A 60,948-nucleotide genomic window follows, 5' to 3' on the forward strand; every position below is an offset into this window, starting at 1 on the left:
GAGACCCAGCAACCAGGATTACCTTCCTCTTTCATTCTTTTGCATCCATTTGTACTTTAGTTGTGAAAGATCAGTAGATCTTCAGCCCTCTGCACTTCTAAGCAAACGTGCTACGTGCTACAAGCAAGACAAGGATACAGCAATGTGCCTGTCAGTTGTACTGTTTTGTACATTGACGGGGCTACGTTTTCCCTTTCGTTCTATTTCAGTATTCCCATCTTATTTTGTTGACGACCATTTCTCCATCTGTCCACAGCCAGTGAAATTACAGACTGCGAGTTTAATGAGCCCATATCAATCATCGCTTCTCCAACAGAAAAAAGTCCTTAATGCAAATTGATGCTGAAACCTTAACAAAGCCTCAGCATGACAACACTGAACCCCGTTCATTTCTCTTACTGCAATTCCCGTACAGTTTAGGGCACACAGCCACTGAGGTTTCTGACTCAATTCAAATCGCTTGTGCCTTGACAGCAATAGCTTGAAGTGGAAAGGGAATCAGGAGCTTTGAGAGTAATCTTCACCGCGTTAGTAGGGAACATTTCCAGATTACTGGAAAACTACTCCTTCCTGTGCCTTCACCTGGGTCCTCGTCTCATGGCCAGCCTGTTTAGTACCACTGCAAAGCACACACCACGTATTCGGGTGGTTTAGCTCCTAGAAGGGCTGGGTAATTTTCCTGTATTATCACCCTCGAGCAAGCGGTGGCTTGAAAAAAAAAAAAACCAGCAGCCAAAATAGCAAGAGTATTATGGGCTGGGGTACAGGGGCCGAGGTGTAAAGCTGCTCGTTTTTACAGTCTCACGGAGTGAAGTGTATCTGCTGTCCCCTGCCTGTGCCCGTGGCCACAGGGTGGCTTGCTTCCTCAGTGTTCAAACCCACTCCCGGTCCCCTCCTAAGGTGGCAGGGAAACCCAAATGTCACCACAGCAAGAAAATGGCAAACATCCGGGTCACCACAGCAAGCAAAGCTGTGCTCTCACAGGTGGCTGGTCCCTGTCGGGCTTGAGGCGCAGCCCCTGGGAATCGGACTTCTGACCAGGGAATGAACGCACCCTCCCCACGCCAGCAAGCAGCAAGCTGGGATGGTGCTGGAGGCCTGTGCCAGCTGGTGTCCCAAGGTGGCCAGGCTGGTTTATACTGGTAAGCAGTAACGTTGTGGGGACCGCTCCAAGTGCAGAGCCATGCCAGGAATTGCCTGGGGAGAGGGCTGGCTGGTGCACCCTGATGTCACAGCTCTCCAGCGCCAGCAGTTGCACCCCAGTGCCCTGAAGGGGGTCTCCAGGCTCTGGGCTCAAGTTCAGGACTGCAGAGACTGGATTTAACCCTTTCCTACATCACCTACTGCGTAGGGGTAACTTCTCTAACATCAGTGAGGGAAGAACTCCTTGGCACACCCGAGCTCTCAGGCTTTCTACATTTCATGAAAGCACGTGTAGTCATCTACCATCTTCCAGCCACACATGGGTTACGCGGAGAAATTAAGGCCAGCAGGCAGTGTGCTGTAAAACCAGGTGTACGTTTCTTCCTCCAAATGAAGCTGTTAATTGCACACCACAGCAGCCCCCTGCTTCCCCCCCCCACCTTGCCCAGCACCGTGTCGCTCACAAGGCGCTGCCGCGTGTCCTGTTTTCTCCCACAGACAAGTACAACACCCCCCACCTGCTTCCCTTCTGCCCCAAAGCTGCCCGACCGCCCCACGGCAAAGCGCTTTAGCAACTCCTGCACCTGCGGCCGGGCCCCGCAACAGCAGCGCCGCCTCCACACCCGGCTGGGCAGCCCACCGGGAGGTGCGGAGCAGCTACGCGGCCAACACGCCAACCCTCCCGCTCGGGGCCCGGGTGTGGGCGGCGCTGCGCGGTGCCCCGGGGGTGCGAAGCCTCCCGCCGGCTGCCCGCAGCCCCGAGCCCGGCGCCTGCCGCCCCGCCCAGGAAGCGCCCTTTGCCCGCGGAGCAGGAAGCGGCTGCCGGCGGGCGGCGGGCGGAGCGGCGCCCCGCAGGTAGGCACGGCCCGGCCCGGCACGGCCGGGGGACAGGGCAGCAGCCGGGGGGGGACCGGTGCGGGGCCGTGCCGGCTCTCGGGGAAGGCCAGCCGCTCCCGGAGCCGGGCTGTAAACCCCAGCCGCAGCCTTTGTCTGTCGGTCCTGCGGAGAAAGGAGCTGCCCGGAGGAGAAGCACAAATGCAGCTCGGCCCGGGGGGGGTCCGGCCTGCCCCTTTTGCGGACCCCGCTAAGCTGCCAGCCCTGTCTGCCTGCAGCCCCTGCCTACCACGCAGTTTCCCCCCTTCCATCGCTTTTCACCAGCCGCAGGGCAAATGCGTCTCTTTTCCCCGGTTGCACCCGCTGCCTCTGATGGCAGTTGCAGACAGGCAGCTGTGCACCCCTGCTCGTTCCCAAAATCCTCGTTCCCAAACGCTACACCGTGCTTGCCCGCTCCTGCGCACCCCTTGCCTTTGGGTGCCGTGCACCCCGCGGTGGCCTTCCCGTGCCTGCCGCAGCACCCCAAGCTGGGCAGGGGCCAGTGCTGCGGTTCATCATCAAATCTGATGGGCCAGGGAAGAGGAGGCTCTCCTTGCACCTAAGAGAAACGTGCAGCTGTGTAATTAAGTATTTTCTGTGATAAAACTGCCTTCACCTTTTGATTTTACCGCAAGCATTATCTATCCCAGACAATAGCTGGGGAGAGGAAGATTTGAACGCTTTCTTCTGAATTGCAGGTTTGTGCTGTCGTGCCTGGTTTGACGGTGCAGAGAGCACTTAGCCGCTGACAGCACTTCAGGAGCACAAGAAGCTGCAAGCATGGAGCTCTGCACTAGGATGAGTCCCATAACTTCCACCGCTTGGTACGGCCACGGGAGGAATACAGAGCTGAGTGGTCGGAAGAGAAAATAAATAGCCAAGGTAAAAAACATCAATTCTAGGACCCAGCTGCAAAATCTATACGTGCTCTCATAGTACTAAAGGCAAGGCCCCAGGAACAGCACGGTATGTTTGCAAAGCCCCTGCTGGAGGTCCAGATTGGATACCCTTCGTATCTTGTTTTAGTGAAGCTGTGGAGATTGCCTGCAGTAACCCCCACACCCACCCACCCAGACGTACTCGCTGTTTCGGTTTCCACTTTCAAGTAATCAACCAATACGCCCAAGGATATGCTTCTGCTAGTAGCAGATGAAATCCCTGAAGGAACGTCCCCTCTGTTGATGAGGTTTGTCCCCTCCTTCCACAGAGACATGACTGTGATTGTGGGAAAGAACGAAACTCCTTCTTGCTCCATACTAGCCTATTAATTGTATAAAGGTCATCCGCCTTCTGCTGAGCTGCCATAGCAAATCTGAGCATAGCAGCATGTGTCAGCAACAACCCAAGCTAGGAAATTTTTGTAGGGTCATAAGCAAACTCTTCCTTCTACCTTGTCTGCTTGCTTAGATGTTTCCCTGGGTAGTGAATGTGGGATGTTTGTCAGATGCTGGTGCCACCTCTTGAAATGCTGAGGGATTTACTCCTCCAAAGTTCCTGTTTGTTGACAGCTTTCGGAGAGAAACCCTGCTGTTTGTGGTTAGCTGCCTGGGGGAAAGGTCTGTGTGTGGACACAGGTTTGACTCCTGCTCTAGAGTGGGGGTGGGCCATCTGGTACGTATTGCAGCATGTAAATAGCTTGGTTGGCTTGTACTGCCAAACTTGCAGCAGAAGTTATCGGTAGTGGCCAAGTCCTGAGAGCTGTAGGGCTGCAAAAAGCAACCTCCCTTTGTATACCGGCTTGGAACTGCTGGAAATGATCCATCTGCAGGGATGGTCCACTTCAGCATTCAGCTAAAGCAGGGGCTCAGATTATTAATATTTAAGGTGTGTAAGGCCTCTATTTATTTATTTATTTATTTATTTATTATTTTGCACTGAGGCTTCTTTTTTGCTTGTCTGATTCTTTCTTTCTTCGTGGTTCTACGGTTCAAGATTGCAGGCTTTCTCTTTCGCTTGCTCCCTTTCTTTCTGTCTGACTTTGCCACATAGAACAAAAGACCTCAAGAGTGGTGGTTTTGTAATCACTGGCATCCAAGGTCCAAAACTCTTCCCTTCATCTGAGTTGTCTCCTTGATTCTGACACTATCTAATCCCTCATTACCCATTACCTGTTGTTAAATAGCTGTTGGTGACGGACGGAGTCCAGGACCAGGCACCCATGGGTTTACAGTGTTTGTCTGAACCAGCACCCATCTGTCCAATTAGTAAATTCTGTCTGGAGCTTCAGTGGTTGTCCAGAGGTATTGCTTGTCCAGAGAGATTGGGAGCTTGAAGCAGAGTTCAGGGAGTACATTCCTGAAGTGATGCAAACTAGTATTAAGTAATTGTAAAGATTAAAAGGGAGGAAAAAAGTAATACCTTAAATGCTTTAAAAATATTCCCATAAGTGATCTCAACTTTAGCTGTGATGCATGTCAGTCTCTGGTCCTAGATTCATCCCCATGTCATCCTTTCCCTGCATCTTTGAATCTTTTTAAAATAAAGTGGGATTTCTCTTACCATTGTATCTTCTCTGTCCTTCTGCATTTTTTCTGCAGCAACTGCTAATGCCTATCCACTTGATACTAACAGCTGTTGCTTACTGTTTGGCTGGTTTTGGCCTTAAAAGAGTAAATACTGAAGGAAAAAATCTTGTCTTTGGTGCTGATGGCATTCATAAGAGCACCGTGCCCAACAGTTGCATTCATGGCGGTTGCTGGAGCTCAGTAGGGATGCCAGGCTGGGAACTAACACAGGCCAGTTAGAGCAGACAAGATATCAAATTGCCTGTTCTGTTGTTTTTTGCTGCCTCAGCCTGAGAGTCTTGGAGGAGAGAAGAGATGAGGCAGCAAGTAAGAAAAGCAAGTTCTGGTGACTAAAGAGACGTTTTTCCATTTGAAATAATCTTAGGAGAGTAATTAATCTTTTGAATGTCATTATTAAAGGAATGTAAGTATGGCTGGGTTTTGCTCTTTGCTCACACCTGTATCTACTGTTGCTGTCAACCAGTTCTGAGTCCAGCACGTCTGGTGTATGTCCTAATGTATATCGCTTATCAGAAGAGGGGCAACTTTGAATCTCCTTTAGGGAAAGTATCTGACACCAGATACCTCAGTAGTGCACAGGCTGTCCATAAATGTTTGTTCCTCAGTTGACTTCATTCTTTTATGCAGCCACTCTCTTTGTTCCCCATATCAGGAGGGGCAGTAGATTTTAAGATACATGACAAGCTCTTGCTGAATATTCAACTACAATTACTTTTGCTTGCTTTTCTAAGAAGGATTCCAGGTTGCTGAACCTGACGTAACTGCCCAGATGGACCAAGGAGAAGAACAAGATCATGAGGCTTTGGAGGAGACGTACATGGGTGAGGAATAAGTTAGATAAGTTTATAAACACAGAGTAGGCAAAATGCTCTTTGAGCTACCTCAGTGTTATTTAAGCCACTTTATTTTGTGCACCTCGTATTAAGACCTCTCTTTCCCCCTCAGGGCAGGCAGGCAGCCTGCCTTTGTCAGCCTGCTGTTAAAGAGTATGTGTAAGAAGACAGAATATTGAAAAGACAAAAGGTGCAGATTTCTTGGGGACACGGAGACACCTGTGGCATTGGCCTTGGCTCTGCTGTTCATGGCATGTCTGCTCTGGGTTGCAAGAAGAGGCCGTACAGCCTCTCCTGCAGCTAGGTTTCCGTTTGCTCCTGGTCTTCCCTTTACTGCTTCTCCTACACAGTGCAGACCAGGCTCCCTAGAATAACAGCTCGCCTGTTCTCTGCTTTGCCACTTCTCGGTGAGAATCACAGTTAAGAGAAATACTTGGGGTGTTTTTTCCAGGTGGTGAACTAGGTCCCCTTCCAGATCACCTTGCAAGTGCAGAACTGCAGGACATATTGGCAGCAGGATCCACAGGAGGAGAGGAACAGTTGGGGGATAGCCATGGATGTCAGCGCAGTTCCTCAGAGGCTCAGCAAGGTGGATGTCAGGAGGAAGAGGAGGCTAAGCTGCCTTGCTCCGATATCAGCCTGCTGAAAAGACAGGAGAGAAGAGTAGCAGCAGCCTCACAGCGAGCCCCTCGTGCAGAGCGGCCCACCATCTGCTCCGAGTGTGGCAAGGGCTTCAGCCGGAGCATCCACCTCATCCAGCACCAGCGAATGCACACTGGGGAGCGCCCGTTCCTGTGTGGGGAGTGTGGCAAGGGCTTCAGCCAGAGCTCCCATCTCATCCAGCACCAGCGGGTTCACACAGGCCAGAAACCCTACACCTGTGCTGAGTGTGGGAAGAGCTTCAGCCAGAGCTCCAACCTCCTCAAGCACCAGCGCATCCACACCGGGCTCAAACCCTACGTGTGCAGCGAGTGTGGGAAGATCTTCAGCGACAGCTCCACCTGCATCAAACACCAGCGTATGCACACAGGTGAGCGGCCCTACAAGTGCCCAGCCTGCGGGAAAAGCTTCAGCCAACACTCCCACCTCCTTCAGCACCAGCGAGCCCACGATGGCATCCGGCCTTACGCTTGTGGGCAGTGCGGCAAACGTTTTGGGCAGAGCTCTGATCTCATTAACCACGCTCGTACGCACACTGGCGAGAAGCCTTACAAATGCAGCCAGTGCGGCCGGGGCTTCAGTGGCAACTCCAACCTCATCAAGCATACCCGCATCCACACCGGGGAGCAGCCCTACCGCTGCACCCAGTGTGGAGAAAGCTTTCGGTTCCAGCCCCAGCTGGTCCGCCACCAGAAGCACCATACAGAGTAGCTGGTGGAGAGGAGAAGACCGTGTGGACCGTAGGCAGCTCCCTGGCGTTGGGAAGACACACAGCTGCTCCCTGGACACCTCATACGGGGCATGAATTTTTGGGGGAGGGAGCCCTCAGAGCCTGCCCCCTTTTCTTCCAGGTAGATCTGTTTGTGAGCCCTGCCCCGGCCCGCGAGCAAAGCGGGAGGCTGCTGCCAAACGGACTGGTGTGTGCACTGTGGTGCCGTGGCTGTTCTGAGCCCCTCCTGGGGGTGGGGAAAGGAAAGGTGCTTATACACTATGGTACATTCAAGGCCAGAGGGGAGAACGTAGAGATGTTCCAAGTATCAGTGCCTTTTTCTGTTATTTCTAGTGGGGAGTGATTTTTATCCCGGTAAAATCCAGCCTAAATCTGTACCTGTTTTCTGTACAAGATGTCTGGGTTTTCCCTCGTGGTAAGGCCACTGCTTGGGGTAATCGCTCCCCTTAGTATCCACATCTCCCACTTGTCGGTAGTCTTAGTTTTAGTTGGTGGTAGCATCTATTTATTTTAAAACCCCGCAACACTGTGCTGGGTGCCACTGTGTACCGTGTTGTGGGCCCAGCTGATGCTCTGTTGGGGCCAAATCTATGGAATGGTGGTTTTGCTGCATTGTATGGTTGTTAAATTTACAGTTCCAAAAATTACGCTGTTGTCTGACAGCTTAGTCCTCAACAGCAATTAAGTAAATTAACATCCTAATTGGTATTTCTCTCAGATTCTTGTTTAGGTGCTTGTGTGGGTGGCACTTTATGAATGTTTTTATAAGGCTTTTAAAAGTATTTAGGATGACTTTTTTAATTGTGATCTTCTAATTGTCAGTTGATAAACAGAAAAAGGATGACATTTGAAAAATAAGCTATGTCAAACTTTGATTTTATATTAAATGTTAAACATTTTTTCTTGCATAAAACTTTTTAACTGAAACACTCTTCTTCTGAGTTGTTAATGATTATGAAAGAGGTAATTCTGACACCGATTTCTAGAATTTCTGTGGTATTTTTGCAAGTGGTATTGACATCTTTAATAATGACTTTCTAAGGAATATGGGGGAGGCAGGATTCTGAGAAAGCAGAAGGAACTGACCTCTGAAGAGATGTTCTTCACTTTCAGGAGGAGAATACTACTACTGGGAGTTTGTCCTTAAAAGGAATTCTAGCTCAGGCGACACTTGGTACGGGGGAGTTGGGAACTGGCAGTAATAACAAAGATGTTAATATCTCTAGCATGGAAGAACTCCCTGTAATGAATGTGGCAGTGTATACTGAAATGCCTGTTCCACCCACGGAGCCAAACAGGGAAGAAATCACAGCGTGCTCTAGGCAAGAAAATGAAGTGATCAAATCTGCTGTGCTGTAGAATTTTTATTTTCAGTACTGCATGGAAGCTTAATGCTAACAACGAGCTTTCACATGGAGGTGAGCTCCCAAATGGGAGATATCAGTAAGGGCAAAGAGGATGCCCAGCTTGAAGGGTATAGGATCCTGAGGAAACAAGCAAGCTGTGAACAGAAGGAATGTGACTGGAATTACTTGCTGAGTAATGCAAATACATCCAAAACTCCCTTAGCCACCAACTGCTATCGCAGAGAGCACGGCTTCATGCTCCATTGGCAGGAGAGCTGGTTTCCAGTCATTTGGTCTCACTCCCACCTTCTCCCCCAGAGCCTGAATTAATACAGCTATGCCGAGTAACTGTTCACATGGCTGTGCCCTAAGTCAGATCCGTAAGATGATCCATGGTTTTTAAATGACAGACTTTGGAGAGTTCATTTTAAACTGCATTAGTCCAATCTACAGCACAGCCTCACAAGCAGCAGGGTACCTACCACCGAGAGGCTTGGTGTCAGAGGAGAACAGACAGGTCAAAAAAGGAAATAAATAATGTGGCTGGTATTGCTGTTAGTTCCCATGAAACACATAAGGTAAGATGTTTGTTACTTTTCTTCCTTTTTATTTTTGTTTTTTAATGTTTCTAGGGAGACTAAACCTGGAGAAGCCTGACACGTTGCCTTTACTGTTTCTGCATTCCCCCAACCCCACTGCGAAGGCCCCTGTTGCCACAATACGATGGAAACTACAATTCATTTCTGTGGTGCCCTTGCTGTATGCAGTTACCAAATATGTATTTATTCTGAATGGCAGTTCTACCCCCTAAACTGGCTGAAAACATCTCTTGCCTCAGAGCTGGAATATCAGGTTATCATGCATGTTTGTGGAAGGAGCAGAGCCAGGCAACAAACAGGATGGTTACATCTACACAGTGAGGTGCCAGGGGCACAGAAGCCAGGTATTAGCCCAGTTGAACTCCTTGGCACCCTCTTGCTCTAATGCTGCTTCCGTTTATTTTTCAAACTGGGCACAGGGAGAACCTGCTGATGAGCATTATCTGCACCCAGTGGGTCCTCACACAGACACTGCTGCTAGCCGGCACATGCCCCTGTGCCTTTGCTCTGTTCACTCTTGCCATGACAAGCCAGGGCACTTTGTGCTCTCTCTGTTCCGTTGTTACAAACACCCTAGTGCAAAGCCTGTGGCACACAATTCAACTTAATATGTGGTTCCCTTACCTGGGGGTGAGGGGAGAGCTAAGAAACAACATCTGAGGACATGTTCCATCCTACACCTTTCATATTTTTTCTTAGTCATACATAGAGATACAGGAAGAACTGGCAATGGGCCATTTTGGGATCAGCCTTTCTAGGAAAGGCAACCAAAAATGCTGTGAGGACTTGCCTGTAACTCTGCTGTGTGATTTCTGAGAGATCTGGCTTCCATGTTGCAAAAATCCCAGGTTGCCACCTAACTAGACATGGCTCAGACCACACACTGGTCTCAGTGCACCTGTGCCCTGTTCTTCTAGACACGTAGGTCTTGCAAAGGGTACCCTGGCGGACAGCCTTGTTAACTGGTGGCCTTTCAGGAGCAATTACAGTTACTGAATATGGACTATTGCAAACAATTTTACTCCAGAATATTGTATAGAGTACAGTAGACTAATACATGATGCAGAGCAGATGATCAGGGACTGAGCACCCAAGGTTTGCTCCCTGGGGCTATGTCACTGGTACTAGTCAGATGAGTAAGATGATCGATATTCATGCAGCATTTCTGTGTTGCCACTTGATGTGTTGAAGCACACCAATGTGTTCCCCTTCACTTTGCTCCTGTGTTTGAATTTAGTGCTTATCTGCAGGCAGCTGTTTTCCTTTTCTCCTTTTCCAGGCTGTCACTACCAGCTGTTTCACAAACACCAGTGTCCTCCCTCATTAGCTTAAACAGCTTGTCCAATATTTTGACCATGGATTCTTTCTGCTTTTCCCATTAATTGGAACCAGCTTAATCATGAAATCAGTGTAATTGAGGTGCTCAAACAGGAAATCAGTTAAGTTCAGCTGCAAGGGCTGCTTAATTGTTTTGCTTGCAAGTAAAGTTGAGCTTTTCACAGAAGTGCATGGATCTCAGATCTCCCAAGCAATACTTGGGATGCTACCCACACTCCTCCTTTGCAGTAGTACAAAACTGTGCTACTGCTCTTCAAACACATTTTGAAATGTGTTTTCTGCATGCTGCACATGCTCGAGTGTTGAACTTTTAGTCTTATAATTCATTTCAAATCCTCTAAAACCCCATGTTGTTGGGAGCTCTCTAACTCCAGGCTCATTGGTGTGAAGAGGGAAGTTGGGCCACTTAGGAATTGTTTCAGCTACAACGTGGCATCTTTGCTTAATTAAGAAGTGTCTCTCATCAGGATGGCAGGCTGTCCATGGAGACCTCTTGATTACAGAGCTCTGCTGCAGTAACCTTCCTTTTACAGCTATTCACAAGCACCAGCCTAAGTTGCATCTTACAGAAACTGGGGAGTGAAATTTTCCACTCAGACACCACACTGGCCTGAGCAGAAGGCAGCTTCAGATCTCTCTTTTCAGAAGTGAAGAAGAAAATTACCAAATATAAATATATTATTTCTATTTAAAAAACAAATAAACCACATTTCACTCCCCAAGTAGTACTTCAAATATACCTTGGGCTCTGAGTCTGCTACACACACAAGTTCTGCCACCGGTCGTTAGGCGAAGGCCTATTTGTGCATGGCACCAAGCGCTCCCCTCTTGGTCTTGGCAGCTCAGGCCAGCAAAGCTGCAGGTTTTGAGCTGCATCAGTCAGTTCTGGCTGCCAGGGGTGTAAATCTGCTACACTGGGGTGCATGCAGACTGCGGTTTTGCTAATTTGAGTAGTTTTACTTTCTCAGAAGTTCTGAGCACTTAATGGCGCTAATAGTTTCAGCTCAAGGTGCTGGGACTCCCAGTTCTAGAGAAAAGCATTCCAGGTACCAGGCCCACACACCCCTTCTGCACACGCTTAGTAATTAGCAGCCAAGTTTACACATGAAGATTTGAGGGACCTGCATTTTCGGCAGGTATTCCTCAAATTTAACCGTGCAGGCCTACCCTTCAAAGCCCAAGATTGCCAAACACTTGAAAGAGAAATCCAGGAAGAGCTTCTACAGCTAAGGTACTCTTCATTTCAGTAACCTCACCTTTCCTGCAGAATCTTACTGATCTGAAGATGAGAGAGGGGTTCCAGTCCCCCTTGTCAGAGATGCTGATGGGGGTGCTGTCTGCAGCAGGGCTGCTGCCTAAGGGGAGCCTACAGCCAGCAGCAGCAAGCCATGCTGGGCTATGCACAACAGGGCACAATCCCATAGTGCCAACGGCTTCTGGGCAGTTCTCCTTTGATCCATACTTACTCCTACATCCTCCAGTTGGAGGTCCACTTGCATGGACGCCAAGAAGTCTTTTCTGTGATCGTACATAAATTTAGTAATGACAAATAAATGCAGCGGTCCTTAAGTAGGACACAGCAGTGTATCTGTTAAGAGGTAAAGCTTTTAGCTTTTTATGCCATGGTTTTACCTGACTGCCACCTTACTGAATGTTGGAAGTCCTTGCCAAAACTTGCAATTCCAAGGTGAGCAGGATTGAGGCCTATAGAAATACACATTCCAGCTTTGCCAGGAAGCAGGGAACTTTAAAGAGGCTAAACAGCCATTTAGCAGGCTCTCGAGTGTAAAATGCATCCAGTCTGAGCTCAAACTCACTACCCTGGAGTACCTATTCAGAGACAAGTGTGCTGACTAATCTGTTGCTCAGAGAAGATGTGGTAACTGGGACATGAAAATCACCAGCACTTGCTCTAGAGGGGCTGATGGAAACAAACCTGAGATATAATCAGACAGGATACCTATCACACCGTGAGGACTAACTGAAAGCGCTACACCTCCTGTAGTAAGTGGTCCTGTTATCTCTAAAATGCGACTCCATTCCCGGTGTGCAACAAGCCAATCTTACACACTAAGATGAGTTACTGTTTTATGCCAGAGTTGCGCAAGTCTGGATGCTAGCAGACAAAGCTAACCTACTGCAGTACAAAGTTAGAAACATTATACACAAAATCTTACCGCGCTTTCCCTTCCCAGAGGGCAGGTCTGTATAGATGATTTGCTATACATTTGCATATTCGTTACCTAACTTACCTTACTACTACGCATGCTCTCTGAGGAGGGGTCTTTTAGTGGGCTTGGATCTTTTCCTTAGGGGGTGTGATTTTTAGTATTATAATGAGGATAGTTCACTTCTAAGGCAAGACTAAAGACCATAAGAGCTAACTAATCAGAGTTTAACATAAACAAAGTATTCTAAGTGTGCATGGCTTACATCACAAAGATAGGATGTAAGATTCTCTCCCAAACAGATTCCCTTGGTTGGAAGTCCCTTCATTCGTCATTCTTGACAACTCTAGGTCAGCTGGACCTCAACTCTGTGCACATATAGCTAAGTACTAAATCAGAGTTCAAGAACTTGGGAGTTTTAGAGATTTTGTGCCACTTTTGGCATTTTATTTTTTTTTTAGGCTCATTTCTCTAATTCAGAAATGGCCCTGAATCACAAACCCTTATCTAGAGCCAAGAGCTCTGGACCTGCTGGGTCCAGACACAAAAGAGCCTTGACAGGAGTAAGGCTTACCTCACCTTAGCCTTAGGCTTACCCATAGGTTACCTTAGCCTTACCCATACGTTACCTTAGCCTTACCTTAGCCTTAGGCTTACCCATAGGTTACCTTAGCCTTACCTTAGCCTTAGGCTTACCCATAGGTTACCTTAGCCTTAGCCTTAGCCATACGTTACCTTAGCCTTACCTTAGCCTTAGCCTTAGCCATACGTTACCTTAGCCTTACCCATACCTTACCTTAGCCTTAGCCATACGTTACCTTAGCCTTACCCATACCTTACCTTAGCCTTAGCCATACGTTACCTTAGCCTTACCCATACCTTACCTTAGCCTTAGCCATACGTTACCTTAGCCTTACCCATACCTTACCTTAGCCTTAGCCATACGTTACCTTAGCCTTACCCATACCTTACCTTAGCCTTACCCATACGTTACCTTAGCCTTACCTATACCTTACCCATACCTTAGCCTTACCTTAGCCTTAGCCTTACCCATACCTTACCTTAGCCTTACCCATACCTCACCTTAGCCTTACCCATACCTTAGCCTTACCCATACCTTACCTTAGCCTTACCCATACCTTACCTTAGCCTTACCCATACGTTACCTTACCCATACCTTACCTTAGCCTTACCCATACGTTACCTTAGCCTTACCTTAGCCTTAGCCTTACCCATACGTTACCTTAGCCTTACCTTAGCCTTAGCCTTAGCCATACGTTACCTTAGCCTTACCTTAGCCTTAGCCTTAGCCATACGTTACCTTAGCCTTACCTTAGCCTTAGCCTTAGCCATACGTTACCTTAGCCTTACCTTAGCCTTAGCCTTACCCATACGTTACCTTAGCCTTACCCATACGTTACCTTAGCCTTACCCATACGTTACCTTAGCCTTACCCATACCTCACCTTAGCCTTACCCATACCTTAGCCTTACCCATACCTTACCTTAGCCTTACCCATACCTTACCTTAGCCTTACCCATACCTTACCTTAGCCTTACCCATACCTTAGCCTTAGCCTTACCCATACCTTAGCCTTAGCCTTACCCATACCTTACCTTAGCCTTACCCATACCTTACCTTAGCCTTACCCATACCCTACCTTAGCCTTACCCATACCCTACCTTAGCCTTACCCATACCCTACCTTAGCCTTACCCATACCTTAGCCTTACCCATACCTTACCTTAGCCTTACCCATACCTTACCTTAGCCTTACCCATACCTTACCTTAGCCTTACCCATACCCTACCTTAGCCTTACCCATACCTTACCTTAGCCTTACCCATACCTTACGTTAGCCTTACCCATACCTTAGCCTTACCCATACCTTAGCCTTACCCATACCTTAGCCTACCTTACCCTTACCCGAGGGGTAAACAGAAGTTACCGTGGGGGCTGTAGGGGCACCTCCGGCTTTGGCAGCACCAACGTTTCCCCAGCCAGCAGCACCTTCCTGCAGAACTGGGTGACCTCTCGGTGTTTCTGTCGGCATCTCTTCCTCACACCCGTCTGCCTTCAAGCTATGGGCACCTTTACTTCTTCTTGTAGGTCTGGAGATTTCTTCAGTGGAGGGGTCGTTGAGGGAAGGAATGAAGCTGCCCAAAGAAACCCTGAGCGCCTTCACACGTGGAGGAAAACAAACAAAAAGGATCAGCGACGACTTCCAGAGGCGAGCGTTAAGCCTGGCGACCTTTAACGCCACACGCTGCATGCGACAGCCGTCCCCGCGCCGCCCGCCCCTCACGCAGCTGGCGCGCTCCCACCGCCACCGCCAGGGGGCGCCCCGCGCGGGCGGGAAGGCGCTGCCCGCGCCGCCCGCAGCCTGAGGGGGCGGGTAGCGGCGGGGCGCGGCGCGGCCATGTCACAGCGGCGCCGGTCGGCGAAGCGGGGCCCGGGTGGGCGCCCCCCGCCTCTAGCACCGAGCGGCTGAGGGGCGTTGTTTCGGTTACTGGCGGGGGGCTTCCCCCTGAGGCTGAGAGGCCTGGTGAGTCCCTGAGGAGAGAGCTGGCTGGTGTGGTACTTTTGGCCCAGGGGCCGCGGCTGTTGGCTGAGGGTGGGATCGTGAGGGTTGCGCCGGTGTGGTGAGGCTTGTCTGGATCCATGTTTGCCGACGGTGTGAAGCTGGGGCAGAGCCAGAAAATCCAAGTGGGATTGTGATGGGAGAGGCCTCCAGAGCAGGGCTGAGCTCGCTAGGGCCTGACCAGCATTGCCTGAGGAAACCGGTGGCCCTGGATTGCGTCCCTTTCCAGAGGGAGGGAGCTGAAGGGACAAGGTGACATGCCTTGTGCAGGGACACGCTGCCCAGAGCTGGGAGCTGTGTGCGCTTCCCCTGGCACACGGTCTGGCAGACACGGATCTAAATGTGTAAATGCTGTCCAGATCGCATCTGCAAAGCGTGAGAGTCCACATCCATTATTTATAACACGGAGACAGGATCCGAATGAAGTTGCTTGTTTACGGGATGCAAAAACCATCAGTCCAGAGTACACCGGGCACACAGACAAAGGGGTCAAACTGCCAAAAGGGAAGAAACGTCTGTAGGAAAAAGATAAAAAGTTTCCTAATAAAATCTACAGGGAAAAAGGGGTTAGGTCTGCAAAACCAAGGGAGAGTTTATCCTTTCTGTGAAGTAGTGTGGCTCCATGGGGTGCTTGCAGGGATTTCTCGCATGAAAGGAGGCAGAAGGGGCAGAACGTGCTCATATATGTTATCCTGTGAGCCAAGTATGAAATTTTTGAAAGAGTCTGCTGCTCCACTGGAAAATGTTTGAGTTATCATCCAATAAACAAAAAAGGATTAAAACCACTCATGTAAACTGCTCATTTCTTAGCAAAAAGTGAGCATATTGTTTGTCTGCAGAATAATAAAAAGGCAGATTGGCGGTAGCTTTTCCTGCTTTTATTCTCCATGGTGACAATTCAAAAAGCAACAACCTTGAAACTGCAAGCATGGCAGATGTATAATGCTTGGTAATTGGGGCTGAGGATGTGTCCCCAAAAGCTATAAAAGTGTTGTGTTTTCATTATACAGAGCATTATTATGTCCTTCTCCACTCCCCTTCCCCCCCCCCCCCCCCCCGAAAATAAGTTCATTACAGGAGAGAAGGAAATCTAAGTAAAGTAACAACAGCCAAAAAACAACCCAGCTCATTGATAAACAGCAAGAGGACTACACCTCCGGGCTGGGGCTTTCAACAGGGTCTATGAAAAGTCAGCAACAGCAGGCACCAAGCTCCCAGCCCTGAGTCTCCGGACAGTGTAGCTTGTACATACAGAACTGAAGGTGAGTCTGTTGGGATGCATGACAGGGACAGCGTTGGTGCTCTGCGGACTGTCTGCATGGGACAGGGATGCATAAGAGGCTCCTTTCACCTCCAAGTTCATTTTGGTGCTTGGGGTACAGAGGGCATGTTGTTCTGAGAGCGCTAGATGTTTTGCAGGAAAAAAACCCCACGTATTTTTCTATATAAAATGAGCAGGTGTGATAGAGTCCCCACCAGGCATTAGAGATTAAAACCTTACCGTTTCCTTGAACTGAATTTTGCTTTTCAAATGAGCCCATCAACTTTTAGTTCATACTTTTCAAGTCAAATGTTAACTAACAGAATCTTGGAATTCCATTTTCTTGCTATGACTTCTGAAATGCTGCTTCTCTTTGGCACTGCTCTCACCAAAGACAATGAAATCTGAATGCATTTGCTTCTGCTCTTTGCACTTCAGAGCTCTGGCTGCAGCTGCCCTGGTTTGAAAACAATACGTCTGATGAAATAATGTTCAGCTTTAATTTTTAAGTTGTTTGCCGTAACATCCCTGCTTGGACTTGAGAGAATATCTAGAGTGCTTGGGGTTTTTTTTTGTGTATTCTGTAATTTTTTTGCTTTTATAGGGGGTAAAAATGTCTTTTTACAAAATGCCATTCACTCTACATGTAAATTGACTACAACCTCTAAGTGCAATGCCGAAGGTTAACTGGAAATAGCCAAGGAAAGCAGAGGGGTCAGAGAGGGATTACAAGCATAACAAAAAATGACAGGCAGAAAGGGAGAGGAGGTGAAGGTCTCTCCTGGCAAAGGCCCCCGTGCAGGCAGGGGTGAATGTCAAAAAGCAATTATAAAGGTCACAAGAGAATTCATATAGGAATCATGGTAGATTCATTCCTTTAGTATTGACTAACTTTATTCTTAAGATTTTTCTGTTTCTCATGCTGGTAATCCAGCTGGCATTTTTAAGATCATATCAAAATGATAGCTGCCCTGTCACATTACATAATGGATCTCTTTTCTGTTCTCCCAGGCCATGGGAAAGGGACTTCAGGAGCCCCGAGTGATGATGAGGGTGGTTTTAACAGCACAGCTGTTGTAGAAAGCAGGTATGGCCAATATAGCCTAACAGAGATGCTGTACCAGAGGTATTTCAGAGTCACAGGGTCAGATCTGCAGCACCTGGCTTATGCTAAAGGTCTCTTTGCTCCTGGACCCAGTCAAGAAATGAGCTGAAGGCCCTTCACTTTCCGTTTCCACATGTCTTAAACCCTGTATGTAGTGACACAGGACAGATCCTCACCTGTCTTTGTGTGAAAGCTCCCTGGAGAAAAGGAAAGGTAGCTCCAAGTGGTTTCTCAGCAAAACTATCTCCACAATATTAAAATTATTTTCAGAATAGCCCAGGCATGATAAACATTGTGGTGGCATGTTTATGTACCTGGAAGAGTTTGTGGCAAGGTTTTGACTTATAAAATGTTTTGTGATTGCTCCTTCTCAGGGATTTGTATTTGTACAGCCCAGGGGCTGTCCTGCATCTCTCGAGAAGCAGCTTTGGGAGCGACCTTGGTTCAAAAGAGACATGGGCCTCTGAGTATATGGAGAGTTAGCAGTTACTTTGCTCAAGACAACCTGGAACTGTAGGAGCAGGCTGGCAACTTGACCAAAAAAAGTTTTTGCATAATGTCAGATCACTCTGTCATCGGATTGAAGCTGGTCACAGCCCAGTGGTGGCATCCATGTGTGGTTAACTCGCCTGAAACTCCCTGAAAAAAATGCTGAAAATGTCCCCTTCTCCCTGCAAAAGGCTAGTTCCAGCTTACAATATGCAATACTTTCTTTGCTACTCCCTCCCACAAATTTCTCTGGCCAGTTTTAGGTAAGTCTGGAGAGGATCAGCAGGTAAAAGTTTCTTCGGTGGTTGCAAAACCATGTGTCTTACATTACAGGTGAACTGGTATTGCCCACTTGGAGTGGGCTTGTTGGAAAAGGTCAGGAAAGCAGTGTAACTGCTGACACAGGCAGCAGGCACCCGGAGTCAGGAGCCAGAATGAAAACTGCAATTCAGTGAGCTACAGAGGGACCCAGGCATCAGAGCAGAGCTGGAGCCTCTCGGGGAAACTCCGCACATGTGGCTGCCAGTGCTGGCTGCAGGGATGGTGAGGTGGGCCTGGGGCACGCTGCTGGGCGGTCACGTCTGACCTAGTAACAGGAACAAAGGCTGGGATGCTTGCAGTTCCAGTCTGGCATGTATTATATGCCAGCACAAAGACCTGAATAATTCTAGCTGGCTGTCTCAGGTGATATATGTTGGATTTCCTCAAAATTTTTAAGTATTCAGCATGCTAATTTTGGTACTTTTTCCATTCCAGTGGAAATGGAGTGGTCTGAGGATATTCACACCGAAGCTACTCACTGGAATCTTTAGAATGTACTTTAAAGGAATAATGGGATTGCTGAGAAGTCATTACCATTGGGGTATTTATTTTCCCATTCCATTACGTCAAAACTTTTTTCAGTAGCCCAGATCACATTTTTGACAGCACAGCCAAATTTACTGCTAATGCTTGATCCTGCATCATCTCTGTTGTCTTCTTAGCAAGTCACTGTTGTGATGCTTCATTTTAAGGCCAGAAAATCATCCACGTCCTTGACATGACCCAGACATCCATATCCTGTATGAAAAGGATTTTAATTTTATGCCAGCAATAAAAATTGATCACTGGCAAATTTATAATTTGACACCCCGTAAAAACCAGAATAACCAGGCTCATTATTTTCCAGTGCCAGCATTCTGCAAGTGTTGTGAAAGATGGCACAGACACAAACCATTACTTCTTTTCTGAAGCAAGAGGCTCCTCTCAGCCTCTCCACCTGCCTATGGCCCCCTGCTCCCCTCTGCTGCAAGTCACGGGTCATTAGGCTTGTGCAGCTACAGAGACAGAAGCCCTACTCTACGTCACCCCTCACTTTTTGTTTTGGTCCATTTGGTGCTGCAGCAGACACATTTCTAACGGGAAAAATAAAGATGGCATGAGGACAGACGCTAGCAGTAACTGAAAATTCCTTCAGATTTGTATAAGGAGATAGAAAATCTAAGATTTTAGAGCAAGGTGGAGCTGACTGACAGGTGCTGCCCATATCTGACTTCAGGGAATTAACAGCTGCTCTTTTTTTTGGAACCTGAGATTTTTATAATCTGATATAACTCATAGAATCACTAGTCATAAAATCTTCAATACTTTTCCAAGTACTTGGATTCAAAAGAAACGCTGGAGTTCTTATGAACAGTTGTTTCTACCATTAAAATAGTTTTCTTACGAGAAATAGCTTGCAAGTACTTACTCATAAGCTAGATACAATGGCAACTTCTCACACGTAGTGTACAAATGCCCTGAAGTACCAGCATTGAGCAAACAAAACTGACTGAAATACATGAGGGGAAGGCTTGTATTTTTAATACACACGACTCATTCCCGAGGGCTTGATTAACTCGACTACAGCGACTGAGATAAGGGGCAGGCAAAACTGAAATGAGGAAGAGATGGTGGCACTCTGGCTTTCAGCATGATTTAAAAGACATAGGTATGCAGAGACTGTGAAATCGATGTTTTGGCCCCTTTCTGACACAGCTATTGTTGCAGATGCACTTTCACATTTCTATGCAAAATGTTTCCTGCGTCTGCTGGGTGTCTGATAGAAAAGACAGCAGGCAAAACTCCCATGAAATTCATAGCATAGGGGTTCCCACGGTTTTCAGACCAACCAAACATCAACATTTCTTGCTGCTAGTATTGTCGTATGTCAGGGATGAAATGTTTCATTTAAAATTGAATGTTGTGTAGCCCTGTACACTTCTCAAGGCCATCAAGACTTCAGATGGCACCGACCTGCCCACCTCTTGTGAACTATGCTGTGATTTTCCTAGGAACATACAATAAAGATGAGCAAAGAGGAAAATACATAAAATCTTGTCTCTCCAGCCAAATACAAGTAGATGTAGTTGGCATGCAGCTGGCAAATGTAGTTTCTAAGCTGCTCTCCCTATTTGAAAAATCACGGCAGCCAGGCCCCCAGTGACTGGAAAAGGGAAAACATCACGCCCATTTTCAAAAAGGGTAAAAAGGAGGACCATGGGATCTACTGACCAATCAGCCTCACCTCCATGCCCACCAAGATCATGCAACAGATCCTCCAGGAAGCTGCGTGGAGGCGTATGGATGGCAGGCAGGGGATGAGACAGCCAGCACAGCTACACAAAGGGCAAATCCTGCCTGACCACCTGGAGGCCTTCAATGATGTAGTGACTGTGCTGGTGCTAAGGGGAAGAGCAATTGATGTCATCTACTGTGACTTCTGTAAGGCCTTTGACGCAGTCCCACCCAAACATCCTTGTCTCTACATGTGAATCTGATGGGTGACTATTGGAGGGATAAGGAATTGGCTGGATGGCTGCATCCGGAGAGTTGCAGACACCGGCTCTACATCCAAATGGACATCAGGAACAAGCGGTGTCCCTCAAGGGTCTGTATTAAGACTGATACTGTTCAGTCTTTTATTAACGACATAGAAAGTGGGACTGAGCACACCCTCAGCAAGTTTGTGGGTGACGCCAAGCTGAGCGGTGCAGTTGATTCATTTTTTAAGGGATGCCACACGGAGGGACCCTGACAGGCTGGAGGAGTGGGCCCATGTGAACCTCATGAGGCTCAACAAGGCCAGGTGCAAGGTCCTGCATGCAACTCGGGGCAATTCCCAGTATTCATACAGGCTGGGGGATAAAGGGATCGAGAGCAGCCCTGCTAAAAACTGGACATGAGCTGGCAATGTGCGCTTGCAGCCCAGAAAGCCCAGCATATCCTGGGCTGCATCAGAGGCACCGCCAGCAGGTCAAGGGAGGTGGTTCTTTTCCCCTACTCTGTTCTCCTGAGACCCCACCCAGAGGGACACCAGCACAAGAATAACACGGACCTTCTTGAGCAGGTCCAGAGGAGGCCCACAAAAATGATCAGAGGGCTGGAACGCCTCTTCCATGAGGAAAGGCTGAGAGCGCTGGGGTTCAGCCTGGAGAAGAGAAAGCTCCAGGGAAACCTTACTGCAGCCTTTCCAGTACTTAGGAGGGGGCTTCTAAGAAAGATGGAGACTTTTTACCAGGGGCCATGGTTTTAAACTAAAAGAGGGTAGATGTAGGTCAGATGTAAGGAAGAAACTCTTTATTATGAGGGTGGTGAGACACTGGAACAGGTTGCCCAGAGAGGCTGTGGATGCCCCATCCCTGGAAATGTTCAAAGTGAGGCTGGATAGAGCTTTGAGCAACCTGGGCTAGTGAAGGTGTCCTTGCCTATGGCAGGGGTTGGAATTAGATGATCTTTTTAAGGTCCCTTCCTGCACAAACCATTTTGTGATTCCATGATTGTATGCCCCTCCAGGGTAAAACCTTCTCTGTCCAGAAAGACTCAGGACTGGGATTTCCAAAACTCCAGTCATCACCAGAGGAGCGTGGGAGGAGAAGAAAGCCATCTTCCTTTCATCAGTTCACCTTCCAGCATGAAAACTGCACCGTCATCCATATCTATTCCTCTTCCCTGACCATTCCTGGTGATCTAGCAAAGGAGTAATACGGAAATTAATCTGTCATTTTTATGCAGAACTGAAGTGATGTTCAAAAATGTCGTGTTCAACACCATATTGCCAGAGTGAGCACCTGAGGCCAGACCCCCTCCCAGATTTCCAGAGATGGCATTTCAGAGGCTGACCACGTGCATAACACAACAGGGCACTAAGTTGTTTCCAGGCGCAATAGGGATCAAGATACTGGACCTTTAAATGTTCCCATCATCTTCCTTCACATTATTTTAGCAGCTAAAAATTAAAGAAATGACTGCATTATACCCTATGAAAACCAGAATGTCAGGCTTCCAAATGGTGTGAGGCACTCACTTCTAAATTTAGCTGTTCCTGAGACAACAGCCACTAAAACCATGTCACGACTGAAGTGAATGAGATGGTTGTACGTGAAAACTGTGACTTTCAAAGCTTGTGTTCATCCAGTGTTAATTCTTTTCCCATTGCTGTTACTGCTGTCTTTGGCATCTGGGAACAATGACCGGAAAGGAGTAATACCAGTAGCACAGAATGAAGATCTGCAGCTGCCCTCTCACTGAGACTTCCCCATTTTTGCTTCTTTAAAACAAAAAGGCCACTCACTATGCAGAGATGTCTGGTGGTGCTGGAAGCAGAGCACCACCAAGGCTAGAGCACTGCTTATGGTAGGGTGTAGTAGATATTCTAGCTTGAAGCTCTACAGGGTCATAGCTCAGCTGCAAGGAAATGCAACCGTATCCAAACAAATCACAGTTGGGGATGGGGGGGAAAAAACACATCATGCTCTCATCACAATAAAAGCTACTTTGATCCACTTTCAAAACAATACATCAATCTCACCTGCGACTCTCCTCACACAATGAACAGAACTAAATATATTGAACAAACCAGCCCATAATTGTCTCTCTCTCTGTTCAGCCCCTGCCAAACTAACACCTCATCAGTCCTTTTCTATAGTGTCTGAAAGGATGTAGATTTTCTTTCACGATTTAGGACCCACTCAGCTGGAGGCAGTCTGCACCTGTAAGAAGGCCTCCTCCCAGCATGGGGATGGTACAGAAAAGGCTGCAAGTGTAAGTATGGAGACAATTTTGATGCAAACAGAGAACTGAGGAGACAGAGAGCAACAGGTACGCACACAGGCCTCTCTCTGCACGTGAGACAGGGGGAGAGGCACAAAGGCAGCCTTGCTTGTAGTTCAGGGCGGCCGGGACAGTCGGGATGTAGCTGCCTTCCAGCACAGAGCTGAAAGCACTGGAAAACAGGGTGCCAAAGAGAGCCCTGGCCTAGTTTTCCTGGCAGACTCCCAGAGCCTCTGAGATCGAGCGCTGTTCATGGGAGTCTGCCTCTTACAAAAGCCTCTGCTCCCCCGATGAAACAAACAATTGAGTCCACGGCTAACGGCTGCAAAGTTTCACGGAGGCTTGTCTTGCTTGTTGCTCTGTATTTTTTCCACTGCAGCCCATCAACATGACATGTCCACAACAACGTCAAACAACAAGGGACATCCTCGTTGGGAAATCGTTCTGAGAGAAAAGAGAGAAGATTAATGTCAACAGGAGAGCGCCCATGGAACGGACAAAGAAACAGACATAGCTTTGACAGAGACAGAACCAAACAGCAACAGCTTTGTCCACTCACACCCCATTCCTCTCTCACACATGGCACATAAGCTCAAACAGCCAAGCTGCTCTAACGACAAGGTCTCCCTCATGGAGCAGACTTCAGCCAGCTCCCTCCCCTTCCCCAGCAGCCATCAGTCCTCACCAGCCCAGACCGTGGCAGGATGTTTTGCACTTGCTGGTGTGCTGTGAGGAGTGCCTTTGGCATGCACAGCCCCTACACGGGCCCACAGGCACACACCCACAGGAGTCTCTGATCCCACCTCTTTCAGAAAGATGAAGTCTCCTGCACCATTACCTAGCCCTGTCCCAGTCCAGAAGAACAGAGCCTCTCAACCCCTCCTTAACAAGGATCAGGGCCGAAGCAATGCCCTGTAACTTCCGTAAGCCCTGGGTAAGTTCCCTTCCCTACCATGATCCTCTGAAACCCTAGATAAACTCCCGCTCCCTTGGATCACCAGGCCACAGGTGCCAAAAACATCCCTCGCCTCCTCAGTCCCAGGCACATCTGGCTATCCCATCCACCACGAAGTCCTGTGTGGGAGCTATTTCCCTTTCTGGCCACCTACACCTGGTGACTGCCGTCTTCCCACAGGGACTCCCCTTAGCTGGGGTTCCCTACACTGGAACGCCAGGCTCTGCCCTCCTGGAAAGCCCCCTTGCCCATAAACTCTGGCGAGTAACCCTTGCCAGATGGCTCCCCACTCAGCCTATTTGGATCAGGAGCACTAGACATGGTCTCACTGCTTTCTTGGCGTCCTTTTTCCTCTTCTTGTCAGAGGCGTTGAGGTAGGCCTGCTCCCTGGCCCTGTACGAAGGGCCTCGGCTCAGCTCCCTCTCGCTGTACGGGGGCAGGGTGTCCTCCTCTTCCTCCTGCTGAGGCGGTGGTGGCTGCTGCGACTGCTGCTGCGACTTCTCGGCTTTGTAGGTAGAGGGTGGTGACCAGGCATAGTACGTTCCCCCTCCTCTCTGGCTGGGCTGTGAGCTCAGCTTTGAGGGGGTCTCACTGCAGTCACCGCTCTCATCGTAGCTCCGGGATTTCCTCTCCAAGACGCTGCTGAGGTAGGAGTGATCGTATTTCTGGCTCCCTCCAGGCGTCCGGCTCACCAGCCTGGGCAGGTGCTTCTCCTCATGGGCCCGTCTCCGGGGTGGGCTGTATGACCAGCCCCGATCCGAGTCCGTCAGCGGCTCTCGGTTCCCTCTGCTACGCTTGGTGTAGTACTCCTCCATGGAGCTGTCCTGGTGAGGCAGCCCTCCGCCACGGCCACCGTGTGACTCTGACCGCTCGAAACGCCGAGTTTCCTGGCTGTCTGCCCGCCGGGGCCGCTGGCTGTAGGACTCCGCAAAGGCAGCCAGCTCATCCATAGAGACGGCCGGCACTCCCACAGAGAAACTCTTACGAGACAACATCTCGGACTTGGATCTCTGCTGGCTGTAGGAGGGAAGAGGTAGCGTTAGAGGGCAGGATCCAGCTGCACTCATCCCTCAGCTGCCTTCACAGACAATGGAGGGAAACACGCACTCATGTGGCATGAATCATCTAACCTGTTTTCATCATCTTCTGTAGGAAGAGATGTATCATATCCTCAAAATCCCCACTTCTCTCTGCTGGCTGTGCAGGCAGCTTAGTGTGGATAGCTCGGACTCTACATGTCTCATGTTACCCGAGATTTACCCCAGAGTGCACCTCCCTTGTGCTCCAGTATGCAGCACTGGACTTGTTTGTCCTTGGCCCCAGAGCTCGTAGGTGTATGTCCTGCTGGGAAAAACCAAGAACTCGACTACAGAAGTTCACAGCAGGGCCACTTTGAAGCAGGTTTAAAAAGAGCGAGCTGGCACAACAGCCCAGTACTGAGGGAAGGAAACCCCTGCCATTGCTTTCGGGAGACTGGGCTGCTGGTATGTGAGGGAAGGATGTGATATCTCTCTTCTAGGCACCAGAGTGCCAGTCCTTTAGGCCTGGAGTACAGGTCTTGCTGCTCCAAAGCACTAGGGTGTGATTCCTAATGAAGCGCGCCAGCACTGGGAAGTGCTAGAGGGATCAGGTACACATCTCACGAGAGCACTGTGGGAAAGGTGGCTTGGTTTCCCATTGGTCTAGCTCTTACGTCCCACCTGGAATGGGGCTGGTACCTGGCTTTGCCTAGCTGGGTAGGCTTCTGCAGGCCCGTGGCAATCAGATTCATTCCAACCTCATCGAATGACATCTCCAGGTTCCATGTTTCCCTCCAAACCCTCTGTCCTGCTAAGCAGAACCAGAGCAGTGGGAAACGGAGAAGAGCTACCAGTCCATCTGTTCCTTCTCTTTTCTTTACTACTTTGCCAGATATAGCTGCCTCCCAACATGGCACTCCTCACCTGTGCCAGAAAGTGTCCCGCTCATCTCTGTAGTCGGAAACAGCCTGTGATCTTGACGTGCTGCCGCTACCTATCACTCCTGCCCAGTACTCAGCGTCGCCGTCCAGGTCCCCCGCAGGAGGCAGAGGTTTCCGTCGCACCTGGCGGTAGGGCTGCCGGAAGTTCAGGTCCTCTTCGTGCAAAGAGCTGAGTTCAGAGACGGTGTTGTTATCTGCAGGGTTGCAGGAAAGAAATGAGATAGGCATCACCTGACAGCACATGTGTGAGAGGGGAGGAGAGGACAGGAAGGCTGCAGCTTATTCCGAAAGCAGCTGAGCTGCCCTCTGTTAGAAAAAAAAATCAAAATGGAATCCAAGGCCCTTCAAACCCTTGACTGATCCTGCCCAAGGCTCCTGGAGCTCAGTTTGGACAGAGCTGCCGTTAGACCTACAGGTCTTCTGAACCAGTAGCTGGCAGCCAGCTGGGATATTCTAAAGTATTGCAAATGACATCAGATGCCCGTGTTCCAGATAACTGAGTTCAGCCTTCCTGCAGAAATCCCCCCTCAGCCCTGCCTCAGTAACACATGTGAGCTCTCCACCCTCACAAGGTGGGCACGGAGCTTGGTGGAACATCACCACAGCAGTTGTGTACCTCCCCCTTTCCTGGTGTGAGACAGGCTGGCTCTAGGTTTGGCCTGACTTGCCCAGCTAAAACAAAACCAACCCCCTCAAAAAAAGATTAAGAAAAAAGCAAGAGACTGTCTGAATCACTGTCAGTCTCTACCCCGTCAAGCACGTTGACATCTGGAGGCCTGACATACCAATCTGGAGAGGTCTTTTTATAGTAAATCTTGTAGGTGGAGAAGACAGTGTGCTCAGCAGCGACTGTTTTAGAAGTATATATAATTTGTTAGTTATGCCTAATCTGTACAGAGCTTTGATGTAGTGCCATTCCCTAAAGTCCTTACCTTCGCTGATTTGCAGGACCTCCTGCGTCTGTTTTAAATGAGCCTCCACCAGTGCCTAATGTGGGTTAGCTCTGCACGACTCAGCTGCTGCCCAGAGGAACCAAGCCCCTAGCCTGCTGCTGTCTTCTCCACGGAACTGGTAGACAAAGAGCAGCACTGCCAGACCTCCTCACGCACACGCCTCATCCGGCCACTGCACCTCTGCCTCCTAATGTGGAAAGATCCTCACTTGGGTTTCTATTCTGACACCCGTTAAGTGCAGCCTCAGCCTGTATTTATGGAAATAAAGCTTGCAAGAGGCTACTGGAAGACAGTGAGGAGTTCCACACAGCAAGCTCAGTTACGAGTTTGCATCATGTCCCTACTGACCACCCTCCTCCCCTTCACCTGCAGCTGTCCCACTGCCAAGCCATCAGAAGATGCATGTACTGCCTCTGATCTTATGTTGACCAGTGTCACAAAATCTGACAATCTCCTGGTTTCTTGGATCTTTCTTACAGTCCCTGCTCCTTCTGCTGGGCAGCAGCCACTCCAAACTACCTTTCTGCATTCTTCAAACCACACTGGGGTCATTGCAGTCCACAAAACACACTTCCAATAAAATCATCATCCTCCTATTTTGCCATGCTGGGAATTTACAGGCACCACACCGTAAGACATAGAGAAATTGTGAAGACAATATCCCAGCTATTGTCACACCACAGACTGCATAAGGCATGAGTACAGACTTGGCTTTTCAGATGTTGATGATCCAAAAGTTTAATTACCCGAGCAGACAATTTTCATGAGCATTTGAGTATCCCTCACCTTGTTTGCTCTAAGGATGATTAGGTAAGTAGTAGATCTTTAAAATCTGTACATACCTGTAGATGCCTAAAATCTAGACTTTTATCTGCCCCAAGTACCATATCCCGGACATCGTACCTTAGGGGCTGGCTCTAAGGCAAAGCCACTGAACTTTTAACTACGAATCTGCAGTCTTTATCAGTCAATGGGAAAAAAAAAAATAAACCATGCTTGTTCCTCACATCGTTCTCGCATCCTCCTGGCTGGGTCAAACTGAGCCAGTTCTTTCTCGACATAGTACAGCACCTTCATGGAGTCCCTTTCCTTGTCAGTCTGGATCCTGTACCCTTTGCGCACTGCTGATGATAAAAGAAAAGCATTAGAAGAAAACACACTGAAGTCCAAGGAGACTTTCTGTCACTACTGCTTCTGTAGCTGAGCTCACGTCTGCAGGCAGGTAGGCCGCATCTTCCGAAACGGAGTGACTCAGTCCTTGCTTCAGAAGAAATTTGTCTATAACGTGGGATGTGAAGTTGTGAGCAGCTGCATCATTTATAAAGTTTGCAGTAACAGCAAAAATGGTTTGGAAATGCCCAATCTGTACAACCAAATGCATCAAGTGGTGTCATTGCCACAAGTGATTTCACCTCCCACAGAGGATAGCAGAGAGAAAAGTAGCACTCATTTCTCCTTCCTCAGCACTACAGAAAGGATTCGTCATGGTATGGGAGAAGCAGTCACAGATCAGGCTTCCTCTAGCTCCCAGTCTGCAGGGAGAAGCAGGTGGCTGAGCATTTGGGAGCTGTCACTCTGCAGGACCACTCCACCCTCCCATCCCTATGAATTCTGCTCACACAGGTTGAAGAGCGTGTGGTAGAAGGAAACACAGCAAGTCCCACAGAGCACATCACGCTGCTTTGAGATTTATACCAAATCCAATGACGGGGCCAATCAGGTCACTGGGCAACTGTGAAACTGCCTGCTCTGGCATTTTTTACAGGCTTTGTTTTACAGAAAAGGTAAGTCTTCCACATACATTAAGTGCCTGACTCCTGGGATTCCTTCATTTGCAAGGGAAGCTTTTTTGGCATTTCCACATTCCTGTGTGTAGAAAAAAAAAACCCTACACACCTGGAGCCACAGCAGCTCTTAACTCTGGCAGGCTGGTTCCCTGCACACTTCACCTGCTAACCCTGTGAACAGTCCGATTACCTCCAGGCAGGTCTATAGTCACCAAGCAGAGAACTCCACCTATGCAGACTCTGACGACAATAAGGCTTTTATAGCAGATTATTTAAGAAAGGTCTCAGCCTAGTGCTATTTTAAGAGTGACAGAAATACAGGTCTAAGTACAAAAGAGGACTACAACCCTCAGATTCAGCCTCATTAGAGAATTGTGTGAGGACAATTCAGTTAGCACTACAAAATGGAACTTGTCTGCCTTTGCATGGGGCTAATATGTTCCCTTGTGTGAATACTGCAGTGCTGCATGAATACTCCTCTTGTGGCACGGACAGTGGTTTTAAGCCAACCTGTTCTTTCTGTTTTATCCCACACCCTGATAGCTCAAGCTACTAACATATGGGTTTGGTAGTACGTTGCATAGTATGCAGAGTGTGGGCTGAAGAAGGACTTGGCAGAGGTATTCTTAGGCACCTTCTGTCCTAAACTGCTGTGCGTGTGTCTGTGCGCTATTAAATAACCATGCTCTGCTTCAGAAACGGCCGTGCCATCAAAATGGGTAGAATGTTTCCTGTAATAATCCCGCAAGTTGCTTCAGGAGGAAAGTGCTCTGCTGTGGACTTTGTGCACACGTAAGGTAAGTAACTACATCTGGAAATAATACCTTGTGTATCTGTACTTGGGAAAGGTATTAGATGTTAAAACATAGTACGGGTCTGTCAGGGTCCTGCTTTCAGTGTGTCTCCAGATAGCTTAGCTGACAGCAGTCTGGAGTTCCACTGTGTTTTATTATCCCCACAAATACATACGCTTTGACTGCAAACGCACACAGTGATTTACAGAACACCAGGAACCCTGCCTCTGCCTTCCAAAATGGAAGACCACCACGAGTCCTGAAGCGAGGCGGCTGCTGCGAAGCGGGGCTGGACTGACTGGCCTCCGAAGTGGTGACTCCTGCTGCACTGCTCAAGCAACGGCAAGGTGAGCTCTCCACCTCACCTCACCACCATGGCTGACCTCTTGTCTGGTACCTTGCCAGGAAAGAGGCCTCTCACTATTCCTTCTTCCGATGTGTCTACTAGGAGCTCAGCTAAGCTGCGACCTCATTTATACACAGGGCAGCAAACAACCATCAGCTGGAAATGACTCTGACCTACTAATAACCTTTGGGGAACTCAAAACAGGAGCTTCCAAACTCTGTCTCCCCAGAGCCACTACTCATGCTAAGGCTGTGCCAAGTATCTATGTGGGCAACATCTATCGCTCCTGGAACTGATGGAGAATTAGCTAGGCTTCATGCTAGCTTCATGCTCGACTGCCTATTGCAGCTGTGTATCAAAAGGCAAATGAATTTCTTGGTTAATTCTGTAAGCATCTAGAAAGTAACGCTGGATTTAAATCTGCAAACATGACAGTGAACAGCTCATTAAAAGTATTTTCCATTATAGATGAAGCATATTTTGTCTCCACATTTATTTATTAAATAATTCTTGCAATGATACTGAATGTTCAACTTATTAAATCTCTTCATTATACCTTCATGCAAGAACCAAAGATATCATTGCTTCCTTCTCACACCCTCCTTCATCCATAAGCTGCTATAACCCTTTACTACGGTCTGAATATTTTTAGGCCCATCTTAATTATAAGGGAATAAAGATGCAGAGGTGTTAACCACTTGTCCAGACCCATTCACTGAAGTTAAAGGAAATGGAACATTCTTCCCTGTTGGAATTTTCTTCTCCTGAACAGTTCATAAATTTCTAATGTTTAATTTGTGTTTAACTAGACACTTTTTATTCTTCTGTGGGTGGAACTAAGTCAGCCAAAACTGTAAGCTGTTTCTCTCCCCAGAAAGGACAGCACTACTATTTTTTTTCATACCAGTGCGGTTAGGAAGTAAATGATGTCTCATCCTTATACACTTTCCACATTAAAGGTCTGGAGTCCAGTTCTCAAACCAAAAGCTTCCCTATGCACATAGTTTAAGGAATCTGTGCAAGATTCTCAATCTATGCAAGATACGCAAGATCCAGGTAACCACTGCATCCTAACAATGTATGGGCAAGACTCTTCTAAATAAGAGAGGTGGAAGGTTTTGGGTTTTTTTCCCTGTTCAGCCCTAAGTTTAGGATGGAGTTCCTAGGCTTCGCTGGAGCTCTGTTACATGGCTTTTATGTAACCCTAGACATATTTTCTAAATATCCTCATCCCTGAGTTTGCTCACTAGATCACCTCACAGGGTCATTTATAAGCACAGAAACTATCTAGGGCAAAAGCTGTCCTTTTTAGCCTGGCAGCCAGGATTACAGAATTCTCTGTCTCTGTCTCCCAGCCCTTCTAATCCCATTTTTTTAAATAAACTTGACAGGAAGGTTGAAGTCTCAAAGTTTCAGATCAGACCTACGCTGGCTTCGTGGAGGACACAGAGACCGTAATTAGTGCTCTTTCTGAGAAAAAGGCTTCCATTATAAACTCAACCATTACCTGTTTTGTTTAGCTTGCTGTCTGGCCAACCAGCAAACAAGGAGCTTTGGAACAACCACGTAATGTTTTCTCTTCCACAATCTGTAATTAGGGGATATTCTGGCATTGTCAAGGACCTTAAGAGAAAAGTAACAGGGGGCAGGGTATTAGCCTTCCTTAGTTCCACAGTTCAAGGAAGACTTTGAACAACAGGTGCATGATCCAGACTAAGCGTTTGTCCTTATTATTGCAAAAAATATTTAAATATTTAAATATTAAGCCTAAGAACCTCTGTTGTCTTGCCACAAGTTAAAACTCTGTAATAATGGTTTTATCCGCAATAATGGTTTTATCTGCAACATGTACTATTTCCTGTCAAGTCCCGAGCTGAGAGATTAAATTCAGCTAGCTAATTTGGATTATGTAATAAATGCATCTTTCTGTGTAATGAACACGGGATGTTAAGAGCTGTTCAATTTGGTTACTAAACACATCCGCAGTTTTTCATTCTGCATTTGTGCTCTGCTAGTAACATATAGCAGAGACGAGATCGGGGCTGTGATCTGACTTTAAAAAGTCCCTGGAGCTGCCACAGGCAACACCATGCTCTACATGCAGTGACATTTTTCACAGGAGAAAAAAATTAAGCACTGGGGTGTCATTTTTCATTTTCTGACAAAGGTTTTTGAATTGGGTATGTTCTACTTTGAGTCAAGTGACTGATTTATTTCCTATTTCAAAATGCTCCATTCCAAAGCTCTGTTTTGATTTCAATGAGGGAAAAAAAAGTATGATTGTGGAAGGAAAAGACTTTCTGTAGTTCCAGAAAGGTTAATATACTCACTGGGGCAGTGGAAGGATGTGTTGTAGGGTTGTTCCAAAAGCTCAGTTATTTGATTACGCTACCAGACTTGTCTTTTCAGAAGTGCCTTATCAACACGTAGCCATAAGCCAATTTAACAATTGATAATCGGTGTGGTGCTTTGAAATCAGACACGTCGTTGGATCAGTGGCAAACATCCTGTGTCAGAATGGTGACTCTACATGGCGACAGTCACTTCTGCTGCAGTGTGCTTGAATTCAGACAGCCACTCTGATTCCTGGAATGCTAGCATGTGGCTAAATAGCTACCCTCTTTTTCCTTGATGGCAACTTCTTTTGCAGCGGGAGAAGTGACCCTCACCAAGATAGAGTCATCACACTGATACTCTATGTCTGACATTGATCTACAACTCCTTTCTAGTTAGAAGGCTTTTATCACTCACGTTTCACAAATGCAAAGGCTGAACAAAAAAAGTGACCTACTGACTTCTGTAAGGGAGGGGAGGGGATCCAGTCCCAAACACTTTTGGGCAGAAACGCCGAGGGAGCATGTCCCTGTGCCCAAAATGCCACAGGGCCGGTAAAACACGTGGCAGCAAAAACTGCTGCCAGAGGGCAAGCAGTGCCCTACGGAGGGCAGGAAGAACAATTTACTGAGAGCAGCTTGCAAGGCATCAGCTCTAAGGGGAAAACGGCTACTGCCTCTGCTCCCCTGAAATCATCTTGACCCTTTTGTCCTCTGCAAGTCAATGTCTGCAGCAGCATGAACTTGGCCTCCCATTCCCTGCAGACCTAATTAGGCACCCACAAACTGACAATGTGCTGATGGCCCTAGAGAAGTTGGACCATGTGGCCCTAAGGGATGCAAATGTTATTGTCAGAGCCAAGATTAAAATGCAGTTTCTCTCTGTTTCTTCTGTTCATATCACTCCAACAGTGACAACCACTCCTCCCTTTCCGAGCCCTCTGCCCAACGGAAGGTTGTGCCTGGCACCACAAATTACCATTTTGGCTTCCTGCGCTGGAGTCACTTGGGGCCAAGGGAGGGGGGTGCGACTTATCCATCAGCACAGCAGGAGACGGGACACCAGCTACGGGAACGCTGGGGATGTAGTATGCACCTGGCATGGAAGAGACTGGAGGAGGGTACCCAGCTTTTGCTGCTTTGCCTGCTACATACACTGAAAAAAGAAAAAGAACTGCAGTCAGCATCACACCAGACCCCCACAGACCCCCATGGCACATGGCCGAAACCTCCAAATCACCAACAGTGGTGACAACCCAGCGGGAGACAACTGGACAAATGAAATTACAAGGACCAATCTGAATTTCTCTAAGCCTCAAAGGGCCCTGAGGGGAGTTTTAAAAATGCACACGACAGGTCAGATGAACACTGCAAGGTGCCCGGCAATTGAAAGATATTCAGGGTGTTACAGCCAGCATTACCGCTGCCATGAGTTAGTGGCAGTTCAGCTTTAAAAACAACTGATTCAAGCAGCCGGGATGAGGCTCACGAAACTTGACAGATCTGCCTGAGCCTGACCAGGAACCTTGCTGGGTTGTAAGGATTTTGCACTGTTGTAGAGGGCAGCTGCTTTGCATTGCCGGGAAGAAACCTCCCAGGATGCTCTTAGCTCTGACCTGTAACATTCACTGACACAACAACAAGAACTTTGGAAGGGGAGAGTGACACTTCGGAGAAGCAGGCACAGCTGCCAAGGCAGGGAGGGCTCAGGGAATTACATTTGTAATTAACTTTGAGCGCTCAACCATTGAGCAATAGGTCAGATGCTTCACTCCCTAAGAACCAGTTCTTTCGTCAAGCAAACTGCTTAGGGCAAAGGAAGCAGATTCTCCTCCTGTTCTGCCAGGGAGCAGAAGTAGCACAGCAGCAGATTTGTGCCAGGCTTGGACAGGGTCACTCACGCGCCCGGGGACAGCAGCAGGACTCAGGACAGCAGGGGCAGCGGACGTAACAGCAGCAGCTGTGTGGGCAGCACTGGCACCAGCAGATCCCCACCAGGAGGAAGAACAGGAATGCCCCCAGGATCACCAGGCCCACAAAGACCCACTCTGGAAAACAAGGGGAGAACGGGAGATACTTACAGGACTGCACATTGCTGTGGAAGGGAGCATCAGCAACATCCTCCCAGGGGAGAGCATAGGGGCAAAACAGACAGGTGAATAACAGAAGTGGACTCCTTGCGGGTCTAGGACTACATCCCACTCTGTATCAATGCAGAAATGGCACATGACAATGAGAAATGGAGCTTCTTGTGACATCTCTGGCTGACTGAAATGCGAGCAGCACAGAGGCAGGAGCTCTGGCTCCCCAGCACAGAAACCCTCACCCCACAACAGACCTGTATGAAAGCCACCGGACATGCCCCATTAGCATTTGGATCTCATCAGACTCATTCTTCCTGGCCATGTTCATGCCCTGCTTATGTGTTTGTTCCCTACCCACATTCTAGTTTTAATGGGACAAACGATGGTGAAAAGCACGCTATAAATAGCCCAGTAAATGAGCCAGGCCTGCCCCTTCACAACTAGGCCCACGCATGCAATTATTCTTTTGAATGTGCTGAACGAACATCCTATTAAGGCGCTGCAGCCAGCCAGGAAACCTAATAACCACTTTTTTTCTTCCCCCCCCTGCTGAAGCCTTGGATGATGTCTGCCAGGCCCCAAAAAGGAGCGGCTGAAAAACACCCTGCAAGTGAAAGCACAGAAGAGCTGGTCCAGAATGGGAAGGGGAGTGAGAAACGGTTTCTCAAACTTTGCTGCTGGGAAATCTGCAGCACCAGCAGCCACAGCGGGAGCAGGTGCCCAGCCCATGCTGGGGCAGCTCCCAGCTCTGCAGGGGATTGCAAACACAGGGCATTCCCTGGATGAAGGGAATGACCAGTGAACACATCCACGCCAAGAAACTGCAAGACTCTGAATGTATAGGATACATATAGAATGTGTAAGGGGAGACCTTATAGCAGCCTTCCAGTACCTAAAGGGTACTTGCCTACAAGAAAGCTGGAGAGGCACTTAAGGGCATGTAGTGAGTGACAGGACAAGGGGGAATGATTTTAAACTGAAAGAAGGCAGATTTAGGTCAGATATAAGGAAGAAATTCTTTACTGAGGGTGGCGAGACACTGGCACAGGTTGCCCAGAGCAGCTGTGGCTGCCCCATCCCTGGCAGTGCTCAGGGCCAGGCTGGACGGGGCTTGGAGCAACCCGGTCTAGTGGAAGGCATCCCTGGCCCTGGCAGGGCGTGGAACGAGATGATCTTCATGGTCCCTTCCAACCCAAACCATTCTATATGATGATTCTATGACACAGGAGGCCTGGAGTTGGTTTTACATCAGAGATATGCACCAACCTATCTACAAGTCAGAATGCTGGTGGGGAAAGACAACTCCAGATCTTCCCAGGTGGTTATTCAATCACCTTGGAAAGATGGTAAGCAAGCAAAGAAAGAAGTGGCGGGGGCTGCTCAGCACTGGGGTAGGGCAGCAGACCACTGCCTCTGAACAGAAGTCCAGTGTTCATTAAGGGGTCTCCTGGTATGTTATTATTTAAGATGAAGATGTAGTGATCCAAGGATTGCAATGCGAGTACAGAATCACACTGGAAAAGTGGTGCAACTCTCACACTAAGCTGGAAAGTCAAGGAAAAATGTTCCACTTGGAACAATCAAAACAAGTTTTTTCTGTTTTCTTTATACAATGCAAAAATAAGAAGCGTCATTTTTGATTCATCCACAGCACTGTTTGAACAGCAGTAAAACTCACTGCTTTGCTGGAGTCTTCCTTAACTCTTTTACAAATAATTCCCTTTCTTTCATGCCATTTTTAATCTAGAACTTAAAATCTCCTTTAAAAATCATCACTGAAACATCTGGCATTTACAAATCAAAACACTTCACTTCAGAAGTGTCAAGTGAAATATTTTACATTTTTTGAATATTTTATTTCTTTTTTGGCTGAAACATGAACTTCATTTAAATTTGCAGCTCATTTCGGTTCTTGTGGATTAGTTTGGGGTTTTTTGGTGAAGTTACTATATGCTGAGAAAAATTCAGCTAATGGCCAAGGAAAAACTAGGGGGAAGCATTCACAAATGGAAAAGTAAGAGCTGAGAGGAGATTACTGATACAGTTCCTCAAGTGCTGGTTCTAGGAGCTATCTTATTTAGTATTTTCATGAACAACCTTGAAAACAGAAAATAAGAATGTGTTAATGTATCTTGAGGGTAAGAGGTAGGAGGTGGCGTCACTAAAGATGAAGACTGGGGTGTGTTATAGAAAGGGCCAGCTGTCCTTGGGCCTAGAGTAAGAAACATGAAATGCAGCAATATACTGAATTTCAAGGTATGCAGCAATGCTTTCAGGGTCACATGTTCAAAGATTAAGAACAATTTCTGTTTTGAACAGAACTTCATTAGTTGACAACAACTGAAAAACAGGATAAATGATCCAGTATGCTATTATGCTATTCCATCATTGGGCAACTGTAACCACCTATGCAATACAGCCACAAAAATGGCAAATGTAATCCTATACCAAATAAAGATGACATTTCCAGTAACGTTAAGGCAATATTAATGCTATCACACAAGGCCTCCATGTAACTTCATCTGAAGTTACTGATGGTATGCAGCTCTGGCCATGTTTGTAGAAGAAAAGATGGATTCAGATTGGAGCTCATGCAAAACGTGGATATGAGGGGATGAAGGGACTCGATAGGTCTGCCTTGCTGCAGGAGCGCTGAAGCTTGCTGCGTTAGTCTATTAAAAAGAAGGCTGAGAGCAGACCTAGCTGCTGCCTATAAATATGCTAGGAGGATGAATGCTAGCAGAAAAAGCAGGTATTATAGTTAAAAGGTCTTACATAAATGGGCGTAAACAGGCCACAAGTAACGTAGATGGAAGCTAGAAGCTGCATATCAAAGAAAGTGATCCAATGGGAGAAAGAATACTCTTAAACTTGCTAAGCTTACAGAAAGGATGAAATCACATAGCGCTCAGGATAGCAAGCAGGAGAGCGAGCCAGATTACCCTTTCCAGTCCCATACTGCCTAATCTGTGCCAATCCAAGCAGGGCAACAGCTCAGTGACTTTTTCTTTTGCCGTGTTCTCATCTCGTTCTCTATGACCATCACTGATAGACGGAAGGTGGTGAAATAGTATCAAATGACAGAAGCGGCCAGCCACAGCTACGCAATGAAGCTCAGGTGTCAGATCTCCAGAGCTATTAGTGAACAGTTCACAACCACTCCATAGGATAAAAGCCTGGTAAAGGGGAAAAAGGCAAACAGCAAGTCCACTCTAAGTGTATCTGTAGTCTTTGAACAAGTTTGAGGAGTACGAAAGGTCAGGTTAATATGTACATTGCACATTGCAAGGTAGTCACTCAGCACCAGGCGTGGATGTTTGAAATCAGTGTCCCACTCACAGGGACCAATGAATCAGGAAGGATTTTACTTCACAGAAAGCTAGACCATTTGCTTCTCTGATGAGGTTAAGAAAATGGCAAAAGAGTCTGCTGGCTCCTCCTTCACGCACAAAATGGGATACAACTAGTTGCACATACAACTGTGTAACCCTGAGATTCAAATGACTACCAGGCTGAAATGCTGCATGTCCTCACTGTCTGGAAACTACTGTTTCGTGCTTGCAGCAGCAGCTGCTTTTGTTTACTCAGGTAACAGGCAATGCCAACAGCTGAAAAGTGATTTGCCACTGCCTTTTACACTTCCTTGTTGTTTATACCCATGCAGGGAGAGTACCAGAAAGCTACCTGGCCAACACAGAGAATTTAATACCCATTCAATAAAACTGTAAATAGTGGCAGGGGGAAAAAAGCGTTAGGCAGCAGAGAATAAATTTTTGTCTGTGCTGAAAAACCAATCACTCTCCTGCCACGCTGAACTTCCAGGGAGCTTTGGCTTATACTGGAGGTGGAGGAGCGTCTGCCTTCTCCATTTGCATCTCTGGGACAGACTTGAAAATAGCTTCACACATTTATGTGCAGTTACATTTTTGCACAAACATGTGAAACGCTCCTTGGGCACCGCCAGGGGATGCTCAGATGACTCAAGGGCTAAACGTTCTCACACCTCCTCCCTTTCAAGGACAATCTGTTGCAGGGTCTCCGTTTCCTCTGCAAGGAGTACCAGTACTGGTAGCTATCATTACTTTGGCTAGCAAGGGATTTGTCATGGGCACAGAGCTTTCGTGTCTGGTCCAGCCACCTGGTGTTACCTAGATAATGCCCTGACCATGCAGCACAAGAGGGACTGTGCCACTGATGGGTTGCTAAGCAGTGCTCTATTTCTAGCACCTCCTGTGCTACCATCTGTGGTGATGGCTATAACGGTACCCGTGGGACAGGGTCTGGGGAGTGGTACTGCATGAGTAGCTGACGTACAAAAGCATAGGGTCACATGAGGCTGCCAAGGTCTTGCATGCTGGAGCAGCGTTACCTTTGTGCTAGCAGGGAGAGAGCAGAGATCTTGATATAAAACCACCCCTCAACAGCGCTGGCATTTTTGCTGTCACACTGATCCTAGCATGACATCTGCCATCCCTGTATGTTGGCTCTCAGCATGGCCATTCCTCCCCCAAGTCCCAGCATCAGCTCTCTCAGATCTCAACCCAACACACTCTCCCACTAAGCGATAGGCTCTTCTCTTTTTATTATGAGATAAAACACACATATAGAGTGAAATGTAACCACATAAAGATGCTTCAGAAAAATAAACAGACAAGATGACAGAGGACTGGATGACTGAAGGGTGAAATGACTGATACCTGGCATAATCTCCACAGCAAAACTGGGCAAGAGATCAGCAAGCAGCCCTGTCCTGCCTAGAAAAGACAGAAGGAGGAGAACAAGGAGAGAGGTTACTGCAGGAAAAACACACTCCCCAGCCCCTGCCTTAGCCTCCAGTCCCCTTCCTCATCAGCCCACTTGCACTCTGTTAAGTGAACTCCTATCAACCATAGGTGTCATCTTGCTCGATGCCTGGTGTCTGCCTCTGCACTTCTGCCATTTCTGTGTCCTTGCATTTTATCTTTATCAGCAGAACTGGGGGGGAAAGAATCTGGAACAGAGCTTCTCCAATCTAGGCACAAAATGACAAGAAGAGGGAGGTCCCTTTAGTGTGGTTACACAGCAACACCTTTCTGGAGTTATGCTCTACACATGCAAAAAGCTCCTGGAAATGCACAACATCCCTCAAAGAGAAGGACTTTGTTTACTTTCAAGAATGTACTGATGTAGTTTGGATGGATGTGAAACATCTTTAACCCAAGGCCCTTGACAAGTCAGCCACATGCATCCAACTCCTGTGGGTGGTGCTCTCTGTGTGAGGCTCTGCAACCGCAGAGACAGCTCTGGGAAAGGAGTCTTGAAGCATGCCTGTGAGTATGTGCTATTTATTTCAAGATGCACAAGCAACTTGGTGAGATTGTGTGATATAAGGCCAACTCTCAAGCAAAGCAAACCAACCAGGGAAGGATTTCTTGTAGAAATTTGTGGAGTCACTTCGCAAAAAGAAAAGGAAAAAAAATAAAGCAAGTCAACTTCTAATTTGTAACTGAATACAACAAATCCAAGCCCAAAGGCAGCTTGGTGCCTATTTGTTTTGGCACTGAATGTCTGGCATACTTCAGTGATATCCTGCACAGTGTTCAGCTATAACTCACACAACCTGTGCACTGGCAGAACACCCCTATGTGCAGCTAGGCTGCGTACTCTTTTATATAGCACCAGGATCATGCTAGGCTTTTTAAAGACATGCATAGGGTAGGAAAGCTGCACGCTGAAGACATACATTGTGGATATAACATAACAGAAGCAGCTAGGGGTAAGCCAGTGCAAAAGTGGTAGAAAGCTACCTTTGACCTCCCCACATGCCCTTCAGATCCTGCACTAAGTAGCACTCAGACACAATGATGAACTGGATCCCAAGTTCCTTGCCTCTAGTCTTTCCTTGAAGCGTATTTTAATCAAATTCCCACTGTCCGTTTTTTCTCAGTGCTTCAGCAGAGGTTCTGTAGAAATCAAAAATCCACAAGGATGCCTGCTGGGGCCATAACAAACACACTCTGAATGCAGGCAGTGCTTTGCAACCAGTTGCAACTCATCAAAGCTGTCTAGTACTCACAGTAACGCCATCATGACAAGGTGCTCCTGAAGCCTTAGCAAAAGGTACAACGGTGGTCCTTCAGATAACTGTTCCTCATTTACCACTTTGAAATTCAACTCTTTGCCATCAGTCTACTGCAACATTTTCATCCACATACACAATTTCATTACATTCTTTGCACTTTGCATTCCTTTTTCTGGAAGGATCAAGTGTCCAAACTGCTCACAACTACCTTGTTATGGGAAAGTGCTCATGTATGCTTTCTGCTCACAAGATACAGGCACATATATAACTTATGCGTGGCTTAGGTCTTGGGTGCCACAAGTAGGCTCCAAACACATGCACCAAATGTATGCCTTCGTCATAGTACGCTAGATTTACATTGTGCCACGTGCATATTAAACATATGCCATATTTTCACAGCACACGCAAAAAATATGAATTCTTTCACAGGCCTCTGTGTGTGTGTATATGTGAGCAATGTACATGTGAACCACACACACACTGAACATATGAGCAGACACAGGCATGTAGCTTGCCTCCCACATGTTATTAACTCTGCACAAGCCCACATGCAGCCCTAGTCTGAGAGCAGACGCCAACAGACAAATAGCTCCAGGTATATGCTGATTTAGGGCTGAGATCTGTAACACCTATCAAGACCAGCAGCTCCATTTCACATCTAAATAGGTGCCTGCGTTATTTTGAACCTACCCAAAGAGCCTCAGTCCCTGCTAGTGCCGGTTCTTAAGGTGCCTCCTGATCCCCAGGAGGACGCACATGTTCAAGCAGGAAGAAGCACCTAAATATGTCATTTATGTCAAAACACCATTTGACAAAAATGTCAAAAATAACAGTGCTTGAGACCTTGGTTAACTCATTACAAAGACAACCGAAGTAGTTCCTCTGTGCTACCTATGAGCAGCAACTACTTCCCTGCTTGTGCAACCTCACTTGGCTCTGCTGAGTATCTGCTTGGGGAATTTGGTCGCCCTAGGGCTTGCACAACCCTGGAGGCCCCAGAGCCACCTGCGGGGGATGCACAAAGCCCGAAAGGGCCCAAGGCAGCAGCAAACCCCGCCACAGCTCAGCTTGAACTCTGCTGCCTTGACTAGCCCAGCTGACAGCTAGTAAGCACAAAGCCTGCCTCTGCACTGCCATGCCCCCAGCACCTTTCATCGCACCCCAGCTCTGGCCCCTCCCCATCCTGGGCCAAATTAATTCACTGATAATGCTTCCCCGCACCGAGTGCTTCCCTCTTAGTGAGTGCAACCAACAGGCCGGGGCTGCTGCCATGGCTGCCCTGCGGTTGCCACGGCAACGGGAGGCTCCCACCACTGCCCCTCATTGAAGGCGACTTTCCTCCTGCCGCTGCTGCCAGCAACAAGTGGTGCAAAAGTGCTGCCTGCCCGGGCACAGGCGCACCCCAAAGCCCGGCGGTAGCTGGCAGGGGGGAGCCCAGGGTGGCACGGCAGTGGGTGGCACAGTGCCCGAAGGTGCGGCAGGGAGGGCAGCGTTTCAGCGAGCAAGGTCTCCTTTTGGACCCGTGGCTGAAACGCCAGCCAGGAGGCTGCCACAGCATCCATGGCCGGTGCCCTCCCAGCTCTCTACACCCAGGCTGCCTCTTCCATGGGCGTTAAGCTCACCTCACTTCTCTTGCTTTTTTTTTTCCAGGACACTTTTAAGGTGGAGGGCTGGGGTACATTGGCAGGGAGAAAACAATTTAGTAAAACATCCTGCTGAGAGACCTTCTGGCCACGTCACATCTGCACGGCAACTCTGCCCACCTGAGAAAGAGAACTACAGCAGCCCAGGACGTGGCTGGGCACGGCTGCCAAGTCACTGTGCCCCCCCACCCACAAGGGCTACGTGTCCTCTGTGCCAGCTTACCGCCGATCCCCAGCAGACACCCCCAGGGGAAAGAGGGCATAGACGATGGCCCCCTTTTCCAGGGTTGTCCCAGGCAAGCTCTGTTGGAGCTAGGAGCTTGTCCTCATTCCAGTATGGATCTGGGACACGCTCCCATCTCTATTCGCACCGTGCTGTTGCAGGGCTTTACCCACCCACAGCAGCCTCTCAGCAGCCCCCCCGCACACCCCAGGCCCCAGCCAGCCCTGAAGTGCGAGGGAGCCCGCAAGCCCCCAGCCTGCACTGGTGGAGCGCAGCAGTAGAGAGCAGGAGGAGCAATGGGAGATGAAAAGCTGAGGGGGTTGGAGAGCAGCTCCACGAGTTTCAGAGATACAGAAGAGGTGAGCGAGGACAGGATTTAACACCCAGGAGGCAGGCGGGTGGCAGAGTGAGAGAGTAAATAGCAGCAGATCAGGGAGGACCTGAAGTCAAGCAGACAATTAGCAGAGAGTCTGCAGAGGAGAGACACAAAAATAATTAGGGTAAGTGGTGCAGCTGAAAGGAAATGATGACATGAATAAAGTAGGCGCAGGTGCAGTCAGGGACATGGCAACTGGGTAAGTACAGAAACATGGTAAAATACTGGCAATCGCATAAATGTGATAAATATTGGGTAAATATGGGAATAACTGCTGAATTAGTTTCCCTGTTGAGGGCTGCCTCCAGAGTCATACTCCACAGCCATACAATGGGACCATGGGAGGCAGCAGCTACAGAGGGAACTATTACTTCCTCATGGGCCAAAAAATTTGCAGAGCCGTCATGCCAAGAGGCCCCTGGCAAGTGACACTGCCCCGAGGGGAGGCTAGAAAGCACAGGCAAGGAAGCGTGGCCCTTGTAAATTAGATACTTTTCCAAGGAAGCTGCTGTGAGATTTACTGGGAGACCATGAGTCTGCAGTGAGTTCCTCTGTGCTCCCTCTGCTTGGAGCAAACTTTATCCTTTCTTCCCATCCTTCCCTTCAATTGGAGGGAGAAACAGCAGCAGCCCTTCTTGGAGATCAAAGTTTTAGCAGGCAACAAAGACCTCCAAGGAGGCTGTTGCCATGGCTACTTTAGTAAGGGAGGTCTTATAATCACGCCAGTTTCCTTTGTAAGCAGCATGTGGCTGTCGCTGGCAAATAAGGAGGAAAAGAGGGGTAAAAACACCTTGGCAACAAGTAGCACTTCTAAATGGCGTGAAATAGGTAACCAGGAGTAGACTGGGGTAGGGTGAGGGGGACTGGACCCAGATTACAAAGGTGGCACAGGGCAGCAGCACCTAGCAAGGACAGGATGAGCATGTCAGCAGTGGGAGGATACGAGCAGCCTTCCTGGAGCAGCCTTCCTGGCATCAGCACCTTTCCTGGATTTTCAAAGGGAGGGCTCCTGTGCCAATCACTTCTTCACCTGCTGGCCCTACCCACCTTTGGCCACCAAGATGCAGCTCAAGGTCAGAGAGCCCTCAAAGTGAAGTTGCTTACAGACACCTCCCCAGCTGAGATCTGGCCCTCTCATCTCCAACACATGGCCAACAGCACTGACACCTCTGCCAACCACTGTGACCAAGTACTGGCTCAGATGCTACTGGCAGCTTGTCAGTGAAACAGAGCAAAATCCTAAAACCATCGTCTTGTAAGGGAAAATTCTGCCAAGAACTTCTCTGTCTCCGAAACCACATCAACTTGTATAATACAGTCTCTCCTGGCACACAAGAGACTCAAAACCTGGCTATGCTATATTTATACCAGCTATTGAGTCACTTTGCTGAGTAAGAACTGTCTTATTAGCATTGCACACCATACACATGTCCCAGTAGAGATTCTTACCCTCCCTGAAAGCCAACACATGCCTCTATTAGTACATTCATTACGGTGCAATATGCATCTACATTCTTTGCTACCTGTCGGCATTAGACTTGGTAGATTTTGGGTTTAGGCTGTATCAGTATTGGCTGGTAATACAAACTACTACCAAAGATGTCAGTTTAACAATGTTAAATGCTAGCTGACTTTGGAAATTAACAAAAACTTCAAGCGCTAATTGTTGTTGTTTAAAGCGTAACAACAGTAGGAGCCAGAGCTTCTAAAATATTAATTATAAAATAATATTTCACTAATATATAATTTATGTAGCATTAGCTGCTGAACTGGATGGGAAAAAAAACAGGCAATAGATGTCTTAGCAAAGCACGTGGATCACTAACCAAAGTATCAATCCAACAACTGAGATTAGTGGATCACTTTCCTGCCTCTTCCAGGAACTTGACATGTTCTTAGGAATGCAGCCACCACTTCATGAAGCATGTCCAAGCTATGTAAAATCTTGTAATGTAAACATTGCCAACCTTGCACAGACCTACACATTTCAGGGTAGCCAGCTGTGCCCAGCTATACCAGCTTGGGAAAGGAGCAGTATAGCTGCTTTCACAGGACCCTGCAACTGATTAGTAAATTCTGGCTCTCGAAAAGGCATACTGGGTTATACACAATCCCATGCAATTAAGCTAGACTGCTTCCTGATGTCAGCTGGGTCATGTGATGCTAAGATGGGCTATCCGCAGCCACTGCCTGTACTTCTAATTCAAAGGTTACTCCAGGCACCCTGCATCCACAGCACCGGTACAACTGCAGTTCCCTTCAACAAAGGCTGCAATGAATGACTTTACTGAAGCCGACCGACATTCTCGTATAAAAAGCAGTGCACAGGGACTATGAATAACAGTTTGATTAATAGCACTGTCTGTGTTTCAAGAAGCAGGACACTCAGCTGCTAGCTACTAAGACAGTAGCTTTTAAGACTTTCTTAAATTCAGCCTTTTTGAGTCAATCACATTCGTTCTAAAAACCAAAAATGTGTAAAGTTGCAAATGGCTTCACTAGTCCAGTTGTAATGTCAGCAAAGGGTTCTACATTTCTAGTAAACAAATCAGTGCAGAGAGCATCACGTTACTCCTGTTGTGGAGTTGCTAAGCTTAGTCCTGCTACAGCAGAAGCAGAGTTCATACAGTTTCCAGCATGCTAGACCCCATCTGGAGATTTGAAATGCCACCAAAATACAAATATTTAATAAAAGTGTAATAGTACCTTTTAATTTAAATTCTTTCCTTACTTTACAGGAGGTTCAATGCCAGCCAATCTCCTCCTGCATCTCTGAGGCACAGAGGTTACTATCCCTCTTGCCTTGCCTGCACCGATTCTGTTAGAGAGGGTTAAAGTCCCTGACTAAGCAAAACCTACTGAACAGTCTTTTCAGCAAAGCACATAAGCACATACTTAACATCAGGTATGCTTTATAAATCCTATCAGCTTTGCTGAGCACAAATGGATATAAATAAATGCTTATATGCTGTTCTGAAGTAGGCCTGAAATGAAGACAGCACATGGGATTCTCTCATGCTGCCTAAAGTTGTTCAGCTGCTTTGTGTGTCAACTGGCACATCCAGGTGATAAAACTCAACGTGCAATGCCATCATGACCTAGGCTGACTGGCTACTTAAGACTTCACTGGAAGTCTCTGTGATTGCTTCCCTAAGAAAAAAGCAATAATGTAATTTGCTCTAGGTTTTGGATTTTGATCCAAGTTGTGATAAAGCAGCTTTTGATCAATGTTTAATGGTGCAATTCACTGTATAAAAGCAGGATCCTCCACTTTTAGCTAAGCAAATTTCCATTAATTTATTGATGTTATTAGGTATCTGCCATTTTTGCCTCTCAGACCTTTCAAGGTTTCTACATGATATTGAACTGCCCTGTGCAGCAGTACCTTTCTCTAACCTAAACACACCTTTCATCTTAGCATTAATATGAAACCACCAGAAGGGGTAATTTCCTGTTTCCTTTTCTATTCTGATTTTTCTGTCTACCCCCACTGATAACATGAGCGGGCAGAACCTCTGCTCTCTTCAAAATTCTAATCTGTGCTTAAATCATGCAGCAGCCCCAAACTAAGTAATGTAAATTATATCTGAAAAACCACCGTCAGCGGGGAGCAAACAGCAATGTGCTGTGGGAATGGCAGCATCTCTTGCAGACACTGTCCCTCCACTGCTCCAGCCACTCTAACACAGAACATGGGTTCCAACCAAAGAGCGGTGAACAGCAAAAGAGCAAACAAAACTGTTTTACCAATGTCCCCTAGGACTGTGGAACCACTCCTGTCTACATCCATACTCACTGTCTCCCTCCAAGCAGCTGGATGGAATAAAAAATCTCCCAGAATATGACAGAGTATTAAGAAACTGTATTTTCACCAATGGCTGCTTCCTCCTTTAGCCATCAATGGGGAGAGGTAAAGGAAAAGAAATAAAAAATACCAGCAAAGGCAGAAGGAAAAGAGTAAGGTGGGAAGGGGAAGGAAGGGAAGAAAATGGGTAGGTAACCTGGAATCGTTCCGAAACCTGGCATGTTGTCTCCATACACACTACCAGGAAAAGAAATACACACAAGCTGTGCCAAACAGCATGAGGCAGAACAAAGTATGCCCATGACAAGTATGCTTTCATGCTGCTGCCAAACTTCGAGTGCTTCACAAAGTGCAAGGTCAGACCCACAGGCCGTAGCAAACAAAATCAGGTGCAGTCAAGGTAATGCAGCCTAAGCTACATGTTTCCTCCCAACATAACCACAACAAACTGGGGCTGGGGTCTTCATCAAGCCAGCTTCAGAGGAGGGGATTTCTTTGGTTTCTCCCCACATAGTCTTCTGTACACACTGAAAAACAGATTCTTCCTGTTACCATGGTACTGTTTCATCACTAGTGTCTGAGCACAGTTGCAGACACAAATAAGACACCAAATCCTGGACTGGAAGGTGAAGAAGGGACAAAATTCAGCAGCCCATCACCACGCAGCCACAGACATCTCCTCTGGAGAGGCTACCTAACAGCTACCACTGCCACTTGGCAGAGATAACCTCACCTGAACTGACACAGGTCAGTCTTGGACCTGTTATTAACTAGCACATGATACACAGTCACACTGTGGATTTAGGTAAGGGTGTAACATTTCCTGGAGGGATCTATCCTCCAGCTGTCCATTGCTTGACTGACACCTCAAGGAGTGAGGGGAGCTGATGGCGCTGTTAGAACAGTCACTCACCCATTCAGTCTGGTTTACTTTGTGATGACAACTACAGCTCCAAATATAAATGTCAATTAAACTCTGACCTTAGGGAGGGCAGCAAGGGCACTTGAGAGACATGTTCTACCGTATGCCTCTACGTACCACCTACACACCATAGACCCAAACTTTTTAACATTTCCCTTCACATGACATACAGAATCTGTACACCCAACAACCATGTGAGCATGCTGACCAGACATACACTGATGTCAGTCAATCTTAAGGTAAGTTGGGAAAAACTCATCTTGCTCTCCTGGGGCAGTCTAGACGTGAAATGTAGCTGGCCCAAGGTGGTGTCAACAAATGTCACTGAAAGGCTCAACTCCCCCAGCTGGGATGGGTGCTTTTTTGACCTTACACCTGATTAGGGTGACTGTGAAACTGCACCCTGAACTGGACAAATATAATTAGGCAGACAGGGAAGTCTCCCAAACTGACACACTCAAGCAGATAAACATGGTGCTTCTTGACATCCTCACAGGTCAGAAAAGTAAGATGAAGGGAATGTTAAAAGATTTCAAAAAGCATAAAATTTAAGGTCTGGGTGTCTATTTCTAAAAGACTCTGTCTCAAGTGTTCACTTGGCTGCAAGTTTATTGTTTCATGACTTAAAAACAAGGGTTCTGACTTTCCACAGCCCTGCACCTTCTGTAGTCATTTACGCCTGTGGAATGTGTGAGCAGTGTGGGTGTAAACATTACTATTCTGGTTTGGTAGCATTTGCCACCCACTTTGCCTAGGTGTGAATGACTGCACAAGGTGCAAGGCAATGGTGAAGGTACTGCAGGGACTGTTTCACATAGATCTTACACCCATAGTAATACAGTATACAGATATGTAGAGAGAGCAAGAGAGCAGAAGGAAAGATACATCAGCTATCTGTTGAAAAAGCAATCTGGCAAGAGGGCTTACCAAGCACAAGCAGCTCCACCGATTCCTCATTCTTGCCCTCCACATCATCCGGTGTGATAATAAGGCAGTAATAGAGCCCACTGTCTCCCCACATCAACTTCCCAATCTGAAGGTCTGCATCTGAAAGGCAAGAAAGAAAAGTCAGGCTTTTCCTCCAACACCTTTAGCAAGAGTGAAGTGTTGAAAGCACTGGGTCCATCTCCATGTCCCAAATCCATTTCATTTCCTTACTAAGAAGAGGGATTAACTTTATCCAGAATATTACAGTATTCAGGAAAAAACAACAGGCTGAGGACTCTGTGGCTGTAGTGGGAAGACAGGAAACGCCACAGAGGCAGCTCACTCTGCAAGTGCCGAGAGCAGGAGAAGTAACTAATGTCACACTCTGTCCTGCCTATCACCTGGGGTCCCAACAGTATTCATGCCATGCAAGAAGGGCTTAGACAGTGTCTCCTCTACAGTGCTTCAGTGACCCGCCAAAGAGGTTACAGGGAGACAAAGGAAAATATTCCCCCTTGCTGAGGCTGATCACATGCCCTCCACACCAAGGAGCCTCTGCTTCTGGCTAGGTGGTCTCCCAAGTCAAGCAGAAGCCTTGTACTTTTGAGGGGCAAGGTTTCGCACACAGCCTTCCAGACCAAATGTGTAAGGACCCTGCTCCCCCCACACCCACCGTCTCCACCCAACTTGACTTCACCCCATGGAAATCTCTTCCTTTGACACTGCCCAAGGCTGTGTGGGTTCAGGTTCATGACAGGGTAGGCTGGTGAAGTCCACAGCTGAGCAAACACAAGCTGTAGGATAATTTTGGTATTTCAGAACCGGGAACAAATCAGTGGATTTTGCAAGGAAGAAAAACCTAGACTGCAGAGTCTGAATTCGTACCTCTCTCACTGGCATGCTTTTGTGAAGGAAAATCTATACACAGAGCAATATGCAGAAGCCAGGAATAAAACCCTTCCACTTCATCAAAGGGAAAAAGAACACTGTGTCAGGGTCAGACACCTACATGGAGTGGGATGAAGGGAAGCACTAAAGGAAATTACTTTTGGGTCTAGGTTTGGTTGGTTGAATCCTAAATGTCTGGCATACAACAGCTCCCTTCCAGCAGCCTTTTCTAAGTGAGCTACCTGAACAATTACTGAACACCTCCAGTACCCCAAATTGCCAAGTGTCCATTCCAACCCCCACCAAGCATCCCTGGGGTAAGAGTTACCATGGACAATGCTGACATCTCTTTCCTTGTAGAAGTCCCCTATAGTGACGGCAGATCCTTGTTTGGAGGCCACGACACGGACTGTCCTCCTGCTGTCCACGCAGTCCAGGTAGGGATCCCAGTCCAGGTTCCTCTTGCTCATTGTTTGTAAACCAGAAGTTGCCATACCCAAAGCTTCTCCCATCCGGTCCTGGCAGTAAGATTTAAACCTCCACTGTACCACAGCTGGTTGGGTGGAAGAAGTAGAGAAATGGCAGCGGAGCAGAGCAGGCTGAAACAACATGGCCACCTTCTTCTTCTCAGGCACAGTGACCTGCAATCCTTCCACCTCAGCTAAAAGACAAAAGCATAAGCATCATATGCCTTGGCACTGCTTGAAGAGGGAGCTACTGCTCCTATCATAGCATCATTCTCCCCACATACATAAAATTAAAATGTCCATCTCTTTCAGGTGCTAGGGTGCAACATTCCTCAATGTATGTAAGCATGGACGTTGGCAGCGTAAGTTTGCTTTTCTCACAGCCTGCAGCCACACAACAAAATACCGCACGATGAGGCTGAAGGCTCAAATGTAGTATTCTTATGATCCACAGAGACCCTAAGACAGCAGCATGATGATTCACAGCTTCTATGGCAGGTTCACAAAGAGGAAATGTTTTAGGGATGGCCATACTCCACTTCTACAGGTCAGCCAAGGGGCCAGATCCTTAGTTCATAATAATCCCAATGCAAAATAAGTCACCTCCCTCCCAATTTCAGTGGCATCACACCTCCTCAGCCAGCACACAGTGCCTGGCCCAGCCTGTTGTGCACTGGTGCCCAGTTAGTGCTGCTTGCTCTGCCAAATTCTAGAGATGCATGAAGGAGTGGATCCAAATCATACAGCTCCTGCCAGGGCTGGCATGCAGCACTGAGAGAAATTGCTCCATGTGAAAGGTGCAGAGAAAAATGGCCCAAACACTCAAGTTTTTCACATTCTCAGGGAGGATATGGAATTCAACACGTAATGTTTATCTACCATTTGACAGGAGAGCCACAGCCTGGAGCTGATATATTAAGGCCTCTGAAAAGATGCATGGGACTGCTGCCACAGCCTTGCGTAGCTTGGGGAGAAGCTAAGAGTCAGTGAGCAATGCCTGCAGAGAGCCCTCGGGAGACCGAGGTACTCCATCTACCCACAGGGGAATGGCCGAAACGTTCCACAGACGCCCTCATTGCTTCCTTCCTTCTTGACCTGCAGGCAGCAATGACTGAGAGCAACTACACAACACTGGAAACACATACTGACACCTTCCCAAGCAGGGATGTGCTGTCTGCGGAGGCACAGGAACAGCCCAGGAGCAAGAAGAGGGCATCTAAGAAAGGGGAAGTTTGTAACCAGTCACTCTCTCCAGCTGAGGGGCTGCAGGATCTGATGGCGCAGGTTCATATGACAAAAGGGAATCTGTTTCAATATGGAAAATGTTGATGATTGCACCTCCCTACACTCAGTTATCATACACCCCAACGCCCATAGCAGTGCCCAACGAAAAAGAGGACAAGACACAAGGAAACTTCCAAGAGAATAAAGCAGAAGAGGATGTTTACACAACATCAGGAGGGACTGATGGACTTAGGCGAAGCTTAGGGAGAAATGAAAGACTGAGGACAAAGAAAGGCTTCCTGATGTCAGGAAGCAGTAGGAAAGAAAGGGAAATGTGAAGAAAGAAGAAAAGAGTAAGGATAAAGTATCGGGGTAAGTATAGGAAGCAGAAGGGAACCAGGAAGCTTACATTCATCTGGAAGAAGCTGAAGAAGGTGTCCCAGCCTAGGTCAACACAATTTCAAAGGGCTGGAGCCAGGTTGCAGGAGATTAAGAAATGATGTAGAAAGGAAAGGAAATGGAGTCAGCAAAAATAAACCACCCACTCCAGAAACTAGAGATGAAAAGGAGATGGAAGCTGGCAAAAGAAAGTGAAATGACAGGTGATATCTTTAGGACAGGAAAAAAAAAGGTATAGACTAAAGCACTGGAGCTTAAAGCAGACAGAGAGCAATAAATGCATCAACAGTATGACAACAGCAGGCATGAAGGGACAAGGTCAAGTGGGAGACTGCTGCAGATCTGAAAAGCAAAAAAGCAAGCAGAGATCTCATGATCAAGAGTCAGAACCAAAGGGAAGTGAAAAGGCTGGACCAACACTGAAATATTCAACAAGTTATCAATGTCCAAACTGTAAATCACAATGAAGTCTATTGAATACCAGTCAAGGGATAAAAAACACCACATAGACAGAACCTAGGAGACAGCATATTTCAGAGAGGCAAGATAGTCACTGATGGTAACAAAGAGTTACTGATCTAGGCAGGACTTCACTCTGAGGACTACCTTGTGCTTGCATTGCACAGTGGTGCTACAGCATTTGCACAGGAATGCTGCATTATGTATACAATGAATGTATGGCATTATGCATATTGTGCTTGCGCCATGTGGAAGTTGCACAGGAGATGCCACTAGTTTTGCCAGAAGTGCCTGGACCCAAACCCAAACACTGAAGTGTGGATGTTCTCCAGAGTACCACAAAACATAGCTGAGGTCCCAACAAGATGCTCCCACAGAAGAAACAGGGGTATGAGGCAGCTCCTCCACTTTCCTGAGGTGTAAGCAGAGAGAGAACTCAAGAAGTGGCAGCTGGGACATTTCTGCCAAGGACTCGAGGGGCAGAAATGTGGCAGCCATGCAGCACTAAGAGAATGTCACCACTTGCTTCTCAAGGTGAACCAAGTGGTGATGTTGCCTTATGCTCTCCTCTCCAGAGACCTGCGCTTCCCTGGTTGCATCTGAATGCAAGAGACATGATGAACACCTTGAAAAACAAACAGGTGCAGGTCAGACCTGTATCTGGCAACTCTGTGCTTGACCCCACGCAGAGTCTGTGGCCATAGCCAGCATGTGACATGAGCTGATCAAGTGACTCATCACGTTACTTCAGCTTCAAGGATAAAACAGTGACACAGTGAATATTTAAATCTTTCCCTTGTGAACGAAGTACACTGCTTAGTAAACACAGTGCTTTCAGCTAACCATGCACCGTAGCCCTCCTTCCCTGTTAATGAGATTAATGAGTTTGGCAGGCCAGGACTGCTTTAATAAATGATTAGCTGAGCTTTAGCAAATTCCCATCTGACTAACTTTCCCCACCACACCACCATGTGAATGTCTGTATCAAGAAAAGAAAAGAAAAGCAGCTTTGGGAAAAACACAGGAATTCTTCTTCCCAAAAGCATTTGGGAGATGTGCAATACATTATCCAGCATCTTCTATATCCTATCCCAAGTTCTTCATTAACTTTTGAAGTATTATTTTCAGATTCTTTCCAAAAATAGCACTTAAGAGCAACACAGTACCTCAGATTGAGAGACTGGAGCAGTGGAAACTCTAGATCTATTTAAGTCAAATTATATATAATTATATAGGGCTGAACTGGGAAATTATACACCTGTTATTTCCTCTGCCAAAAAAAAATTATCGGAATCAATTCACATTGTACGTCACCACTGTAACAGCATCCATCGAAAAGGCCAAGAGGATGTTTAACTGGCTGAAGGCAAGATGATGGCTTTACACCTATGAGCTACGCCCATGCATGTGAGTTACAGAGTTCACATATGGAAGCTTAGGACTTCCTGAACCTCAAGAAGAAACTGCTGACCTCAAAAATCTTCAAGAGACTAGCCAAGATAAGAAAAGTCTCAGATATGTCACAGGACGGAACTCTGGGCTGTTTATATAGCAGAGCAAAAAAGAGTGAAAGATATTAAAAACGATGACAAGCTTAGTAACAGCAACGTGGTAGTTCTTTGTCTAGTTTAATACGAGTAGGACTAAAAAGAAACTGAATTGTGCTCTGCTATGTTTTGACTAATGCAGACAGAGCAAGATTAGCCCTTATTTCAAAATCATCATGTAAATGCTCCAGAGCAGCAACCTGTTCATTGTGAATTTCACAATGTTTGAACTTTCACAAGAAGAAATGTAGCTCGTGGGAGTCTCATGACTACATGACAATTTTGCTTTCCTTCTTTCTTGATCTCCTAAATCCCCAGAAAAAGGTCTGCAAATACTAATCAAGTGCATCTTAAAGCACACAGATATCCTTACTCTCAGAAAATAAAAAGAATCCATGGTTATGTGTCTGTGCATGTGTAAATATATACTCTCAGAGAAAGAGCTTAAAAATAATCACACTTCAGAAATAGAATTGTATGGGCTTTGTTTGTTTCTCACTGGCAATGTGTATGTCTCTTTTCTCCGACTCTTTTCCTAAATTATCCTCAGATTACGCATTCAAACTATGCAATCAACATTACACACAAGCTATCACTAATACATTTTAGTGGTGATTAAAGAAAATTCCAGGAAGTGATTACAGAGGGGATATTTGTAAACGCACATTTAAGCCTTGTAAATCTGATCTTCCCAAGTGCCTTCCATGAGTAAAAGAGAGAAGGCAACTGAGAGGCGATAATTTAAGCTCTTGCTTTTCAGTTGCCTTCCGGGGGACCCTATGCCTCCCTGAGGCTACATGAATCCCAAAAAGATTTAGCTTCACAACACAGCCTCAAATTAGCCTTTATGAATAGAACCGTAGACTGGTTTGGGTTGGAAGGGAACTTAAAGATCATCTAGTTAGAATAAAGGTGATCTGAAGCACTAATCCCTGTACAAGATGGCAAAGCCAAACACTGTAGTTCAGTGTAACAGGTCTCATAGACACTGCATCCTTCTAGCATTAGGCAAGATCTGAGTCCAAGAAAAGGCAGCACACATTACTCTTCAGGTCAGCATGGGTCTCCCTATCTGTGCACACATCACATCTCTTTCCTTGCAATTATCTGGCTCACACTCCCCCTTGCCTGAGGCCGGACAGCAGATGCTATGAAATTACAAAAATTACATCCCCCCAGTTTGATGCATCTTTATGGACAGGAGTGGCAGTTGTGCACAGAGAACAGGAACTCCTTGGACCCTGAACCAGGCACTTCAGGAAAACTACTCCTAGACTATACCTAAGGGCTTTGGCAGAAAAGCGTACATTTATTGGTAAGAGACAGTGCTCCTACGGTAGTTCATGTCACTTCCCAAACAAAATAAACTGTTGGGCAAAAGGATGCTAATATCTTTTTTTTGTGCCTTGGCTACTACACATCAAGTAAAAGTATTCTTTCCCCTGCTGCTGAATATAGGCAAACCATCTGGACTTTCAAAGGTGGATCAAGCCTGAATCAGGAAGTGCAAGATCGGGGCTTCAAGACTGAAACGTTAGAGATGTTAAACAGATGTCTGAACAGGTGAATGGAGAGCCAGTGGGATCACTGAGATTGTGTTGTACAGACTTCTGTCTACTCATGCTGGACTAAATCCAATCCATGCAATTTATCAGCAAAAGCCATCACCATCAGATTTTGTTGAGTGGTTTATGGGAAATTAATTGGATGTCTTGGTCTGGTTCCTATCAGACTTGTGTTCTTAGCTCCGTGGCCACCAATTGTCAATTTTTTAGCCAGCAAGAAAGCAATGCCTAAATAGGTCAGCTGCAGCTGAGGTGAAAGCATGGTACTGCTTTTTACAGCTCTATAGCAAAACCGAGAATTTCAGCTCCCTAACTGCTTAACCTGGAAAGGGACAAAACCAAAGCAGTCAGAAAAAAGCATGGCCTTGCACACCCTGCACCCACAGCACAGAACCTCAATACAGAAACACTCCATGCAGGGTAGAGCCCAGACTCTGCAAGGTGACTGCAGCAGACACTGGACTATTCCTTGCCCTTCCCCATTCTCCATGATGCTGTCCCCCAGGTGCCCCAGGCTCCTGACTTCTCTAGGGAAGTGCACAGCCCCAAAATGGCAGGGACTGTGTAAAGGCTTTCGCAAGAGCTCAGGATATTTCATGGACTTTTCTAGGTATCAGCCTCTCTTCACCAGCTTCCCTGCGCTCATTACACTCTCTTACAACCTGCCCCTTCCACACCATCACAGAAGTCACCCTGGATATTTTCAGGTGAATTATGTCAGCTTTGGCCATCAGATCAAATCCACCCTGTCTTATTACTGTCTGAAAGTTGTTACAATTGTCAGATGGCTCCTGGTTTACAGTCTTGGTTCAGCATCCCTGAATTCACTCCCAGCACTATCGCTCAGCAACTGGTCACCACCAGAAGCCTGAGAATGAAGGAAAAGAAATGGGAAGAATCTCTCCAAGACTTACAACACCAAGCCATAACACCTGTCCTTAGGACAGCAACGAGATTCCCACTGGTGCCACTCCCACTCAAGGTGATGTCACAGGAATAAAAAGTAAGATAAATGCAAGATTTCTTCCAAGTTACACTATACTTATGCTGTGTGCAGCCAGACAAGGGAAATCAGGTGAATACTTCAATTCAAGGCAGGTAAAATAATCCATCCGTTTCCCTGCCTTCCCAAGAACTCCACTCAGTTGGCTGGGAAATAGCAAAGCACAGCTGTGCTCCAGCATGCCCCCTCTGCCTGCTCTCCTAAACTGTGGTTGGGAAAGCAGAGGTAGTAAATCTACCTGCCTTTGTACTACACCATTGCACTGCAGTGGCTCTTCTGCTTAGGGAGAGTAAACAGGTAGTGAGTGCTAAATTATTGGTGAAAAATTACCTAATAGGGAAAGCAGATCACATGTAAATGTGGACAGTCTTCTAACTGTAATCTTTCCAAGCTTAGCCTGAGTTGCGAAGCCGGAAAGAATTTGCTCTGCTTGTTCTGAAGATAACACTGGAGTTCAGTCTCCAGTGTAACACTTCTCTCCAGTTTTAAATGCATTAGGAATTACAGCGTTAGTAAGAATAATGGTAAACACGAGGGGAGGATTCATTCCAGAATCAAGCTGCACTTGGTAGTTTACAAGAACCAGCTTTACACAGGGGCTTAAGGATACTTGGCAAATTGTAACTTCTTTTTCTAGAATGAGAAGAACACAGTCCTACACATATCCTAACCTGTGCCACTTCCTAGGAAGGAATAAAGGATGACCTGCTCTTCATCCTTTTGCTGTTGTTACTAAAATACGAGCTTTAGGCACGTGGGAGAGCAGGGCAGGAGGAAGAGAAGCCAAACAAATCCACTGTACCTCACACAGGATTTTTTGAAATTGCAGTAAGTAGTCAAAATGCACAAAACCAAACAAAAGATAAAGGCAAAAGTCAAAAATTAAAGACAAACAAAGGACAGAGAGGAATTATTGCTGGGAGGAAAGGAACTATGAGTGCAAATCAGAAATTTCTCAGCTCACCTCAGGGGGGGAGGAGGGGACAGAAGAGGGAGAGAGCGCCTCTCTCTCTCTCGCTCCCTTTTGTCCCTGTCTTGCACTCTGCCTCTTACCCTGGCCCCTCCACCTCCCAACCCCCACTTCTCTTTCCCAAAGTGGAGTGTACCACTCTGAATGGATTAGGGCTCCTTACCTTGATGCAGACCTTTCATTCCTTTGCACAGCCACTGGGGAGAGGAAAATCTTGAATCCATGTTTGCTAGCCTCTCTCCCTTTTCTGCGCACACACATACACGCTCACACTCACCCCCTCACACACACATCTTTGATTATTTGCTTTCTCTCAGCCACATAATGGGACAGCACCGCCTGCTCTATCACTGGGTGGCAGCTGCCAGGAGGCTGGAGGGGAACAAGTGGACATCTCTCGGTGCCTCCATCTCTCGGCACACGGCTATGGCTAACCTGTTGCCTGCCGCAAGCCTTTGCCTGCCAGCAGTCGACAGCACCAGCAGCAAGCAGTCCTGCCTCAAAAGCCCAGGACTAGAGGAGACTGGAAGGTCTTCCTACCGCAGCGGTACCTCTCTCTCTGCACAGACCTTGCATGCTCCAAACAGCTGCCAATAATCATGAACTACCTTTAATGGAGGGAGAAAGGTGTCAACAGCCCAGCTTTCTAGCTTGATGGAAAAGTCCTGATCTAGCCAGATAACGAAGCTCTTTAAAAAGAGAGAGGAATGTTATGTCATGTTTATCTACACCCTGTACTCCTTTACCACTCCCTGGATGCTATTTATCAGCACACTCCTATGGCTAGCAAGAAAGCAGCGGTAGCTGTGGGTGTGCTGGCACTCCAGACCAACTCAGTGAAGCGGGATATGTTCGGAAGCAGCCAAATGGCAGGGAGGAAGGCAAGGAGGGAGGATGAGTTGGAAGCTGCCGAAGCCCCAGATGAGGCCATGAAACCCTGGAAGGGAGCAGTAGGCAGGCACCGGTGTTGAAGATGACTCAGAGTGAAAAAGCAAGGAAAGGGGTGGGTGGGTGGTGGGAGAGAGGTGTTATGACTAAAAGCCGAAATTTACTGCCTGTGAATCCTAAATCTGAATAGGAAGACAGAAGAGGCTGAGGTCTTTTTTGTGGGACACATTGGTGGTGGTGGGAAATATATGCCACTTAATCCAGGAGTGCCTGTTTCTTCTTTCAGCCTGTAACCAGCCTGCCTGGTGAAGCGAGCCTGCTGCAGCTTCTCCTAAAGCCTCCTGCTCCTGCCTGTGCCTGGCTGCTGCACCGGCTCAGAGGCGGCAGATCCTGCCGCTGCCCGGGCAGAGCCCCCTCTTTCCCCCGACTCCCGGCTGCCCTGCCGCTCTCATCCTGCTGTAATCCCTACCCTCGCCGTCCAGCTCTGACCCAGACCCTTGCAGCTTGTTCCCCTGCCCTCTCTCCCCGGCAGAGCCCTCTCCGCTCCACCCCCCCCCCCCCCCCCCCAGTTCCCCTCCCCCTTGCTTAGGGAGGGCTTGCCCGACCTCTTCGGGAGCCGGCTGGGCAAGGGGCGGCTGGCGAGCTGTGCCGGGGGAGGCAGCCCCGTCCGGCGCTTACAAAGGCCTGGGCACTGCCGCACCATCACCGGGAAGGCCGGATCCTGCCCCCTGGAAGCCGGGGCAGGGGCAAAGGCAGAGCAGCCCCCCCCCTCACACCTCTCTCTTAGACGGCGTGTGCGGCCAGAACACCGGCAAAGAAGTTCCTGCAATTGTTCCCGACCCGGCGTGGGCGGGCGGGGGGAGAGGAGGGTTGCCGCCATCCCCCCCTGCACCGCGGCCAAGGACACTCCGGCCCCCCCGCGCTCCTGCTGCCTCCCCGGGCCGGCTCCCACCGTCTCCGCCACAAACGCGCTCCCTTACCCCTCCGCGCCGCCCCCCGCCCCAAGCGCACTCCGCCGACCGAAGCGCCGGGGGCCCCTCGGGGCCGCCCCCGGGCCGGCAGGAGGCACCGGCTGCCTCCCCCCGTTCCCAGCGGGACCGGCCCCTCTCCGCGAAGTCTCCCCAAACTGCGCCGCGGTACGCCCCCGTAAAGACCCCCACCCGCCGCTGGCTCCCTCCGCAGCTTCCCGGGGCATTTCCCCAAACCTCCCGTTTCCATCCTCAAGAAGGCGGCAGAGCCCGCCGGGCAGGGCACGGCAGGGACAGACACGTCGGGGCCGCCCGCGGCCCTACCTGCGAGCCACAGCAGGACGATCCAGCCCAGGACGTGCCCATCCATCTTCCCGCTGGCCCCGGCGGCGCGGGCGGGCGGGCGGCAGGCGCGGGGCGGGGGCACCGCAGGGCGGGCGCGACCATGCCGCGGGGCGGCGGGAGAGGCCGGGGGGCGGTGGGAGAGGCCGGGGGGCGGCCCCGCCCGGCGCGCCCGCAGCCCCGCTCCGGCAGCCGCCTCCCCGTAGAGCCGGCCGGGCTGGCGGCGGCGGCCCGAGCCGTGCGCTCCGCTCCTCCCCTGCCGCCGGCTGCCGGCTCCCGCGGCGGCTGGGGAGGGGGGGCGCCTCGCCAGGCCGCCCCCGCGGCTGTCCGGGCGCGGCGGCAGGCGGGGACAGCGCGGCGGCGGGGCGCGGGCGGGGGCCGGCCGGCGGTGGGAGGCGAGCGGAGGACGGCGGCGCGGGGACACCGGCACGCACGCACGCCGCTTCCCGAAGCCGCTTCCCTCCCTCCGGCAAAGGCGCGTTTCGGTTGCCAGGTGCCGCCGGGGGTCACCGGGGCTCTTGTCCTAGCAGCGGGCACCAGGGCACGTTCCCCTGCAACTAGTTCAGCCGCCGGGCCCGGAGCGGACACACAGACCCTGCGGGGCCGCGGCCCCGCGGCCCCGTCCCGGCTGACAACTTTGCTCAAGCGCTGAACATGTCCACTCCCATCATCAATCCTCCCCAAATTAACCTTGGGAAACGAATGTAGACAGTTCCAATTCTGAATTTCCCCGGGGTTTCCACTTCCAGCATTGGGCACTGCGACTAATTACTGTAGTTTTAGATGAAGAGGGGATATAATTTTAGATGAGGAGGAGGCGTTCTGGCTGTTAGCAATGGACAGCTGAGTTGTGGGGTGTTAAAGTTTTCATGCCAAGATGATATTGGAAGGGGATAGAAGTTTTTTGGGAGGAAGAGGACAGGCAACTAGAAATCCAGCTAAAGAAAATAACTTTTTTTAAAAGATGGATCTTGCTCTGAAATTAAACAGCCCTGGCCACCGTGGACCCATGTGTATACATATGTACTGTACCAAAAAGTTCTAAACTTTGTGCACAAGTGAAATAAGTCAGTGGAATCATTCATAGGCCTAGAGCTGGCTAAACAGTGGCATGGTTTCTGGGGTAGCTCAGCACCAAAGAGAATCACCTTTCCAGCATGGCACTCACCCTTCACAGCATCCAGCACAGCTTCCTTTGCATGCTGCTCATCTTCAGGCACTTTTCTTTCAGGGGCTTTGCTGGTGTTCATAAGTGAAGTCTGGATTTTGCAGACATCAGTGATTCACATGAGAGATGGGAGTAGTCTTCAACTTCTTTTCATCTGGAATTTCCCAAAGAATATAGATCATTTCGATTTTCTAATGCAAAGTTGGGCCCAGAAGGGAGTTGTGCTAGGTATGTCCTGCTACTAATGGCAGGTGCACCAGGATGAATGCCTGCACTAAAACTGTACCAGCCATTTGCATTCCAGCAGGTGTTTTCCAATTGCCTGCAGATTCCTCATAGTTTTGCCTTTCAGACTGGACTTCTCTACGGGCAAGATAAGCTTTTTTCACAAGCGTGAATAAAACCAGATCGATAATACCTGAGTGAAAAAGCTAAACAGGATGTTTGCTATAAAAGATGCGTGGAAACATTTTAGTTGTTTTTCAACAGTCATAGTCCCTCTTAATAAAGTGGAATTAGAGAGACAATCCCTAGGCAGCCAGTCTGGTTTTAAGTGTTTTATTCAGAGCTATTCAGTGTTATTTAAAAATACTTTTCACAAAGAAGTTTATTTTTATTCAACATTGCTTTAAAAAGAAAATACACACCCACCCCAATCAGTGTCCTGATGTTCCTCTGACCTGATACACTATGAATTTAACTGTTTCGCTGTACTAGCTAAAAGCCACTATTAAGATCTAAGATGCTGTTATGCTAAATATCGTACATACACAACAGCACACGGTGCTGTTCTCCTTCAGCACACAGTGATCTGACACCCCACTGCTTTTGTGCATATTTGCAGCTGGAACGCAAAGCAGAAACTCTCCTTAGGGCCACAACTTCAGGCTCCAGAAATACATGTAGTTCCAGAAGACTCAGATGGAGTTACAATACTTCACATCTGCTGAGGGCCTGCCTCACCACTGTTACCTTTCCATAGGTTATAATTCCTGAAGATTTGTATGGGCTGAGTTAAGACTCCTAAAAGGTAAACACGAAGCTATTTTTCGTCTCCCTCCCTTAACCATTTTTCCTGCTAACCCTCAACATTTCAAGTGAAATCCTGGTGCCTTGCCTCTATAACTTAATTGGCCAGGAGTCTGATCCGGAGTTCCTGAGACAATGTTGA

The 60,948-nt window shown here is 47.9% G+C and overlaps 2 protein-coding genes across 7 annotated transcripts; one reads left to right on the forward strand and one right to left on the reverse strand.

Moving 5' to 3' along the window:
- The first annotated feature begins 1,946 nt into the window (after window positions 1–1,946).
- LOC119143617 (zinc finger protein 70-like) lies at window positions 1,947–7,687 on the forward strand. 2 transcript variants are annotated; one of them, XM_037378045.1, is made up of 4 exons: window positions 1,947–1,998; window positions 2,715–2,898; window positions 5,273–5,362; window positions 5,826–7,687. In XM_037378045.1, exons 3-4 carry the CDS (start codon window positions 5,311–5,313, stop codon window positions 6,743–6,745), a joined length of 972 nt encoding a protein of 323 aa, XP_037233942.1. In that variant the 5' UTR covers window positions 1,947–1,998; window positions 2,715–2,898; window positions 5,273–5,310; the 3' UTR covers window positions 6,746–7,687. The 2 variants fall into 2 exon arrangements, with proteins under 2 accessions (XP_037233942.1, XP_037233943.1); XM_037378046.1 differs by having other exon boundaries at window positions 5,276–5,362.
- Window positions 7,688–22,422: 14,735 nt separating this feature from the next.
- ILDR2 (immunoglobulin like domain containing receptor 2) lies at window positions 22,423–58,722 on the reverse strand. 5 transcript variants are annotated; one of them, XM_037378048.1, is made up of 10 exons: window positions 58,592–58,722; window positions 49,106–49,438; window positions 47,890–48,009; window positions 38,630–38,686; window positions 33,750–33,896; window positions 32,828–33,004; window positions 27,596–27,709; window positions 25,619–25,829; window positions 24,005–24,692; window positions 22,423–23,164 (listed from the first exon to the last, which is right to left on the reverse strand). In XM_037378048.1, exons 1-10 carry the CDS (start codon window positions 58,635–58,637, stop codon window positions 23,129–23,131), a joined length of 1,929 nt encoding a protein of 642 aa, XP_037233945.1. In that variant the 5' UTR covers window positions 58,638–58,722; the 3' UTR covers window positions 22,423–23,128. The 5 variants fall into 5 exon arrangements, with proteins under 5 accessions (XP_037233945.1, XP_037233944.1, XP_037233947.1 ...); XM_037378047.1 differs by having other exon boundaries at window positions 27,596–27,712; XM_037378050.1 differs by lacking the exon at window positions 38,630–38,686.
- Between the last annotated feature and the right edge of the window lie 2,226 nt (window positions 58,723–60,948).

Source organism: Falco rusticolus, chromosome 2 (genome assembly GCF_015220075.1).
Source record: "Falco rusticolus isolate bFalRus1 chromosome 2, bFalRus1.pri, whole genome shotgun sequence".
Taxonomy (NCBI): Eukaryota; Metazoa; Chordata; class Aves; order Falconiformes; family Falconidae; genus Falco; species Falco rusticolus.

Coding starts and splice junctions, on each gene's coding strand:
- LOC119143617 (XM_037378045.1), top strand. CDS start 5,311: ATGGACCAAGGAGAAGAACAAGATCATGAGGCTTTGGAGGAGACGTAC. Junction 5,363..5,825: donor TTTGGAGGAGACGTACATGG/GTGAGGAATAAG, acceptor TGTTTTTTCCAG/GTGGTGAACTAGGTCCCCTT.
- ILDR2 (XM_037378047.1), bottom strand. CDS start 58,637: ATGGATGGGCACGTCCTGGGCTGGATCGTCCTGCTGTGGCTCGCAG. Junction 33,005..33,749: donor CTGCTGCTGTCCCCGGGCGC/GTGAGTGACCCT, acceptor TTCTTTTTTCAG/TGTATGTAGCAGGCAAAGCA. Junction 27,713..32,827: donor CAGCGCAGGAAGCCAAAATG/GTAATTTGTGGT, acceptor TTTTATCATCAG/CAGTGCGCAAAGGGTACAGG.